This window comes from Vigna unguiculata, chromosome 7 (genome assembly GCF_004118075.2).
Source record: "Vigna unguiculata cultivar IT97K-499-35 chromosome 7, ASM411807v1, whole genome shotgun sequence".
Classification (NCBI taxonomy): domain Eukaryota; kingdom Viridiplantae; phylum Streptophyta; class Magnoliopsida; order Fabales; family Fabaceae; genus Vigna; species Vigna unguiculata.
The window spans coordinates 37,853,575-37,914,522 of NC_040285.1; the positions used below are offsets into that span (position 1 = coordinate 37,853,575).

The window sequence follows — 60,948 nt, forward strand, 5'->3', positions numbered from 1 at the left end:
TCCCAGGGCGATGTGCATATAGTGTCACTCCCTCACTCCACAAACCCTAACCCTCTTCTGTTCCTCTCTCTCCCTCTGCGAAGATGGCTTCACGCAGACTCGCTTCGTCTCTGCTTCGATCTTCCCTCCGCAGATCTCAATCCAAGCCCTCAATTGCTGCATCTGCATCCAGACTCTCTTCCACCAAGCGTGCTTCGCCGCACGGATTCTTGCTCAACCGTGTCGCGGAGTACGCCACCGCGGCTGCTGCTGCTGCCGCTCCTCCTTCTGCGCCTCCGCAGAAGAAGGAAGTTGGCGGTGGTGGGAAGATCACCGATGAGTTCACTGGGAAGGGCGCGATCGGGCAGGTTTGCCAGGTTATTGGTGCCGTCGTTGATGTCAGATTTGACGAGGGTTTGCCTCCGATCCTGACTGCGCTCGAGGTTCTGGATCACTCCTCCAGACTGGTGTTGGAAGTCGCTCAGCATTTGGGCGAGGGTGTTGTTCGAACCATTGCTATGGATGCCACTGAAGGGGTCGTTAGAGGGTGGCGCGTCCTCAACACTGGCTCCCCTATCACTGTAAACACTGAATCTTTCTTCGCTTGAATTCTTCAAATTTGTTTCTCATTTTTTTCTGCTAACTTTTTAATTTTGATTTAGTACCCGATTTGGGGATTCTGCGAAATCTTGAATTTTATTTATGCATATGGATTTGATTATATGTTTTTTCATTAAGGACGTAGGGTTACGTCCTGGATCTGAAAAGATGCATACATTTTAAATTAATGATTTTTTTGGGTAGCTTATTATTTCTTGGATTGATTTGATGTTTTACTTTGGGTTATTTAGCACGATAATGTATAGAAATCATGTTATCAGATATACTCCTTTTGTTATTATACATACATCAATCTATGGTCATTGCCCTTTTGATTCCTTGCACTTTTGATTTAATTCATTTGGAACGGTATCTCTTTGTAGATTTGAGTTGTTTTTGAGGTGAAACTCTGTGGACATACAATACGCACGCTGATTAAGCTCATTTTGATATTTTATTATATGTTGTTATGTTACTTTGTCTTCTAATATACATTATGGTTTGTGTTTAGGTTCCTGTGGGTAGGGCTACCCTTGGCCGTATCATTAATGTCATTGGTGAGCCTATTGACCAGAAGGGTGACCTAAGTAAGAACACATAAATCCTTTTCTTTTATATGAATTAGCTGATCAGTAGATAAGGGCTTTCCCTGTTATTCCCGTGAAATGTTTTTACTGATAGGAAACATTGTTAATTTCCTCAGCAACCGAACATTATTTGCCTATTCATAGAGAAGCTCCTTCTTTTGTTGAGCAAGAAACTGAGCAGCAGATTCTTGTTACTGGGATCAAGGTAATATCCTTTTTTCTCTTTCATATTATCTCTTCCCTTTCGTTGTTTGGGTTACCTGTCTCCTTGTGTGTATGCCTATGTACTGATTTTTGCATGAATTTTAATTACAGGTTGTTGATCTGCTTGCACCGTATCAAAGAGGAGGAAAGATTGGGCTGTTTGGTGGTGCTGGTGTAGGAAAAACTGTGCTTATTATGGAACTTATTAACAATGTTGCAAAAGCTCATGGTATGTGCTTTTAATTTAATCTTTTTAACGTTTTCTTTTATCTTTTTTATGCTGAATGCTGACTGATTGCATTGATTAGGTGGTTTCTCTGTGTTTGCTGGTGTTGGAGAACGAACCCGTGAGGGTAATGACTTGTATAGAGAAATGATCGAGAGTGGTGTCATCAAGCTTGGTGAGAAGCAGGTGAGTTGAATGCTGTTCATGACACTTTCAGCTGCCTCTGTAATACTTTTATTTGATTATCTTACTAACTTGTCAACTATGGTTGCATCATTATATCAGAGTGAAAGCAAATGTGCTCTTGTGTACGGTCAAATGAATGAGCCCCCTGGTGCTCGTGCTCGTGTTGGTCTTACCGGGCTTACTGTGGCTGAACACTTCCGTGATGCTGAAGGGCAAGATGTGCTTCTTTTTGTAGACAACATTTTCCGTTTTACCCAAGTATGTCTTTTGGCCTGCTTGTTGAGTGTATCTTTTATTTTCTTGGGGATATACCTTGTATTCTAACTGTTTCTTTTACATTATGATGTATCATGTAGGCTAACTCAGAGGTGTCTGCTTTGCTTGGTCGTATCCCATCTGCTGTCGGTTACCAACCAACCTTGTCTACAGATCTTGGAGGTCTTCAAGAGCGTATTACAACAACCAAAAAGGGTTCAATCACCTCTGTCCAAGCTATCTATGTGCCTGCTGATGACTTGACAGATCCTGCTCCTGCAACCACCTTTGCTCATCTGGATGCAACAACAGTGTTGTCACGACAGGTTTGATTTCATTGCATTTTTTGAAGTAGCTGTTGCATTGAGGTTTATGTTATCGTGTACTAAATAGTTTGATTTTCATGATACTGAATAGATCTCCGAGCTTGGTATCTATCCTGCTGTTGACCCCTTGGATTCTACATCTCGTATGCTGTCACCCCTTATTTTGGGTACGGATCACTATGAAACTGCTCGTGGTGTACAGAAGGTTCTTCAGAACTACAAGAATCTTCAAGATATCATTGCTATTTTGGGAATGGACGAGCTTAGTGAAGATGATAAATTGACTGTTGCCCGTGCCCGCAAGATTCAGCGATTCCTAAGCCAGCCTTTCCATGTTGCTGAAGTCTTCACTGGTGCTCCAGGAAAATATGTTGAGTTGAAGGAGAACATTACCAGCTTCCAGGTATTATTTTTTGCCATTTAATCTGAGGCTTTGGTCATATTCTCTCTGATATTACTTGTGTATATATGCGTGTATTTCATCATCTATTTTATTTGTTTCTTGAATATCGGCATGCTTGAAGGTCATTTGAATTCTAATATTCAGTTTCTTCTGAATGTTGAATTGCATTGGTCTTCTAAAATATTGTACGTGCTCGTTCATGCACTGAGCTCTATGATCTACACGCACCTCTTGACTTGAGCTGTTCGTATTCCACTTTTCGGTTATTTAGTTTAGTTTATTGTTTTTTAATAGCTGTGGGCTTTGTTGCGTACCTGTACTGTTCCGTTTGACTTTAGCTTGCACAGCATAATCGGTTATACCCTTGTCTTGTTTTTTTTTTTGTATTCTTGTTGCAGTGATTAAGGTTGCAGTTGTCACTTGTGTGGTTGGTTATTGATTCCTTTGTTATTCTGTATGACAGGGTGTGTTGGATGGCAAGTACGATGACCTCCCAGAGCAATCGTTTTACATGGTTGGTGGCATTGAAGAGGTCATTGCCAAGGCAGAGAAAATTGCTAAGGAGTCTGCAGCGTCTTAATCACATACACAACCCTGCTATCATTTTAGTCCTTTTTTTGTAATTGCTAAATTTAATAATTTAGGAACTATTGGCAATGCCAAACGACAAAATTTTCCATTTTTTGGGTATGAAAATGTGTCAGGTTATTTCCTTCATTTTAATGCTGCCACTGTGAGATGAACTAAGGTCAGGGTCTGTGGCCAACTGCCCCCCTTCTTTTGAAGTTGTGTTATTTAATAAGGGGAAAGGGCAAGAGGATGTATATTTTTACTTTCTGGTTCAGAACATGGATGCATCAATGTTAAAACTTTGCAACTGTTCCATTCTGGTACTTGCTTGCGCAGCTAAATGTGAGTTTTTTATATCAATCTTTTCAAAACCAATTTTATAATTGTTTCCCTTGATTTTTTACCTCGTTTAAGTCTCAATTGTTTTTAAATATATAATTACTACAATGTTATACTTTCAAAATTCATTTTAGGGTACTTGTTTCTGTCATTATTAATTCATAATCAAGTGAGGTGTCTGGGTTTGAGATGCTGTTAAGAATTAGTTATGCATTAACCTGATGTTTGAATATATTTGGATGATTATTTATAAAAATTTTTTAAACTATAGTTGCTTCTAATACTATTGTAATATTATAAAAGGACATAATTCTTTAAGGGGAGAAGGATAAAATAGTATATAATATTGAATTTTATCTTTTGTATTTGTTCTCACTTGTCTAATATACCAAAATAATTGTCTACTTTTACATTTTCATTTGTTCTTTGCTTTCCTTTAATTATTTTTTTAAAGTAAACTAATTTAGTTCCGAAACAATTTATTTAATTATAAGAAACGGAGTGTCATTTAGCAATTTGTATAATCTACTTATAATTATTGTTTCTTATACTTGTATATTTTTTTATATAATTTTCTATATATTTTAAATCATTTATTATGTTTTTTGCTTTCTTTTTCAGCTTTATTTTTATTAAAATTAGGGTAGAACATTTGTTACGGTTAACTAGTTTGAATTGAATCCATGCAACTAGTTTGAATTGAATCCATGCAAAAAAATTATTATGAAGTGATTTTTTAAAACCAATTCTTTTTATCAGTACATATAGATATTTTAATTTATTAATATTATTAAAATAGGACTAACTAGTTATTTATATTCATTTTTTTTATCTATTTTTGCTTTCAAATTTTGCTTTCAAATTTTACTTTCTATTAAATAACTATTTTCTGAAACTAAAATAATTCATGTACTAATTTTTGTAAGTAATATTTTTTGAATTTGATTTTTTTAAAATTTAACTATTTTTGAAACTAAAATAATTATTTATAACAAATAATTATCTACAAAATAAATAAAAAATATTTTTTTTAAAATATTTACATTTATTTTTATTAGTTATAATTACTATTTTTTATTATTTTATTAATTTTGGTTATTATATTAAAAAAAGTATAAGATAATAACATTTTTAAAAGCATTGAAATGAAAACTTGTATAAACATACATATTTTTAGAATTTTTTTAAAAGTATTAAAAAAGCACACACATATTCATAGGATAATTGTAATTTTTTAACTAAATCTAGAGTAATTTGTAATTGATTGAGAATAATTATAAACTAAATAATTATTCTACAAGTTTAATTATGCTTAAATTAGTAATTCTATAGCCTGATCTAATAATAAAATTATCATTATTTAAGATAATCAAATTTATAATATTTTAAAAATATTAAATTATTTATTTAATCATTATGTTTGCATATTTTATATGTTTTACTTCTTACATACAAACTATTATTTTAGTTTTAATACAAATAAAATCTTTTTTGTTTTAGTCTTATCATTTAATATAATTTATGGTGCAAAATGTTTTAATCCTCATCCTCACACCCTATTTATATTTGAGTTCCTATGCATTCACGAATTTATGTTTTAGTCAATTTACCAAGTTTGTTATTTTATTTTATTTTATTAGTATAATGTCAATACATTTTTACTCTCTTCTCCCTTATCCTCTCTATGTTTCCATCTCATTTATTTTTATCTATTAAAAACCTTCCTTCAGACACAAGAACTAATTCTTGAGATTGTAAAGTTCAACTACGTCTTTAGACAAAGCAATTCATCTAAGATGTAAATAGTAATTTCTATTAGCAAAGGTTATTGTGACATTATTCTACTTACATAAACGATATATACAATGTAATTGTATTTGAAAATACAATATATACGATCAATTATGTAAAAACATGTATGTTAGAAGTATAAATATAACACACACACATATATATATATATATATATATATATATATATATATATATATTTAAATTGTGAGAAGTAAATATTATGTAAAAGAATTATCATTTTAATGTTTTTAAAACACATGACAAAATGTGTAGGGTTTCAAGAGGTTGAAAATTAAATATAATAAGAAAAAACTTTAAAAGATATTAGTATAATTAATTATAAAATTAAAATCTAAGACAAGCTTTTTGCAACAATGGTAGTTAACTACGAATTAATATTCAGTTCATTAACACATAAAGAAAAGGTGAAGAAATTCCTCTATAACGGTCACGCAGAGTTCACCACTGGTCTTCAGTTTTGGAGGTACCGATATCTCACCAACCCCTTTGGTTGCTTTCTTGCATTCAATGCTGCACTCTGCTGGAAGTGGGAAGTTAGTAACATTCATTCACTGAGGTTCAATTCAGAAAATCTTGCTTAAAATCTTCAAATCTTGTTTAAACGAAGCGTCATTTTATAGCTTTCCGAGGTCTGATTCGAATGTTAGAAGCCGAAGGCGACGATCAAGATCAAGGTCATGGAGACGGCGCCGTTCCAGGTGTAGCTTTGCAGAAACGCACATCCTTTCTCATGAATCTGTTATCGTATATTAGACATGCACACATGAAAGATAAGAGTTATATGATCCAAACACGTTCTTTACAGTGATGATAGTTTTGTTCCTTCTATAGGAGTCACGAGACTGGTGACTGGAGGAATCCTGGAAATACTTTGTATGTTACAGGCCTTCCCGGTTGGGCAACTGAGAGGAATCTTCGGGAGCTTTTCAGAACACAGGGAGAGGTATGTCTCAATTTAGGAGTGAAGTTTCTTTATTTTTCCTTCTCATTTTTACATTTTTCATAAGTGGGTATGGAGTGGGCTTAAATTTAAGTATTTTCTTTTTGCATAGTGTGTAACTAAAGAAATATTGATTTCTAAAGTTTAATTGAGTTTAAACGATGCTTGTGGACCAAGGAATGCTGAAATGTAATTTTAACTCATTTTCAATTGGCAACAAATAAAAAAAGTGGCTATGCATATGTGTAAACTTACATTTCCTATTTTGATATTGACTTAAATTTTATGGTTTAATTTGTAATTAATGATAGATATGATAGTATTGTTATGCATAATAAAGCCTTGATTTTTTCCTTAGATGGGTAGAATATTAAGTAAATTGCGGAATAAAGAGCTATATATGATCCATGCTACCTTAATTACAATAGTCTGATTTCTAGAACTATATATGAAGTTGAACACTTTCTGTGACTGGTTATGTGATGATTTTGTTGCGTGTTGCATTGATATTTGTTTTAACATATCAGATTATGTGTGTCTATAGTGTTTTAAGATATATATATCCTTTGTTACTTGTGGCAAAGTCGATGCTTAATATTGATTAAATCATCGCTTTTGCTTTTCAGGTTATTGACTGTCACTTGATAAGAAATTATTCGACCAATGAATCTTGTGGATATGCTTTTGTCACTATGGCAACTAAAGCTGATGCTGAGCGCTGTATCCAGTATTTCCATCACTCTGTTCATTTTGGTCGAGTGATAGTTGTGGAAGTGGTAATATTTAGCTACTGGTTTCAGAATGAGTCTAACCAAAAATTTCTACTTTCCGATAAACATTCCCTGATAAGTTTTGGCAGCAGGTCTTCTCTGTTGGTTTTACCCTGTCATTAGTTTAATTAAACACACAAAGATCAAAGTAAACTCGTTTATGATTAAATTAATGGGGTTGAGATCTTCTGCTTTCTACCAGCAAATGACATCACGTAATGGCTTCTTATTGTTTATCCGTTAAGCCACACAAATAGTAAATTGCTCTTACTACTGTTTCTTCCTGTGGTTGGTTATGTTATGTCTTTATTTGTGTGAAGTTGATTTATTGAACTGCCAAATGCTTCAAACAGTAGTATATGAGTATGTTGTAATCTTGTATCAGTATGTTCCAAATGTGTCATTATCTTATTTGCATATCTTTGCAGGCAAGGAGAAAGCGTCCCAGGACTCCTCGTGGCAAGTACAGGGTTAGAAGATACGAGCAGGGTAACTTGGAGGGTTATCTTCCCTCGACTTTTGCAATTCTACCATCATCTGTTGTCGATTTTTTAACTTTTTTGGACAGATTTTCATTTCTACATTAAATTGTGCACTTATTTTTGAATCAGAACAATGTTGACATTTGTGGTGTTAGTGATTTTCTTGTTGTGATAAACATACGCAGAACAGCAGAGAAGGAGACAAACACTTAGTCACTCACCTACGCAACAGTGGGATGAAGATCGTTATTCATGGGACCGATCTCGTAGCCTGTCCCCTGTACGAAAGGAGGATAGATATCGTTATTCAAGTGACCGATCTCGTAGTCAGACACCTATACAAGAGGAGGATAGGTATCAATATTCAAGTGACCAGCGAGGAAGATCACGTTCTCCAGAAACACAAAGGAGGCAGAGTGAGTAGTTGTCAGTTGCTGATAGTTGCCGCCATTCAAGATTAAGAAAAAGTGTCCCGACCCATCATCGCCTCCGATATTTGAAATCGTATCCTTTTGTGTGTGCAAAAGAGTCATAAACATGTTGTTGTTAATCAGGTTACTTGTTGTACCAAGGTTGTCTTTTCTTATACTAGAGAGCATGCATGCATTCTGCAAAAATTTGGTTTATTTTCCATCTCATTAATCTGGTTGTTTCTTAATGGCCGAACGTATTGTTCATTGCTTGAAAGACTGAAAGATATATGGAAGTCACGCCCTACCTCTTGTTTTTCGGAAGTATGTATAAATTTGCGAGTGACAGATTCTGCAGGATTGTGAACACAAAATAGCTTCTTTTTTTTTTTTTTTTTTTTTTTTAAAATAGGATGAAGCCGTGATGATTCATGACTACATTTAGATCGAAGGCTGATTTCTCTTTTCATGGTCCCTGACGGTTAAAAAAAATGAAATTATTACGACTCATGATGATTTCATTTCAATATTTTTTTAATAATTTTTTAAGTATAATTAAATACTTTTTTATTTTTTTAATTTGAGTTGATTGGTACAATAAATAATAATAAACTAAAATATTGTTGGAATAAAGATAGACATTAATATATATTAATATTCATTAAAAATTAAATAATAACAATAAAGTTTGTGGAAATTAATAATACATTTATTTGTGGCCTCTACTGCCACATGAAGGTCCTATGGGTGGTTGTTGTTGGTGTGATTCATCATCATCTTCATCTTGATGAGTTTGATGAAATTGGGAATGATGAATTGTTGTTTGGAGTGTTTGAAAAGGCATTGCCGGATGATAGAATGACAATGATGATGAAGATCCTGGATAATGGATATACAATTGGTGTCAAAAATGAGGTGCCAAACATGTGTGATGGACTTGCACCATAACTTGATTAAGACAAAAAGAATGCATATGACAAAGGCACGTTTTGGAATGAGGTGTTTGATGGGTTGTCATGCAAGAGTTGGAATGTCCAAACATTTCACCGTGATCCATAGATGATTGTCCAAAAGATTGGTGCGGATGATGTATAAAATCTGGAGAAGATCCGATACAACCAATGTAGGGTTGTGAAGGTGGTTGGAGAAGTTCTTCTGACATACTGTAACATAAATAATAGGGTTATTGTCATGAATAAGTATGCATGATAAACATATGTACAATATTGAAGTAAAACTAACCTCATCGTCAGAATAATGTGTAGATGGAGATATATAGCGAATAATGTATGTCATTTCTCCCCCTCAAATTGTTCTTGTGAATCTGATACAGGTTAATTGAAGGACATCATAGGAACAATTGTCCTTAATGTCAGTAGTTTTTGCTTTATCTAATTTTCCAATATACTTTATTATGTAATTATTTATTATCTAACGTAATGATTTTAATATTTTTAGTTTGATGAAAATATCATTAAGTCTAACTAACTTTATCTATAATTTACTAAATTTTACCAAATAATTATGTTAATTTATTCTAACAATCAACTAAAATAAAAAATATATATATAATTTCTAGGCGTAAAAAAATAACAAATAAAAACACAGAACTGAAACGCTTACAAAAAAGTTATTTAAAAAATAAATACTGAAGTGAACTCGTGAATGAGTTATGATTAGGTCTTAATTGCGAAAAAAATTAACCACACTTATAAGGATCTAATGTCCTCTTGAGTCTTAACAGCTTCGTCTTAACTCTAAAATAAGAAACAAAAGAAGAAGACCCAGAATAGGTTCTGCGAAAACTCGCATAGAAATATCTTTTACATGTGACGCTGCATAAAATGCACGTGTTGGGTTGTTGTCCGACATATCTGATCTATTCCGTATTTTTATTTAAGTAGAATGCATTCGGATTTTACATCCGTTCTTTTTCCCAACTACAATCTAACCAAATCTTAATTACATTCACAAAATAGACTTGCATCAATATTACTCCATTTAATGAGTTATTATATTTGCAGGTCAGGCTAATTAATTCACTAAACCTACTAGTATAAGACAGGCAACTTTTGACTTTTTTTTTACAATTAATTATAACTATATATATATATATATATATATATATATATATATATATATATATATATTTATTTAGACTCTCACTTGTTTTCTTCTTTTCATTTTTACATTTGTATTGTATTTTTTATTTATTATTGGGTTAAATATGTTTTTGTCCTTTAAGTTTCTGTGAAATTTGGAATTAGTCTTTCTTCAAAACTTTTGACCAATTTAGTCTTTTATCTTTAAAATTGCGTGAATTTAGTCTTTTTAACCAAATTTGGTTAAGTTTATATGATGTTCAAGCGCATTTCATGATAGTATTTGAACTGTTTACACCGTTTGACACATTTTCGCTTTAATGTTAACTCAAATATTATCATAAGATACGTTTAAAATATTAAATAAACTTAACAAAATTTGGTAAGAAAAACTAAATCCACATATTTTTAAAGATAAAAGACTGAATTGGTATAAGATTTCGAGAAAGAACTAATTCTAAAATTCAGTAAAACTTGAAGGACTAAAAACATATTTAATCCTTTATTATTTAGGCAAGCTTATCACAACCTGACGTCAACTTTTATAAACTGGATTGTGTAATTTATAGTGTCATAAGAAGTCGAATAAAATGTAATGGTGATTTGTGTTGTGTGCACAGTACAAGAATATTTATTATTCGAAAAATAATGATATTTTAATCATTTTTTAAATTTATTATTTTAATATTTTTTAATTATTTTTTTAATTGTTTAATGATATAATGTGATGATCTGAGGAAGTGAATTAAAATACAGTATTCCTAAACAAAATCTTATTTTATCATCAAATCACATAGGTATTTATTGTGTTTGCCAATCTGGTAAATAAATATACGTTTAGGAATTGGTATATATATATTATGAATTGAATATTATTTTTTCTATTCATGAGTATATAAATATGAACATCTTCATTTTATAACCATTTCACCAAGAATTGTATTTTTTTTTTCCTATCTCTCTTTTTCATTTAGTAGTTTTTTTTTTTAGCATTAAGAAAGTTATTAAGTTGTGGAGCAAAGTGAGGACCCGGTCCACAGCAGTCAAATCTAAATGGAATTTTTAATTATTTATTGTTATTTTCTTATTTTTATCTTCGTTTTTTTTCTCTCTTTTATTACTAAACCAAAAGACAAAATGACAAGAGAAGTGTCTAACACAAACGACATGAAGGCAAAATGGGTGGTCCTCCTCGTTTTCACTTCTTCTCATGGAAGAAGCAAAATCCAACACATACACCTTTTATAATTATAATTAGAGACGTAATTGTAATCGTTTTGTTCCAATAATACATTTTCTTAATATTAGATTCATTGTATAACAAAGTCTTTGTAAACTCATCTTCAAAAATTGAAAATCAATCAAATGATGAAAGGCAGAAATTAAACATGTTCCACGCGTTTTCTATCATTTTAAAAGTCATGAAAAGAAGAAAAATGTAACTTAATAATTTTCTAAATCAGGTTAATAAGAATAAATACTATTTATTACCAAAACGACAAGATAATATTAACAAATCTTTGAATAATTTTATTCTTTTATATTCATTTTATTTTAACTAAATCTATATGTTACACTATTTCAATTTAATTTATATACAGCGATTAAATGATGCTGGTTCGAAATGCTGGGGGAAAGGATTTTATTTAAAATAATGTAAGGTTATAGTGAGAGAAAATAATGAAGTTATTTTTCTTTTTTCTAAGACAAAACCGTAACAAATTCAAACAAATAAAAGATACTTATATGTAGAAGTTATTTAAATACATTATGCACGGATTTAAAAAAAAATTGGATTAATTTTTATAGACAAATTTAACAAAATTTTTATAAATAGATAAAATTAAAATAGATTTTTTTTTATTTTTTAATCAAAATAAAATAATAAAATAGTACCTCTTTTATTTAAATAGATAATTTTTCAATTGTAAAAGGAAATAAAAATTTGTCAACCTATATTTTTCCTCTTTAAAACAAGTTGCTATAATGATAGAATGATGAGAGAGAAGGACAAGGAAAAAGAATTTGATAATATCTTAAGTAAAACAAATAAATACGATATAATTAAATAATAAGTAGGGACTGATGTGACAGTCAAATTTACATGATTAAAGTGAATTAAATACAGAAGGCCCAGTGTGTTCATAAAATTGAAATGTGGAAAAGTAAACAAAGGAAAAACCTGTGGTTTTTTCTTTTCCCACTTCTCTATATATCTCTCTATCTCTCTCTGTGACTCTCTGCAACCCTTTTGAGGATTGAAAAACATGGAGGAAAGTCTGCTACACAAGCACGAAGAAGAAAGTGAAGAAAAAAGAGTGACATGGAGAGGTTTCAGTGAAGAAATGAGAAGGATAAGTGTTATAGCAGGGCCTATGGTGGCTGTGGTTTCTTCCCAATACTTGTTGCTAACTGTGTCAACCATGGTAGTTGGTCATTTGGGTGAACTCTATCTCTCTAGCGCCGCCTTAGCCATTTCCTTATCAGGGGTCACTGGTTTCAGTCTTCTTGTAAGCTCCTACTATCACTTTCTTTCTGTTTCATCATTATTAGATCTAGATATCATTTAATTTATGTCATATTTTGTTGGTTCTCTCATAAACATTATTGATTGTACAGGACCCAGATAATCAATTTTTCTTTTATGAACAAAAACCTGGTTGTTGCCACGTTGTTTTTGATTTTGATGATGGAAACTAACGTGTGAAACTAACAGTAATTTTAATGATTCAATGTGACACTCGAGGTTTAGCTTTCAGAAAGGGCACTGTGCCTTTTTAGAAAGACATATGATATGGTTGTGCTGCCAGAAAGATACCACACACAGTTGAAATAATCACCTACTTCACACTTCCCCATTTATTGCTTCTTTTAATTTTATGATTTCATCGTGTCGTGTCATATCTGTTGCTTTATTATTAAAAAATGTATTAATATACTTGGTTTTTTTAATATAGAGCTATTATTGTTTGACAAACTTTTTTTAACAAAGTTTTCTTATTTAGGTAAAACCTTGGATTCTCATTATTTTTAATAAATAAAAATAATAAAAAATTATCATATTCTTTTGTCACTGTTTTTTGTCTCTCTCACACACACTTGCTATGTTCCCCCAACGTTGTTTTTGCACTAGGCGACCAGAAGTGCCGCCACATTTGAGACTGTAGCATCAGAGGAGATGTGGTTTTTCTCTGGTTTTCCTTGGCATTGTTATCTTATTTATATGATGAGTATTATTATTGAGGAGGGTGATGATAGATTATTCTGTTGCATGTGTAAAAGTTGTCAGACTTATCAATACCTGTATGCATTTTGACAAATGAGATAAGCACTTGCGCAAACATTTAGGAGATGACTCAGGGTATGCTTCTCAAAAGAATTGTTTATGAAAACATCTTGTAACTTGTAACAAAATAGTTCAATGCATGATAATTGTTTGAACGTAATTCAATATAATAAAACTGATTTATCACATAAGAACTGTTCCTCTTAATATTTTGACTGTAACACTATGTTTGTGTTTAGTAATCAGTTATCTCATCAACTATTTCAAGAAAGTAATTATGCATTTGTTTGAAAATCTACTTATGCTAACAGATGGGACTGGCTAGTGGACTAGAGACAACTTGCGGACAGGCTTATGGAGCTCAGCAATATCAAAGAATTGGAATGCAAACATACACTGCCATTTTCTCTCTCATATTGGTTTGCATTCCACTGTCAGTCCTTTGGTTCTACATAGAAAACATACTAGTTTTCATGGGCCAGGACCCTCTAATTTCACATGAATCAGGGAAATTCATACTTTGGCTTCTACCAGCACTTTATGCAATGGCAATTCTACAGCCATTAGTTAAATATTACCAAATCCAAAGCATGCTTCTTCCCATGCTTGCATGTTCTTTTTTCACACTTGCTATTCATATACCTCTTTGTTGGGCCCTCGTGTTCAAAACAAGACTGAATAATGTTGGTGGAGCATTGGCAGTTAGCATTTCAACGTGGTCAAATGTGATTCTTCTTGGATTATACATGAGATACTCCTCTGCCTGTGCAAAAACTCGTGCACCCCTTTCTTTGGATCTGTTTAAAGGAATGTGGGAGTTCTTTCGTTTTGCCATCCCTTCGGCAGTAATGGTTTGGTGATTAATCTTCCTGTTCAGTTAATATTTTACATATTCACTTTATCAGATCATACAAAGTTTGTGTAATATATTGTGCTGTTTTTCCAAAATTTGTATATAACATGCATTTTTTTGTATTCATGTTGATGATGGTAGCCTTGAATGGTGGTCATATGAGTTGCTTGTATTGCTGTCAGGGCTCTTACCAAATCCAGCACTTGAAACTTCAGTTCTATCAGTTTGGTAAGTATGTTACACTCCCTTTAAAACTGCAACCAATGATCTATTCTGCTTCCAATTTTCTCTTTATGAGATTTTATAAGTTAATGTGTATGACTAAACTAATTTATTTGTCATTTTTCTACAGTCTGAACACTATTTCAACCCTTTATACAATACCCTTTGGAATTGGTGCTGCAGCAAGGTAACACCATAGACATAATATTCATTGTACACACAGTATAGATCTAAACTAACCATCCTGTCCCCTGGATGATTATAGCACAAGGGTTGCAAATGAATTAGGAGCTGGAAAACCATATGCTGCCCGTGTTGCTGTGTTAGCTGCAATGTCTCTTGCAGTCATTGAGACAAGTGTAGTAAGCGGAACACTCTTTGCCTGCCGCCATGTTTTTGGTTATGTGTTCAGCAATGAGAAGGAAGTTATTGATTATGTCACTGTCATGGCTCCTCTCGTATGTATATCTGTCATACTAGACAGTATACAAGGTGTTCAAACAGGTAACCTTATATCATAGGATTAATAAGTTTCTGGCATCTTTAACATTTAATAAATATTTTAATTTGATCCTTGTATAAACACTAGAATTGAAAATATCGATCTTTCTTTCTCGAGAAATCAATTTTAATAATGGTTTGGTTCAGGAATTGCTAGAGGTTGTGGATGGCAAGATTTAGGAGTTTATGTAAATCTTGGGGCTTTCTACCTTTGTGGGATTCCAGTGGCTGCCATATTGGCATTTGTGGTGCGAGTGGGAGGAAAAGGACTTTGGATTGGTATACAATGTGGTGCTTTTGTTCAAACTGTTCTTCTTTCTCTCATAACCACCAACATAAATTGGGAAAACCAGGTATAAAAGCTCTATCCTTTCTCTCACAAGTATGCTATAACAAAATTTTAGATCAATGAAATGATTCCAAACACTTCTGGGAGCAACTTTGATTTGGTTAATAAAACTTAATGTCCCTTTTGCACATTGTGTTTCAATTGTTTGATTTTACCATGCAGGCCATCAAGGCAAGAAAGAGGTTATTCGATCATCAATTGTCAGCAGAAAATATATTGGTATGAGAAGCTCTTAATCAAAGGCCAATTTTCTAAAGATGGAGACTATTCTCATGTGTTGGAAGTAATGAGTTCTTGGTTTTGTGAAAACTTGGTGCATCTGATTAAGAATACTCGGCATTTTTTGTTAATTAACAGGATAATGATCATCTTTACCAATTTTTGTTTCTGCTGTGTTGTTTAACATCTTAAATTTAAGATGGCAAATCATCCTTATTTCAGTATTTTCTTTCTTTATACTATTTTTGTTTGAAATTACTACAACATCTTTCAATTTCTTAGATAATATAAAAAATTAATTTGATCTTTAATTTCATAATCAAATTTTAAGTTACATATTTGATATTTTTTAGATTTTTCTATGATTATTTTATTATTGGTGTTTGATACTTAAAAATATGTGATATTCATGTAATTATAATATTTGGTATTAGATAAAAAAAGAAATATCTTTTAACATCATATTTTACTTGTTGTGATTAAAAAAAAAAAAACTTTTCAATTAATGTTTAGAATGGTAAATGAGGGATGAAGATGTGAAAAAAAATTAATATCTTAACATCATATTTTACTTGTGATTTTTTTTTTTGTAAAAAAAAAAACTTTCAATTAATGTTTAGAATGGTAAATGAGTTGGTATAGACAGGGATGAAGATGTGAAAAAAAAAACGTATACTCAAATAGATGATAAATGTTGGTTTTTATTTATTTTTAGCATAACTAAGTTCAAAATATCATAAGTTCGAATACTTTTAATTTATTTTCTATATTTTTGTGGTAATTGATTACTCAAATAAAATCATATTTTGTAATTGAATATTTTTCTTAATTTAATGATGTGAAATTGAATTTTTTTTTTAACAATTTGATGATGTGACTATTAATTAAATGATGTGTTATTATCTAATCATCATCTTATTTATATTTTTTTATTATTTTATAAGTTTATAATATTACAATTTAACTATCTTTATGTTATAATTTTTATCATCAGTTTTAACAACTACATATTTGTATAAAAAATAAAAAAAGTATGGCGACACTATTTTTTTAAAATTAAAAAAACCATAAATTAAAACATTAAAAGTATAATATATATTTTGAAAATTAATTTTAAGTTTTCCATATTTGACACATAAATTATAATATAAATATTATAATAAATAATATATTTTTTATATTTTAAAAGGTATAATTATTATTTACAAAATCAAATTGACTGAAATTTATGAAACGACAGAGGCAAAACACATTTGACTCAAACTAAAAAGTCTTAAAAAAAATATCCAAATTAATTTAGGTTATCAATTTTTTTGTCATATTCAACCTATTTTACATGTTTTAAAATTATTTTTCTTTCCATCTCTTCTACTCCATTAAACAAAATAATCTATGGGGGAAGAAAAGGAATGAAAGGTGAAGTGAAATTGTATCCCTTAATTTAATAATAATATTTAATTATATTTAAACATATTTTAAATAATATTTCTATCACAACTTTTTAAACGAATATTATAACTAATGTAAAGAGTTATATTTTACAATTTTCAATTTAAAAAAGACATCATTCGATGATACAATACATTTTTTATTATTCATATTATTCTAAATATACCTTTTATAAATAAACATACTTTAAAAAAAAAAAAATCATTCTTGAAAGAATATAGTTTGTGTCATATGGCTACGTTTTACGAATAGATGGGTGCAATTGTAAAGAAAGTAATACATTTATTTATTTAAAAAAATTCTCACGTATATTTTTATTTATATATCAATAATTGGATAATTGGTTTATATATACGACTATTAAAAAAATATGTATCCATGAGTATTTATAGATAAAATTTGAAATGAGTAGAAAATAAATATCACAAATGGATGTCCACGTATAATAGAAATAAGTAATTTTCATATCTGTTTATTAACAGAAAAAGTATAGATATTATAATATTTATATCCATTAAATTCTAATTTGTCAAAATATTCATATATATATATATATATATATATATATATTAATAAGATTAATTTGAAGATTAAAAATGAACAATATGAAACTTTATATAATGTATCAAGACATGAACATTGATAGAGTTAGCAATTTATTTAATATTTTATTAAAAAAATAAACAATAATATCAAGTAATTTTGATTTGTTTATTTTTCAAGAATCACTCGCATAAAATAGGTTTGGTGATCTAAGCACTACTTACAAGATTATCTAATATGTTGTAATTTTATTTGGACTTATAGACTTTGATTTTATTTTTATTTCAAAATGTGTGATAGTGATATATTATATTTTATTTAAATTGATGGTTAAAATATTTTTAAAATTTTATTTTTAAATATTCATATGTATGCATAAATATTGAGAAATATTGAGAAATACACACATACCCACATAACATATATCCGAACAAATATACTGACAAATACGAAACAAATATTGAATTGAAGATGATAAGGAAGAACTATTACTTATACCCTACCTACCCAATTAACAAAATAAATCAAAATATCATTATCCATTCATTTATATCATTCATATTATCTCGTTTATTTTTTGTACGTTTTTCAAAAGGATCATAGAAAATATATTTGATTAGAAATAATATTTGTAACTATTTAAAACGAAGGTAAATGCATATAAATATTAAGCTTCGTAAATCTGATATTTTAAATATGAAAAGTAATACTGATTCAGAAGTTGTATCACACACAAAAATTAACTGGATTTGATGAAATTTTAAAGGTAAAACTATTAAATAAAAAAATAAAGAATGGATAAAATCTGAGACGTAAGTTTGTTTGACCTGGGAACTAAAATATTTCCCAATACTATTATTAATGTAATATAAAGACTAGTAATTAGCAAATTCAATAAATATTTCCTACCAATATTATTAATATAATAAAAGCAATAAAAAGACAATGATTATGCTCTAAAAAAATAGAAAGTATCCCAATTAAGATCTTAAAGAACACAAATTTCTTTAATTCTTTATAAATTAAATCGATTAAATTATTCAAGGTAAGTAGTTACTAAAATTTCATCTAATTTTTATTATAGAGGATTCCAAATACAATTACTGGGACAAAAAATCTGGTTCCTTGTTACCGTATATATAAATATTTGTTGCGTTGAGTCTCGGAGCAAGTATGTATAAAACGCCATGACTGTACTGCTATTTGTATCAGCCTTGACAAGGCGCAATTTTTCTATGACCCTTCGAGAGAACATGAAAAAGGGTCTCTTGGAGAAGAAGAGAGAGGTGGAAGAAGGTGGTTCAGGCGTAATAAGATGGAGTGTGTTTGGTGAAGAGGTGAAAAGGGTTGCTTATTTAGCAGCTCCTATGGTTGCTGTTACTCTGTCACAGTATTTTCTACAAATAATATCAATGATGATGGTTGGTCGCTTGGGTAAGCTTGAACTCTCGAGCACAGCCATTGCCATCTCTCTCTGTAATGTCTCTGGCCTCAGTGTCATTGTAAGTCTTCTTTTCTATTGAAGCATCATTTGAAAAAAAATAGCTGCTGGTTTTTAAGGTTGTCGTTATGCTATTAAGTTTTCAGACATTTAAGTGTTTGCTCTTTTGTGCATGTGAAATAGTTTGGAATGTCGTGTGCACTTGAAACTCGTTGTGGGCAAGCATATGGAGCACGACAATACAGAAAATTTGGTGTTCAGATTTACACTGCAATTGTGTCTCTTGCTTTAGTTTGTCTTCCTCTGACTTTTTTGTGGATGAACATGGGAAACCTCCTCGTTTTACTTGGCCAAGATCATCTGGTTTCACTAGAAGCTGGAAAATTTGCTTTGTGCATGATCCCTGCTCTCTTTGCTTATGCAGCACTTCAGTCTGTGGTTCGATTCTTTTTGATGCAAAGTTTGATGAGTCCTCTTGTGATGAGTTCATTCATCACTCTTTGCTTCCATGTGGCATTCAGTTGGTATATGGTGTTTAAATCGGGACTTGGTAACTTGGGAGCAGCATTTTCTATTGGCACTTCATACTGGCTGAATGTGACTTTACTTGGATTATATATGAAATTCTCTTCTCAATGTGAAAAGACTCGAGTCCCAATCTCAATGGAATTATTCCATGGGATTGGAGAATTCATTTGCTATGCCATTCCTTCAGCTGGAATGATTTGGTGAGTTTCTTCCTTTTATAATGTTTGATCTTTTATGTGGTGTTTTTATTTCCCTCTAGTTTTCAACTTGCTTTGTTCCTTATATATTTGATCACTGCAGCCTTGAATGGTGGTCACTTGAAATACTAATCTTGCTTTCTGGTCTTCTTCCAAATCCAAAGCTAGAAACATCAGTCTTATCCGTATGGTATGTGTAATTAATCTTAGTCCTTCAGATAAAGATGACTTTATGTGTCTTAAAATCTGTGTTGAAATTTTTACTCCTGACTCAACTATTCAGATGATGCTAATTTGTTGTTTTACTATTAACTGTTTTTCTGACCAGTTTAAACATCAGCGCAACAATCTACACCATCCCAGAATCAATTGGCTCAGCAGCAAGGTTTTGATTCACATAAGTCATAACCTCATTAATCTGTGCATATCCACATTCATGAACAATACTAATAGTACAGTAAGGATTTTTATTTTTTTTTCTGTCTTTTTGATTGGTTTCTCTTTTGTGTTGTTATTCAGCGCTAGAGTTTCGAATGAATTAGGTGCTGGAAGTCCACAATCAGCAAAAGTATCTGCTTATGCTTCCATGATACTGGCAGCTTCCCAGGCCATTGTGATGGGCTCGGTCATTTTTTCTTGCAGACAGATTTTGGGTTATGCATTCAGTAATGAGCAGGACGTGGTGGATTATGTTTCAGAAATGGTTCCTCTCTTAAGTCTCTCTGTTTTACTTGATTGCTTACACGGTACCCTTTCAGGTTTGTTCTTCTTTAAACTACTTTTCAATGCACGTCACTGTTCTTGTACAGTGGAATCTGAGTTATGACATAAAATATAACACTGTAACACTTGTTGTGCATTACAGGTATTGCCAGAGGATGTGGGTGGCAGCACTTAGGAGCATATGTAAACCTTGGAGCCTATTATGCTCTTGGAATTCCAATTTCTGCTATGTTGGGTTTCTGGTTCCAATTTAGAGGAAAAGGGCTTTGGATTGGAATACTGACTGGTGCATTTTGTCAAACAGCTATGCTACTTCTCATAACACTGTGTACAAACTGGAAAAAGCAGGTTTGCTTTTAATTCCAAACCTTGTGGCTCTGCACTTGGCATAGTCCAAAATCACCACATTCACCATGTAATATCTTCACAAATATCAAACTAAACATTTTGAAAAAGTTTAAACTGGACAAATTATCTCTTAATGGTCAAAGAATCTTATCAGTTTTGAACATTTACTGCTACCATGTATTAATTAAGTTGTATTTATTTCTGGGATGTTGTGATTGCAGGCAATTGAAGCAAGGGAAAACATTTTTCAGAGAAGTTTTTCTGTAGAAGATGGATTAGCTTAAGCAAGTGGAGAAGACTCCTAAGTGTATATATAACTTTAGAATGTAGAAAAGATCAATTTTCTGTGATTTCCGAATTAGAGGGGAGAAAAAACAAGTCACATTAAAAGTTAAAAAAATCTATGTAGTAGATAAAAAAAGTCAAATATATTTAGTAATAACCACATAAGCTAGGTTCAACTGATGTTGATATGTTTCCATGGGTGATTAATATTATTTATTTCTGCAAACAATGTTGCTAGTATGAATGATATAATACTTATAAAAGAAATTAAAAATTGTTTATTTAAAGTAAACATTCATTCCGAAACCCACAGAGTTACACTACACAACTATTAATGTAATCATTGTGGTCACCTGATAAAAAAATACATACAACTTTAACTGTACATCTTTTTTATTTTTTATTTTTTATTTTTTATGACTTCAGATTAGTATAAAATGAAACATGTAGATCACGTCCATAACTTAAAAAAAAAAAAACATATGAATAATTTTTATAAAAGAAACATCCACGTCCATCATATATATATATATATATATATATATATATATATTCGTATTTACGTTTTTATTTGTTATACATTTCTAAAATTATCTTACACATACTTATGTATAGAAAATATATTAGACTGAAAGTAATATTTTATTAACTATTTGAATAAAGATATATAAGTAAAATTATTAAGTGTATAAATTAATTTTAACAATATTTGTAGAAATACATTTAATTAAAAATATTTTATTTACTATTTAAACACAGGATTACGTATGAAATTATTAAGGTGAATACATTTATATTAATTATACAAAAACACACATACATATACTTCTCATCGACTATTTTTATCACGTATCTTATCCTTCATTTAATATTTTATTTGAAAAATAAAAGTAATATTCATTTTAAATTGAATTGTATTTGATGAAGCTTAAAATATATTAAATAATTAGATAAAGAATTAAAACAATTTAATCAAATCTCTTTTACTCCCGTAATTTGTTGACAATGTACATTTTCAACATAGTAGTTATAACTATAACATAAACCTAAGGTTTAGGTTTTATAAGATATTTATATTAAAACATGCTTCTCCTATATAAATTTAATACTCTAAATTATAAATAAGATTTGAGTCACATAAGAAATGTATTTGCTAAGTTCTACAAAATTAAAAATACAAAATTAAAAAATAATATGAGCTATTATAGGTTGACACAATTTTTTTAACAAAAGTTTTGACAAACTTTTTTATTTAGGTAAAAAAATATTATTTTCTTGCTTTATTTTAGTTAAAAAATAAAAATTTAATGTACTTTAATTCTATTTTTAGAAACTTTGTTAAGTTTGTTAAAAAAAATTTGTCACAACAAAATTTTCCTAATAATATTGCAGCACGAGCAAGATAAAAAATGACAGCACGAGCCACATAAAATAATAGAGAGACTGAGGCACATAAATAAAATAAAATAAGCTCCAATAAACCACGTTTGAAGGTTTATAAACCTGTTTACACATAACAAACTTCTGTTTTGTACCCTAAATCAATAGCTTATTTTACCAGAAATCAACCCTCGATTGCACCAGTCAGGTTTTCACATAAAAAGTCTCAACAAGGTGACAACTTTCGTGTAACCCACGGAAGGATATGGAAAAGGGTCTCTTAGAGAAGGAAAATGGTGGTTCAGGTGAAATAAGATGGAATGTGTTTGTTGAAGAGGTGAAAAGGGTCGGTTATTTGGCCGGTCCTATGGTTACCGTGACTCTGTCACAGTATTTTCTGCAAATAATATCATTGATGATGGTTGGTCATTTGGGTAAGCTTGCTCTCTCCAGCACAGCCATTGCCATCTCTATCTGTGCTGTATCTGGCTTCAGTGTTATCGTAAGTCTTATGTTTCTATTATCACACCATTATAATATGAGATAGTCTTCTATCAAAGGAGGGGAATTTATTTTTAAAAAAAGTTATCTATTTTTTTTTTTTATGTTCTGAATGCTGTTGTTTCTTTAACTCTCATGGGATATTGAAATGGATGCATGTGGTAGTTGTTGTGAATTGTGTGTGAGATATGAGAATTAAGTGCATTTTGATTTTTGTCAAACAGTTTGGAATGTCATGTGCACTGGAAACTCAATGTGGGCAAGCATATGGAGCGCAGCAATACAGAAAATTTGGTGTTCAAATTTACACTGCAATTGTCTCGCTTGCTTTATCCTGTGTTCCTCTGAGTCTTTTGTGGGTGTACTTGGGGAAGCTGCTCAATGTACTTGGCCAAGACCCTTTGATTTCACAAGAAGCTGGAAAATTTGCTATGTGCATGATCCCTGCTCTCTTTGGTTACGCAGCACTTCAGACCTTGGTGCGATTCTTTTTGATGCAAAGCCTGATCAGTCCCCTTGTCATAAGTTCCTCCATTACTCTTCTCTTCCATGTGCCTTTCAGTTGGTTAATGATTTTTAAATCTGGACTCGGTAACTTTGGAGCAGCATTTGCTATCAGCACTTCATACTGGCTGAATGTGATTTTACTTGGATTATATATGAAATTCTCTGCTCAATGTGAAAAGACTCGAGTCCCAATTTCAATGGAACTATTCAATGGGATTGGAGAATTCATTCGCTATGCCATTCCTTCTGCTGGAATGATTTGGTAAGGTTCTTCCTCTTGTATTTGATCTTTTATGTTGTGTGTGTTTTTATTAGCCCTTAAACTTTCACCCTTGGTTTGTTTCATACATATTTGATCATTGCAGCCTTGAATGGTGGTCATTTGAGCTACTAATCTTGCTTTCTGGTCTTCTACCGAATCCAGAACTAGAAACTTCAGTCTTATCCATATGGTATGCAACTAGTCTTAATCCTCTTGACATGGATGGTTTTGTGTGTCTCAAAATCTGCGTTGAAATTGTTACTCGCAGCCAGATATTGAATTGATTCATTGAAGTGATGCTGATTTGTTGTTAACTATTTTCTGACCAGCTTAAACATCACCACAACAATCTACACGATCCCAGAATCAATTGGCTCAGCTGCAAGGTTTTGATTAACGTTAATCTGTGTATATAGTAAGAATTTTTTTTCTCTCTTTCTGATTGATTTCTCTATTGGGTTGTTATTCAGCACTAGAATTTCAAATGCTTTAGGAGCTGGAAGTCCACAGTCAGCACGAGTATGTGTTTATGCTGCCATGACTCTTGCAACTTCCGAGGCTATTCTGGTGAGCTCAATCATTTTTGCTTGCAGGCATATTTTGGGTTATGTATTTACCAATGATCAGGACGTGGCGGATTATGTCATGAGTATGGCTCCTCTCTTGAGTCTTTCTGTTATAATGGATTCCTTACATGGTACCCTGTCAGGTTGGCTCTTGTTTCAACTACTTTTCAATACAAAACACTCTTGTTGTACAATGGAATCTGAGTTGTGCCATAAAATATAATTCTGTAATACTTGTCCATTGCAGGTATTGCTAGAGGATGTGGATGGCAGCACTTAGGAGCATATGTAAACCTTGGAGCCTATTATGTTTTTGGAATTCCACCTGCTGCTATATTGGGTTTCTGTTTTCCACTAGCAGGAAAAGGGTTGTGGATTGGAATACTGACTGGTGCAACCTGTCAAACAGTTATGCTATCTCTCATAACAATATTTACAAACTGGGAAGAACAGGTTTGCCTCCATTTCCCCAAATCTTGTCACTCTGCACTTGACACGGTCCAAAAACACCATGTTCACAATGTTATGTATTCTCAAATAGAAAACCAAACTTTCTGAATATGATGTTTAAAACAGAGAAATGATCTCTTATATTCAAAGAAAAAGTATTATCTTAACCCGTGCAATCTTATTAAGATTCAGATTTCACATGCATTTGTAAGTTTGGCTTTTAGAGCACACATGTGCCACTAAGTACTTCCTAAATTGTACTTATTTGTGGAATCTCTGTGATTGCAGGCAATTAAAGCAAGGGAAAGGATATTTCAGGGAAGTTCTTCTGTAGAAGATGCGTTGGTTTAAGCAAAAGGTTTCTTATCCATTTGGTAAAGCATATAGCTTTGGTTGCAGAAAAGATCAAATTTGAGTTACTTTTAGTTTGTAGGGAAAAATATTTTCACAACATGACGAGTGTAACAATATTTTGTTACCTTTTTCTAACCCAATTTTGTAAGAGGTTTTGTAACTAATTTCCAAAAAGTAAAAGTACTTGGCTGGATTCACAGCACTTTTATTTCCTTCTATGCTGAGTGTAAGTAAATACTAATTGAATTCGTTTTTATGGTACGCCAATTATTTTTGTTACTTTATATTAATTTAAAATCATTGATATTAGTTTTATGAGAAATGATTTTTTTGACAATTGAATTTTATAATTTGAGATGACATGTTTTAAATGGTTTTTATTTTTTATTTTTTCCTTTATTTTATATTTTAAAATTATTTAGAAAATGATATCTCAAATTGTACGACAAAGTTATTAAAATATCAGTGTCCTTAGTTTTATATCGTGTAAAAAAAAACATAATACCTTTTAATATTACATATTATTTAGATATATTTTAATTATTGGTTCGTATAAAAACAAACCATATTAAATATTAGGTGCGAATACCAGTTGAATTTGTATTGTGCTATTTGAAACCAAATGCGTATAAATATAGTAAAACTAAGGTTATACATTAATAACTATTACACTAGTTCATAAGCAAATTTCGAGCCAAGATCCATTAACATCGGTTTTTGTAACTCAAAAAAGAATAGTCAAATTGAAATTTTCAATTTGGGTTGGGTTTGTCACGTGACTATTCAAAATTAAACAAAACATTGTGGTACCTTGTTTATCCTTCACCGCAATATAATTAAAAAATATAGATAAATTTTAAGATTTCGTCACCTACCTCCAACTAAACACTTCGACTTCTAGCAGAAAACAAAATTAACATTGTTTACAATTTTACTTTAAAAAAAAATGTAATGAATGTTTTTTTATTTGTCACTTCTTAGCGTTTTTAAAAAGTTTTATTTAAAATTATTTTAATGAATTTTTGTTTAATTTATTTTTTGGAAATAACTCTTGAATTTTTTTTAAAGTAGTTGGCAAAATTAACTATTTATTTCGTTAAGTTTATGTTAAATCAAGGACTTATATTATAATTAAACAACATTTCAATAAACTGCTTTAATATAAATCGATAATGAAGTCATTTTGTAATTTGTTTAGCTTCAAAATATTAATAGCTAGAAATAGTTTTTTATGTTTCTTTAGTTATATACTTCGTGCTGCTGTATAAACCTTTCTAATATTAATTAAAGTTTTTTATAATAAAATTATATTTGTTTAAAGAAATCAAGTGTAGTTGAAAATTTATCGATTGGAGTTATAATCGATTTTATGAGATTACTTTAAAGAAGGTGTCCAAATATGTGATCAACGCTCGCCTACCGTTTGTGTAAGATTATTTTGAAGAAAGTGTTAGAGATGTGATCAACATTTGCCTACGACTCGTGTCAGATTATTTTGAAGAAGATCTTTATTCATGCAATCAGTAACCGCTCGAGCTGAACGGTTCCCTCAGTACCCGTAATTGGACTGTCCGCAAAATTTCATTCGAATTCTTTATATAAATTATGGGTCACACTGTCTGATAAATCATGTCGAACGACGTCAAAATGAATTGATTAATCTTATAATTAACATAAATAAGATGAGTAATCAATATTAAAAAACAATTGACCCATAATTAAGTTTAAGTAAGAAACTATAAATACAAATAAAAAGTATTATTACTGAAAAAATTTCTAACATTAATAAAAAAAAATCGTTCTACTAATTAAATATATATAATCTATATGAGAAAATCTTTATATATTAAAAATTGTTTATAAAGAAGTGCCACGCAGGCATAAACCTCTATTATCAGCTTCAGACTGTTCCCAACGCCATCACTATCTTTGTCATTTGGCAAAAAGCTGATCGAAACAAAAATTATACCAATATATTTATTAAATTTTATTTTTTATTCAAATTAATATAAAACTAAATTTATTTAAATTTATTTCACATTCAATTTTAATTCAAATTATTTTTAAATTTTAAATTTATTTGTTTTTGATCGTTAGATAAACTAGTTCAATTTTTCTTAAATTATATAATTGTTATTTTTATACCAACTAAAATATTTGTATAAAAATTATTGAATTTTACACATTTTAAAAATATACAATTGTTTAAAATCTAACTTCAAATAAAAAACAATATTAAGGTTTGATGTAATAAAATATCAATATAATTTATGAATTTTTTTGTTATTAGTATTATTTTCTATTAACAACTTTAAAACAATTTTAAATAAAGTTTAATGTAAAATATAAATTAAAATAAACTTAATATTGTTAAAAATATTTACTTGAAATATCAATTTTGATAGATATATTTATACACATTTATATAGAAATTAAATTTGGTTTCAATTTGGAAAGGGACAAAATTGTACAATTTTTACAAAAATTAGGACTAAATTAAGACAAAAATTAAAATACTGGACCAGATTGAGAATAGAAAAATGACACACAGCATAATAGTGACACGTGGCACTATCATTGTTACCTAGCATAATGTCAGTTTGACACGAGGCAAATTTTTACTCTTTTAAAAATTTTAAAAAAAATAAAAATCAAAATCAAAAAATTCAAGAACTGACACGTGGCATCCCATTATTGAGGGACCAAATTCAAATTTTGCTACAAAAATGTGGACCAAAAGTATAATTTAACCTAAATATAATCAATATGAGAAAATATTTATGTTAGATTTTTAAGGAAGAGTATCACTGTGATATATACAACACCAGACGAGACCTTAGCCTAACCATATCAAGTATTGACAACACTCTCAACCCAAAACTTTAAGGCAATGAGTTTCTTTTTATATAGTGCTCTACTTTCTCATTTATAACCAACTTAGACTCACACTTAAATTCCTAATAATTTATATATAAAAATTAAATTTGATTTCAATTTCGAGAGGGACAAAATTGTTAATTTTTACAAAAATTGGGACTAAATTGAGACAAATTAAAATAAAGGGACCAAATTGAGATTAAGGAAATGACACCTGACGTAATATTATTGCCACATCACTCTGTCATCGTCACGTGGCACGATGACAGCTTGACATGTGACAAATTTTTTTATTTTTTAAAAAAAAAAAAAATCAAAAGTAAAAAAATAAAAAAAAAGATAAAAAAATTCAAAAAATTGAGGAACTGAAACGTGACAATCTAACGGCATCAATCTTAAATTAAGGGAAAGGGTAAACGTGAGATGTTTTAACAAAAAAGGGAACCAACTTGATACTTTTAAAAATTTGGGTATCATTTTGAGATTTTGATTTCAAAATGGAGACCAGAGGCATGATTAAACCAAATTGTTTATAAAGAAGTGCCACGCAGGCATTAACCCCTGTTATCAGCTTCAAACTGTTCCCAACGCCGTCACCGCCCTTGTCATTTGGCAGAAAGCTTTGGTTGGAGATTGAAACGCAGCGGCGTGCAGTTGGGGAGAGAACGAGAGCTGAAGATGGCTGTAAGATCCAAGAAAGAGAAAGAACATCTCAATCTAGTACTTGGTTCCCACCTTGCAACTATCCACGAAACCCTCCAGGTAATAACGACACCATTCCTCTCTCTGTTTTTGTCTACTCTGCTATCTATCACCATCCCTCAACATCTCTTTCTTCACACCCCTTCTAGGTTTTGGATAGAACACCGCCGTCTTCTGCGACCAAAGTTACATGGGACGATGTCATGAAAATGGGTGACCAAGTTTCTAAACAAGCAACCACAGGTCAGCCATTCTTATTTCACTCTCTAAATTTTGTTTCTTTCTAATGCCCTGTTTCAATTTTGCTATCTAGCACTCCCAAAATTAGATCTTTCCCCGTCATTATTTAGTTTTCAGTGTTGCATCACTCACGAGGGTTTTCCGAACAGGGTAAGAGAGATTGCATGAATTGAATTGTGTTGAACATTGTATCAATTCTTAAATTAATGAAAGGGGAAAGATTTTCAATGTTTTTTTTTTGCCTTCTTTTTATTAAGAATTGCACTCTTCGGATATCATAAATTTTCTTTCTAGTTTTTCAATTGTGTTAGTAATTGTGTCTTGCTTTTCTGCAGTGGGAATGCTTTGGACCGGGGAGCAGCCAGAGTCCAAAGCAATTGAGGAAAATATGGCATCATACTTCAACACTCTACAAGGTTTCCTTTTGGTTTCCCATGGTAGTACAGTTGGTGCGGGGCCTACTCTATCTTCTGCTGTTCATGCATCCGTGAAGCAAGTTGTTGATTCCAGCTTCAGGTTGATGAAGGAAACAATCTCTTTATATGGTATGGTGATTATTCATTTATGCTATTCTATGATGATTAGTGACCCTGGTCAGTAGTTATAACACCTTTTTCTCTGTGATTCTGGACTGTCGAATGAATCTAATAGCTAGATGTCTTTTATACACTCTGCCAGACATGTAGAATGGATTCTGTGCTTGAGCTGAGGAGAAAACACGCAACCTGATGATGATTCCATTTCATGATTTAGGTGATAGAGAAAGAGATGGACCTAGCTAAGATATTTAGTTGGTGGTAGAGATGTTTTTTAAGTCCGTCCTATCACGCTATGTTTTCACCACAGAAGTTTTTTATGCCGTTTTTCTTTTTGTGATGTTGAGTGTCATGTCATTAGTTGATCTGGAAGCTATGAAGTCGATTTATGAATAGTGCTAGAAACACAAACTCCCTAATACTCTCTTTTATTGATTCAAATTTATTCGATACTATACTACAAAAGTCGGGGGAGAGATTCATTAAATAAGGTATGGGACCGACCAAATTGTTAATTTCCAGTAAATTTAACGAGTGAGAGTGTGTTAGATAGTGTATTCCTAACATTTTCTTTGATATATACGAGGTATGGTGTTCTGTTGTGATTTGGAGTTTTCTCCCTTTACAAGTATGGTGTTAGAGAATGTATTTCAGTTACTTAATTTATTCTCTGATCAATCTAGTTTAAAATTAAAATTTGATTTAATAAAATCCCAGGATACTTCTGCTTTAATACGCATTGATTAAGGATATTTTTGGTTTTGGAATGCACGCAGCATACTCTAATGAATAGTCTCTAATTATCATATTCTTTTGTAATAATCCCTTTGGATTGTTGACAACTTTTCTCTTTTAATGAAACACCAACAGGGACCCATTCTAAAGACCAGAAACTATCAGTACCACAATTGGTTGGTCCTGTATGGGAAGCATGTTCTGCCCTTAAAAAAACTCCTTCCACAAATGTTACAGCAATTGGGCGAGGAATGACGCAGGTTGCTGTTTCAGTGAAGGATGTTCTTCGTGAGATGAAAGAATTGAAGCCTGCATCATCCAATGATCAAGTTGACAAAACTTCCGGTGAGAGTTGTCCAGAAGCTGCGCCAGAGCCCCATGATGGTAATTCAAGTGAAGATGATATAGGGAATGACTTGTCGCCTGAAGAGATGAAAGTGGCTGAAAGAGCAATTGAGGTGGTCTCAGATACACTTTCATTTATAAAACTACTCATTCACTCCATCATTGGCTTGCTTAAGGTAGAAAAACCAAGCGACAATAGCAGTTTTGTAAATTCGATGGAGAAATTGTTGCAATTGTGTCAAGAACTTGGTCGACAGATTGATGAGATTGGGGCATGTCTTTACCCCCCGCAAGAGATTCCTGCCATCAAGGCAGGTTCGGAGAAAATACTCAGCATTATTGATACTGTGCAAGTGGAGGTAGAACAACTTTTAGGCTCATCAGATGTATTTATGGAGCCATGCAATGGCCTAAGGAGTTCGCTGAGACAGCTTGCATCTGAACTAAGTAATCCTAGTATTGCTGATGAAGCAGCCAGACTGGAAAATATAACATTAACCGATAAGTAGACTCTGACATTAGCCAGGTTCTAGAATGTGTTCAATGAATTTGTCGTTGTAGAACTTCTGAAAATGATCTTTTGAATTTACAATTATATATATATATATATACGAGTGTGCTGGTCGACCTCAGATATCAATAAAATTGCTGAATGCATCTCCCGCATTTGAATATAATTATAATTTCGGTATTAAGATTTCAATTACAATTCCATCAAAATCTAACTGGTTCAGTTCAGTTTCTGTTATAATTCACTTCTTATAGGCACGTTCTTCGGACAATTAAGCTTTATTGCTCTAAACATACGGGCGAGGAGATTCAACTTGAAAAGCCATATTTAGTTGTATTGTACTTTTCTTTTGTGTGTAATTTGAAAATAAAAAGCAAGTTTTTCATTTAAAAATGACCCGACAGACTTGTACGTTTTTGATTCAATTGGAATACAGGAAAAGTAATGCTCTGGTACGAGTAAAAATATACACTACATTACGGTGTGAATGTACATTAACATCTTACTCAGACCGAAAATTCTGGCACGTAATTAAGAGGGGACTAAGGTCATCGTCCAGTAAGCTTGACCATCCATGCGCCACCAAGGTAAAGACCCAATAAAGGTGCTGCTAGAAGAACTTGAGTAAGAGGATCGGTAGATGGCGTAACTATAGCAGCTGCCACTACTGCACCAACCACAACATACCTCCAAATGGATAGCATCTGGTCCCCGGACACCAGTCCAAGTTGTCCCAGTAGAAATTGTATGACAGGTACCTGCAATATGAATTCCTTTAGATTCCATAACTAATAGAGTTTGGAGGTACCTATGTTGTTCAAGATTACTTCTTGTTCTTGTTTCATCAAGCACAGGTAAAACGCACAACTATTTATGCAAAACTAAAATCCAAAGGAATGATTGATTATATATGGAGTGCAAGCAAAAACTATCTTATGAACATTCTTCATCTTAGTAACCATAGCATGCCTTTCTTTCGAATACATAACAGAATCATGTTGCTGGAATGTCCACATTGTTCATAACTCCAAATAGACCCCAAGCAGACATTTTTAAAAATGTAATCATATCAATAACCACTGTCAAGAGTTGGTGTCAGCTAGTGTGTCAAAAAAGGAAGAGAAACCAGGAAGAAAAAATTTACCTGGAAAGATAAGCCTGTACTGAACATAAGCACAAGAACAAATTCAAAGTACTGATCAATGGACCATAATGATTCAACAGCACCTTCAGCGTAGTTAACAAAGAAATTTAAAGCCGCAGGTGTCAGAACTAAGTAGGAGAAAGTTATTCCAGCATAGAAAAGAACTGATGAGCCTAAAACAATTGGCCCTAGAAATCTTCTTTCGGATTTTGTAAGTCCTGGAAGTATAAAGGCTATGATTTCATAGAGGATGATGGGGCTTCCCAAAAGAAGGCCACAGTACCCAGATACCTGCAGTTCAGAGTGACAAAAAATTAATACTATCGAGGTAGCTCCTGCCTTCTTTTATTTTATCTCTTTATTCAGGGTTTGATCCCAACTTATATGGGTATGCAAAAACAGGTTAAATGCACAACATAACACAACACTGCATAAAGATAATAAGATTTTGACTGGTTCTAATGAGATAATAGACTACTAAACCTAGTACAGATAATAGACTAGTTCTAATAAGTTCCTACAGTCCTCACATTATAAGTGTTGCGGGGTTGAAGTAGATCCTAATTCAAATTCTAAGTGGTAATACACAAAGTAGATTTTGTCCATTCAGTCACGAATACGACGTGCCAATGAGATCTTACAAGCAAATTCGAATATTCTATACCAACTATTGAATTTGCTTCAACACTTACTTCAGCCCATGGTAATCCTTGGTCCAATAGGTTTTCATTATCACTCACTTGGGCTTCTCGAGGGGTCGGATTATCAACCCATCATTACCCTGATCTTGAGGGTGCAACCTTCTTGTGATAAAGAAAGATGGTTCACAGCGTTTTCATGCAGCCTATTGCACTTTGAACGTAGTCACGTGAAAGAGATGCCCATCCCTGCAATGAACAAATTGTTGGACAAACTAGTTTCTGCCAAGGTATTATGAGTTGTTTTTCTTGTCTATATTATCTATTAATATAGTTTTTCATATATGCATAACTCTTACAAGTCAAGTTATGATCTTTTATCTCCTTTTTTATCCTTTTACAATTTCAGAGCTTGATAACAATGATTGAAACATAATGAAATGAAGTGATGAAATGGAGCCAGAATGAAGAAGGTAGGATAGTTGGTGGAAGATGGTGGATGGTGGCGGAGTCTGGAGATGGTGGTTGGCCCAACAAAGTGATGAGTGTGTGATTATGGGTAAAAGTGATGTTTGGGGTGAAAATGTTGGTTGAGGTGTTAAAATGGGTTTAATCTTATGACCCAATCCAACTCACCTTGGGTTTGAACACGATTAGGCTGGATTTTTTTCTTTCCTAAATATGAGTCAAACTGAACCTAACTTACTCAACCTATGAGTTAACAGGTTTAAGCTGGGTTGGAGGTAGGTTAACTTGTAACTCACCAATAACAACCCTTTATCATTTTTTCAATCATCATTGTTTACTATGTTTAGTTATGTAGGTTGAGACTTTGGTCTTTTTTAAGACTACAATTTTGTTCAATAGTGTTTGAATGGTTTGGATGCTTAATTCATTTTTGTGCCCAACTATATTGGTTCACACTTTGATTTTAATTGTGGTTAATGTTCATTGAAATAGGTAAATACCTTGATTGTACTGTTTTAAATAGTTGGGTTGAGCAAATCTACATTGATTGTACTACAATATAAGCATGTTGAGGGAACAATACATGCTTAGGTGAGCAAACCTATCAACCCATGGTGGGTCTATCTATATTAGATAATTTTTGGCTCACTAAAAAGTAGATTGAGTTGTGTTGGCTCTTTTAGCTCAACCCATGAAGAGTCAACCTCTACGAGTCGGTTTGACTCACTTTTACATCCCTAGATATATTGCCAAGGGTGGATAACCATTTAAAACCCAAAACAATGTTAACACCCCAAATAGTTAATATGTAATAAGGAATGGTGAAGGAGTGAGTTTAGTGATCAAGTTAGATGTGGGAACAAAAGCATGTACAGGTGATGTGGTCATCGTGGTACCATATCTGATAATGGTTTAGTAGGGTTGGTCGTGAGATGGAGGTGGAAGGCAATGAGAGGTTGCAAAAATGTTGTGGGACCTCCTAGTGTCAATGAGGACGTTACACAAAAATGCTAACTTTAAATGTGAGATTTGGGGGAGGTTGGCCCTTGAGACAAAAATTGCAACTAGATAGGGTATGGGGAAGAGTGATATTAGTATCGGTAAGTGATGGTGGTGTTTTTGGAGTAAGGAGAGAGTGAAAATATCCTTGGTCAAGTATGTATGAGGTAATGGGATCCTCATCGTCTATCATGAGGAGATGGAAATTTTTTGAAGCACATTTGTTATCTAGTAAAAAATTTCATTACAATAGTAGCAGAGGCCTTGGGCCCTTCTTTCTTGCATCCGAACAGTGTTTAACTTTTTGACAGGAAGAGAGTTTTGTGAAGTTGAGGGGACAGTTTTGGGTGTAAGGTGGTTGTGAGGTAGAGTATTGGGATTTCAAGGGTTTAGGTTTGACATCCTTAAGTTACTCTTCCACTAATTTGGCAAAACCAGTAACACGGGAGATTGAATAGGGGTTACCCTACAAGACAAAAGATAAAGGAAATATAAAAGAGAATGAATATTTCATTTCATGTCATCTATTAGAGGGACTGCATCATAAAAAGGGCATCCACTTATCAAGTGGACTTCCCAGCTAGCCCTTTTAGGGAAGTAACCGATTCCATAACACCTATTATATTTGCTTTAGCACTCACTTCAGCCCATAGTAATCCTTAGCCCAGTAGGTTTAATTATCACCTGCTTGGGCTTCTTGAGGGGTTGAGCTATCGGTCCATCACATTCATTCATGAATACTATGCACCATGTGGCTATGAGATCTTACCAATTGATGTGATGGAGTATAAATGAACAAACTGTTTCCATTCTTCTCGATCTTCTAAATCACAGCTTATTTGGATTGAATTTTAAGTTAAGATCTTAGTTAACACAATTAGCACGAGAATAAAGATATTTCAGTTATACTATGCCATTAATCTTATTTGGCAACTAGTTATGAGGCAGACATAAGAACTAAGGCTGCTTTGTACATTCCTGATAAAGCAGGACCAACAACATAAAACACTTGTTTAATTTAATGAAATGTCTACCAGGAAATAAAATATCGCAGCTCATTTGATAAGGAAGGAAGCAACAACCATCTCGGAGATTTATGTAACCTAAGATATCTTACCTTTAAAGATGTAAAGAAAAATTCACCAGGAGCCAGCTGAAGAAATCTTACACCCTGTGATTTAACAGGAGCTTCAAGAATCATTATCAATTCTTTTGAAAATGCAAAGCATCCCATAATGCTAGCTCCAACAGCTAAAACTGATACAAAGATTCTCTGTCGCAGCTCTTCAAGATGATCAAATACACTCATTTCTTTATCATCAGGAAGAAGCTCTTTACTAGGATAAAGAAAATCATAGATAGCACTTCGTTCACCATCTTGCTCAAAATTTCCCTGCACTTCTTCTGATGTACTCTCAAAAAGATCTGTGTTTTCTGACATAAGAATGATCTTAGAATCTTGACCATATCTACTACACTTGAGGAATCATATCACCATAATCATTAATTAACCGGGGAAAAAATTAGCACAATTTCAAATATACCCGCATTAACAATGTTCTCAAGAAACCACCCTAGGATAAGTTGAGCTAAATAGTATAATATGAACAAAAAACAACATTCACCAATCATATTTGGAATTTATCTTCGTAGCATCCTTACACAATATTAGACATAATAAGTCATGTTTGTATAAAATTCTCCATAACTAGGATAAATGACACAAGTTACTTCCACAGGAGAAAACTAAATCTGTAACTCTGTATTTGTTCAAATTAATTTTATTTCATATAAGATTGATTTTTTCTTACACTGTTCTACTATAAGTTTGTGGGTGAGTTTATTCAAAGCGACCTTAATACAACTAAGTCATCCCACATTTTTGTATGTCGTCCAGATCAATCACCATGAATTTATATAACAATATGCAGGTTGATGAACAAGGTTAATATATGCTACAAATAAGAACGCAAATAACAGCACAACTTGAATTCAGCAAAGTTAATTTTTTTCTAAAAACATTTAAGGAATGATATAATCATAACATTAAATTGAAATGACTGAATTCGATGAAACGGGATTCAGTGGTACTTACCGGGCCTTTCTTCAAGGGCAGAGCCCAACCCAATACCGGTTGTACTCAAGTCCTGCTGCTCCTGTCTGAGGTCGTCATCCACAGCCAAGCAAACATAGCTCCTATTCCTCTTCTGTGACAGTGAGAGAGGGAAGTTCAACCCGGATGGGTTTCCGACCCGAATAGATGCTCGGACCGACCCGAACTGAGGAACGACGTTCGCGGGAACCGTGGTGGTTACCAATCCCATGGTGAGCCGTAACATCTTTTGATTTTGTTGGATACGATTTGCTTTGATTCTGGCTTGCTCGCTCACGTTGTGTGTGGCCTCGCCGCCTGATATTTTAACTCTTATAATTCTGCACACAAAGACAAAACTCTTATAATTAGTTTTCGAAAATTAAATTATCGTTTAGATATTTTCTTTAAATCATTGTTTCAGTTTTTTATAAACACAAATTAAATAATGAAACATAGTTGCAGAACATAATTTCTAGATTCATGTCTGTCGGAAAATATTGGTAACAGGAATTTCTATTTTGAGACATTGTAATTTTTCGTGGATTTTTGCTTGCTCCTAAAGGATATTATGCGAGAAAATAAAACTTTAGCACAACTGTTTCGGGATAGACATCTTTAATGAATGGGAAAATATAATTTTTTATAATTATAATTGAATAAAAATAACTTTAGTATTGTTAAAAAATAATTTTAAATATAAATTTATTTTTTGTATAATTATTCTCGAATAAATAAATGAGTTCTTGATCAAGTTGTATTCTTTTAAAATTTAATTTAAAGATTTGGTCAATTACATTTTGTTTTAGATTCATAACAAAAATTATTTTTTACTACTATTACAAAGACAGGTCTTTATTTTGTGTTATCATGAAGGACTTTCGGCCCATTACCGAAGAACTAAGCCCATCATAGTGGAATTGGGCCGCATTTGACAGAGAACACAAGGTCTTCGCTAGTTATAAACAAACAGGCGCGTTTGTTGTTCCCGCCAACTGTGTTGTATCTTCGGGGCAATGGAGCCAGAGAATCACAAAACGAAGGCAGTGAACGTGCTTCGAAGCAGAATCTGCGACCCTAAATTCATCTTCAAGAACGATTATCCAGACAGCAACTACAGGTCTGAACTTTTTTCCCGCAGTTAACTTTTCTCATTGTTATTCAATCAAATCCGAATCGGTGGTTGTCTCACTTTACCGATTTCACATATCAGCAAACTGAAATTCATGATATCGAATTCGGTGACGGAAGCGTGCAACAATTCTATTCTGCTACTCGGTCCGCGCGGCTCTGGAAAGAACGCGGTGTGTTCATCACTCACCTCAACCTCAACATCGGTTTAAGGGTTTCTTCCAGTTTCTTTTCAATATGTTTTCTCTTGTCAGGTTTTGGAAGTTGTCATTCAAGATTTGCTGCAAGAGTATCCAGATTCGATTTCAGTGGTAATTAATCATTGTACGCAAATAATGATATGGTTTAATTAGTCTTAGTCATTTGGTTCTTGCGCCTGCACAATCATTACTGCTTCATTACTATATTTATAAGTTACTTTCCTAAGGCTTACACATTAACTTTTTAACACGTTTTAGTCACTAAAATACATTTATAATCCATTTTAGTCCCCGGCAGAGACTAAAACAGATTAAAACGTGCATGTGGACAGACTAAAATTAAAAAGGAAATGTTCAAATATTACTGAAGGAGCGATTAAACATAATGATAGTAATAATTTAAGGGAATGGAAGTATGTCTGTCATCTTAGTATAAATTTTTCGTTGCAGATACGGTTGAATGGCCTTTTACATAGCGATGACGTCTCCGCATTCAAGGTTAGCATTCATAAAACTTGCTTATAATGTTACTAATTTAAACGACTATGGCGTTGTTACTGCCCTTTGTTTTTCTGTTTGTGTTAATATTTTCTTGAATTGCTTTTCCTGATTGTTTATGTGGACTTACTACTGATAACGACTTTACTGACGTTTATTAGTTGTGATTTGTTTACGTAATCCATGACTTATATGGCTAGTTTGCCGCCCTATTGAGTTTCTTACACTTAATAATATAGGCGCATAGGTTGGTGATTAACTGGTTAGTCTTACTGCAGAAGGGGACAACTAATTGGAAGATAATCTTCCACTTTGATTTAGCTAGGAAGCTTGTAGATTATAATTCTGGAACTGTAGGCATGTTATAGAATTTACCATTCTTGTCATACGGTCAGTTCGATCACACAGAGGTAAATGAGAAAATAGTGAAATAGCGAGGGAGAGAGTTAATTATTGGATTTGTGCACCATTTGGCTGTTAAAACCTACGGATAAATGGAGCGAAATTCAAGCACTTTCATTTCACCTTAGGTGTAGGATAGTACAGAAATGAATGTGGAAGAACACCAGATGGAAGGATGGCTCTTAAGTTTTGCTTCTTTTTGTTAATCTCAATGTTTTATTATAATTAATTACTAGCAGAAGTACAAGAGTTCTTGTGTCTATGTGTCTGTAATTTCTATCACACTATATTATTTTAATGAGCTAAATTTAACATTTATATAATTTTAATTTTATATATTTTTTAAATTAAATGATTTGCCTATCAAATTTGAAAAATCAGAAGAACACACTACATAATGTTTTTAATTCCTTTTTAAATTTAATAATCTCAAAAAATTAATCTTCATTCTATTTTTTCAGTGAGACTACCTCTATTTCTATTTTATTTCTCAGAAGTTTCTCTTCCTTCCTTGTCCACTTCATATTCCTTTTCTTTCTTTCTTCACTATAAAAAATCTCAATACAAGTAAAGATTATTTGAACAGATAGATTTAGGTTGCACTGTATCTGTTATTGTTTGGTGTCTCATTTCTTGTTGCAAACCACGATGAAACAGGAAATAGCTAGGCAGTTGTGCATGGAGCATCAATTGCTATTCTCAAAAGCGGTAACATAATCTACCTATACAAAATCCCCACTATTCATTTACAATTACCGGACGTTGATTTTTTATTTATTTTTACCTTGATATGAACATTCTGCAGGCATCATTTGATGACAACTCCCAGTTTATGGTTGCCATTCTAAAGTGAGTGAAAGTTTCATTCGTTGAAAAAGGAAAATAATTTAAAGTTCTGGAGCATTTAATATCTTTGTTTTCTAGGGAATGTGGATTAGCACATAAAACAGTGATATTTGTTCTGGAAGAGTTTGACTTATTTGCTCAGGTAAGGCTTCTCTTGCTTTTGCCCTTTGATCATTTGTCGAAAGCTTGTAGTTCAAATTATGGGTTATAATTGTAGTTATTTTCAACCTCTTACTCTTTATTAAGTAATCCTATTTGTGATCACTGAAATATTTTGGTTTGACTTTTTAAACATATATTTGCTATGTTTTGCATCCTGATTATTTGCAGGGTAAACAGCGGTTACTTTATAGTTTGTTAGATGCAATGCAATCAATAGCATCACAGGCTGTTGTACTTGGCATTAGTTGCCGTTTGGTATGTGCTTTGCAGTTATTTCGTTTTTCTTCTATAAACTTTTGAGTAATTGTGAATAGTAATATTTTAATTTCTTATTGCGATTGGTGAGAAAAAAAAAAAAAATTGATGTTATTTCTGTAACTTACAAATTATTGTTATTGGATTAAGTGTTTTCCACTTTGTTTTGCTTGTATATGTATTTTTGAGAAAAAAATCTATCATATCATGTGGTTGTTGTAGAACATAAGATAACTTTTACAAATCAGGATAGTTCACCTTGCAGGATGCGGATCAACTGTTGGAGAAAAGAGTACGATCTCGGTTTTCACATAGAAAACTGTTGTTCTTACCACCTTCCATGGAAGATTCACAGAAGTAGGTGGATTGTAATTTCCTTAGACTGAGATATGCTGAAAACGATGTTAAATGCAATGATTGACTTGTCATGTAGGTTACTAATGCATATGCTGACATTACCAATCGATTCAAGCTTTCCACATGATTATGCTACTGAGTTTAACACGAGGGTCCAAGTATCCTTTTTTTATTGCGAATGCTTTCCTATGTTGCTTCTAGTTGATTAGTTCATAATCCACACATGTTGACATGTTTGTCCATATGTTACTATTCTCATACTTAAGTTAATGAGCTTTGCAGAACGAAATATTGTTGCAAACCCTGCAATTGTATTTCTCCGAGTAAACTTATTTCATTGAGAAACAGCTACATCGCATCTACTGAAACTGTTATGTATGGAAAATTTATTTATGTATTTTCTTGATCAATGAAAATTCACACTTGTTTAGCTCATTAAGAAATCCTTGACAGATTACAGAATATTATAGAAGATAGAAAGTTCAAAGAAACCCTACAAAAATATTTAAATGTTGATTCCTGTGTCAAACATTTGCTGAGGTTCCTGTAAGTAATTTTTTAGCACTTCTGTTGGCTGTTGAATGTCATATAGATATTTTCCACACTTTTGTGAGTTTAATTATCTTCCAGATTCTGTGCAGTCTCTCATATGGATTTGCAGACTGGGTTCCTGTCTCAGGAGAGCTTTGAAATTGCATTTTCAAGCATCCAGAGACAGCCGAAACTAGAATGTTTAAGAAGTATGTCAATTTCAAATAATTATAAATTTTAACAGATGCTATTCTTTCTGTATAGAGAGGCCATCGCATTGACGTTATATTCAGCTATAAACTGTTCCCATTTAATGGGTCTTGAACTAATAATGGCGTCTTGGTTATTATTTCAACTTGCAAGCAGATTGCTCCAATTTAGAACTTCATATTTTGGTTTGCATGAAGAGATTGGAAGTTAAAGAGAAAAGTTTATGCAATTTCAATTCTGTAATGAAAGGTAATATTTGTTGTTTTTCTTTCAATTTTTTGTGTTATTCCTTAACGTGACTGCTATACTTTGCAGAGTATAAAAGTATGCATGATTCCTTCCGAACTTCTGAGTATTATTCGAGAAATGTCTGCTTACGGGTGTGTTCATCTTCCTTTATGAATTTTTTAAGCCAAACTTGTTATCCTAGCAAATAATGGTTATGGTAAGTTTCCTACCCTTTGTCTGCAATCCCAAACTTACTTGGGGTATTTTTTCCTTTTTTACGCAGGCATTTGAACACCTTATTCATCGTGAGATGATATGTTTCACAGACAATAGAGGACAGAATTTGTCTGTTGAATTCCGTCCTGTAAAGCTTTTAATTTCATCTGCTGAACTACATCAGGGACTGAGAGCGTATAATTCATGCCCTGTAAGTTAACTGACTCAATTAGCTCAGCTGTATATTAATTATGTGCCAGATTGAAAAATAAGAATTGCGAGGATTTGATTGGAAGTGAAGGGGCTTGCATCTCTCAATAATATGACCTTAGGTTCAATTTTGAGATTCATGTGTATGATGGGGCACAATAACTGTTGGCAGGAGTCTCCACTTTAGGGGTCATTTACTAGAGAGAATAGTCTCTTCCATACAGGATAAAAGGATATTTTGAGAAACCAAAATACTCATCAAATTGCATATTTTTTGCAGGCTTACCTTATAAAGTTAATGGATCGTGAAGGCTAAAACCCTTGAGGGACATGTCTGTTGGTGCTTCATGTTGCATTGTGTGGTACGATTCCAAATTCTGCTCAATTCAGCCTGTCTACTAAATCTCCTCTCTTGTTTAGTCAACACTTTGTTCTGATCATATATAGTCAACACTTTGTTGTGCTGGAAAGCCCAATAGTGTTAAAAGGGTAATTTATTTTTTCAGAGAATTTGATATGTTTTATGATAAAATGTTGTTTCGATAAGGAATTTTGAAAAATATTAAAATTTTATTAGAGTAATTAAATTATTTAGAAGCAAATGATTTTAAATCCTATCAACAACGTAAGAATTTGAAACTATACATATTTCAAATTCATACTTTTGATCTTGTAGTATGGGTCAATCTAGGTCTAGGTAAATTCAACCTAACTTAACTTAGTTTGACGTGATTCTGATTTAATGTCACATCCAACACAGACCCAACTGAACTTGGCTAAATCTGACATAATTTGTCTCGATCTAACTTGGGTTCAACCTAACATGACTTAAACCTAATTAAACTTGATTTGACGTGGTTCTTGTCCAATTAAATGTGATCTTGTCCCAACACAGTTAAATGTGATCATGTTCCAACTTGACTTGACTTGGATCCAAGTCGACATAACTTGACCAACCCATATCGATTGGGCTTGATTGAACCAAATAGGCTCAGATCAATTAACTCAGATAGACTTACTTGACATGAGAGGCTAGGGCTAACTTTGCTTGACTTAAGCTTAGCTTTACTTGGTCTTGATTGGGCTAGGCTTGACCTATTTTGTATCGAACCAGGACTTGTTGAGGTCTAACCCAACTTGGTTAAACATGAGTCGTCTTCAATGTAGATGAATCCACCTTGATTAGGCTTAGACTAACTTGGTTTGACTTGGGCCTAGACTCATTCAAGTTGACTCAATCTGACTTGATCAGGTTTGAGCATACTCGATAAGGCCTGAGTAGACTCATCTCAACCTGGCTTGACTTGGTCGCAATTTGGCTAGGTTTGACCTAGTCTTCATCACTCAAGATTGACTTGGGCATAAACTAATTCGGTTGAATGTGGGTTAATCCTGACTTAGATGAACATGAACTCATCCTAACTCGACTGAATGTGGACTTGTCCTAACACGACTCAATTTGGGCTTGGATAGACTTGGCTCAATTTGGGTCCAGATTAACCTGGTTTAGATAGACTTAGATCGATCTAAGTCTAGATTGACTTGACTTTATCTTGATTGAAACTAACTCAGTTCAACTTAGGTCTGAATCGATCTAGTGCAACCTATGCATGGACCAACTCAGTCGATTTGTGTCTAACCAACGTAGCTTGATTAAGGTCGAGCTGACTTGGTTCAACTTGACTCCAACTTGGGCTTGATCTTATTAAATTGAAATACTTTATTTAAACAAGAAAAATAAAATTCACTAAATATGAATTATTTTATCCATATAAAATAGGTTAAATTATACTTTTAGTCCCTATTTTCGTAGCAAAATTTGAATTTGGTTCCTCAATTAATTTTTATCTCAATCTGGTCCCTATTTTGGGAAATTTGACCCAATCAAGTTCTTTCCGTTAGTGGTGGAGTAACGGTGTTAAATGGGGTGCCACGTGTCAGGTTCTGGATTTTTTGAATTTTTTTATTTTTTTTTTGAATTTTTTTTGAATTTTTATTTTATTTTTATTAATTTTTTTAAATCTTTTTAAAAAATTAAAATTTTGCCACGTGTCAAGCTGACATCGTGCCACGTGGCAGTGACAGTGCCACGTGTTACTATTTGGGAGGTGTCATTTTCTCATTCTCAATTTGGTCCCTGTATTTTATCTTTTGTCTCAATTTAGTCCCAATTTTTGTAAAAATTATGCAATTTCGTCCCCCTCCAAATTGAAACAAAAATTATAAAATGTTATACAAATATTTTTATTAAATTTAATTTTTTTATTCAAATTAATTTTTTTATTATATATTTTCAATAAAACCAAGTTTCTTTAAATTTGTTTCACATTAAATTTTACTTAAAATTGTTTCCAAATTTTAAATTTATTTGTTTTTTATTGTTACATAAACTAGTTAATTTTTCTTAAATTATATAATTGTTATTTTTATACTAACTAAAATATTTGTATAAAAATTATTGAATTTTACACATTTTAAAAATATGCAATTATTTAAAATATAAATTCGAATAAAAAACAATATTAAAGTATAATGTAATAAAATATCAATATAATTTATGAATTTTTTTATTAACATTATTTTCTATCAACAACTTTAAAACAATTTTAAATAAAGTTTAACGTAAATTATAAATTAAAATAAACTTAATCTTATTAAAAATATTTACTTGAAATATCAATTTTGATAGAAATATTTGTGCATATTTATATAGAAATTAAATTTGGTTTCAATTTGGAGAGAGATAAAATTGCACAATTTTTACAAAAATTGGGACTAAATTGAGACAAAAAATAAAATACAGGGACCAAATTGAGAATGAAAAATGACAACTCCCAAATAGTGACACGTGGCACTGTCACTGCCACGTGGCACAATGTCCGCTTGACACGTGGCAAAATTTTTTTTTTAAAAAACTTTAAAAAAATTAATAAAAAGTAAAAAAAATTCAAAAAAAAATTCAAAAAATTCAGAAGCAGACATGTGGCACTCCATTTAACACCGTTACTCCACCACTAACGGAAAGGACTTGATTGGGTCAAATTTCTCAAAATAGGGACCAGTTTGAGATAAAAATTAATTGAGGGACGAAATTCAAATTTTGCTACGAAAATGAGGACTAAAAATATAATTTAACCTATAAAATATTTAAAAAATGAATATCCATTTAAAATTAAAAACTAAATGAAATTGAATGTGTTAGAAATTGTGATTTTTTTTATATTTAAAGAATTAATGATGTATTTGGGAAAGCTGCAAAATTTGTGGTAGTCAGAATTTAGCTTATTTTATTTGGATGAATGTGGAATGCTCTCCGCAATCGTGATTCAACCCGATGCGCAATCGCAAAGAAATAAATTTTATTTGTAGTGACATTAATTTTGGATTAACAAATATAGAAATAAATTTAGGAAATATAGAATATTTTTAAGACTGTATAATCTAGAAAAAAAAATAATTTGAATTATGAACCTGGAATATTATACAATTCCAAAGTGAACAAAATTAATTTTAAATTATGTAATTTGAAATATATTTTTCGAGAGTATGATTCAAAAGTGAAAATGTTAATTTTAATAGGTTTTTTTAATTATATAATTTGAAATACAACATCTAATTTGAAAGGATATTTTTGAGATTTATCTTATAATAAACAAGCGGATTTGCAAGAAAAAGTTAAGTCTTCAGACTTTTTCATATATAATTTTAACTAACGATGTTAAAATAGGTTTTAATTTTTGGATTTTTTTCATACATAATTTTAACTATAAAGGTCAAAATGCGTTTCAGTCAATTCGGTTTAATATAGGTTTGAGTTAGATCAGGTTGAGAAAAATTTAATTTTTTCAAAAGTGAATTGAATTAAATATGGTTTTCTTAACTAACAAATTAAGCGAATTCAAACTGGATTGAAGGATAGATTAACTCACTAACATATTTTTACAATTTTTTAAATATTTTTTGTTATTCTTATTAATATTTCTAATTATATAGATTGATAATTTTATATTTTTAAATGTTATAATGCTGTTTAATAATATTTGAATAGTTTGAATGTTTAGTTAATTTGAGGATTAGATAAACACTTTGATTTACTATTATATAAAATAAATTAAGTCTCTTCATTGTCATTTATGTAATAAATATGTAAAATAAATTGCAAAAAAAAATATTTATAAGTAAGTCAATCCATTAATCTATCAATCCTTAATGGGTTAAATCAGGTTACAAAATTTTTAATCTGATCTTTTTTTAGTTCAATCCTTGACGAGTGAATCTGTGTAAATCAAGTTACCTCACTTTTATATCCTAATTTTAACTCTTACCTTGATAATATTTTTTTTATAAACTTACTCTACAACATTACAAATTAATGTTTTATTAAAATAACATTTTATTAGAAAAAATGTTTGGTAGTTGTTATTTAGAAATAGTATTGTCAATTTATTTATTTTCCTACATTTTTATCAGGAAAAGAATATAGTCTTGTTTGGAAGTGTAAGTGTGATAGCTAGTGCGATGAAGACATATAAATAGATAAATTATTATATAAATTATTTGAATTTATACACGCATAAAATAATTGATTAAATAATGATTCAAAAAAATTGTACTCTATTTTATTTTACATAGTTTTCATCTCAGTAAGTCAATAATCCATATTTTGCTTTGATAGTCAAACATAAAACTAAAAAGAATACTGGACGATGTTTAGTTTAAGAAATATATTTTTTTTTTAATTTTTATACCAAGTTTTCTAATTTTTATGGTTAAACTTGGTCCTCGTTTTTGTAGCAAAATCTCAATTTGGTCTTCGTATTTTTATTAGTCTCAATTAGGTCTCATTTTTGTAAATTAGTATCAATTAGGTCTTATCCGTTAGTAGAGAACTAACACCGTTAAGGAGGTCTCACGTGTCAGCTTCTCGTTTTTTTGAATTTTTGAATTTTTTTTGAATTTTTTTTGAATTTTTAAAAAAAAATATTTATGTCACGTGTCACTTCTATAATGTGCTACGTGTCAATCTAATATGGTGACACGTGTCAAATTAATGTAAGAATATCAATTTGGTCCTCATATTTGTTAATTTGATTTGATTTCACTCCTAAATCTTTTTAAAATAATTTTAATTTCATGTGCTCCAAATTTAGAACAAATTTAATTTTTTTATAAATGTAATGATGATACTTTTATTACAAGTGATATTTCTATTACATATTTTTAACAACATTTAATTTATTTAAATTTATATTTTACATTAAACTTTATTTAAATTTTATTTTAAAATTTTAAATATATAGATTAAGAAATTTATATTCGAAATATTTGTATAATATTCAATATCAACAATATTTTAGAGTTGGCTTAAAAGTAACAATTTTATAAATTCAAATTTTAAATTTTAAAATAATTTTATAAAAAATTAAAATAAATATATTTAAAATTTTAATATTAAATATAATTAATATTATTAAAATATTTAATATAAATATCAATTTTAATAAAAATAATCATAACATTATATAAAAGTAAAATTTGGTCTAAATTTGGAGTACCTGAAATTGAAATTTTTTTTAAAAAATTGGGACTCAAATCAAATCAATTTAATAAATATGAGGATCAAATTGAGATTCATACATTAATGTCACCATATTAGAATGACATGTGGCACACTACAGAAGTGACACGTGGCATAAATATTTTAAAAAAAATTTAAAATAAAGAAAATTCAAAAGAATGAGGAACTGACACGTGGCACCTACTTAATGATACTAATAAAAAATATGAGGACCAAATTGAGATTCTGCAACAAAAAAGAAGACTAACAGAGTATTTTAACCAATTTTTATTTTGTGAAGAGCTCGGAAAATTTTAATTGTTGTTTTCACTTCTACGCATATTTTGAAAGCTAAATAATAGTTGGGATCAAAAGTTTCAAATCAAATAACTCTTTAAATTATTCTTCCTCATTATTTCCACTGAATTTTTAGATCAAGTAATTGTAATTTTTTCTACACTATTAAGTAAAAAGTTTACAAAATAATGATACGTGAGTCATTTTATAGTACATTTTATGAAATAGAATTGAACAGTACACAAATAAATACTGAGAGCAAAAAAGTAATGCACTTATGAAAAGACATCACTGAAATTAAATATTATATTAAAGATAGTTTGGTAGGATATCTGACAACCAAAAATAACAAATTAAATAGGAACTGGCTAAATTTTTACACATCAAATTAAATTATAATTACTCAACAAGAGCGTTTGTCAAATCTATAACTTTTATCAGCAAAATATTATAAAATGCAATAAACTAAATTTCTATAACCATCTTAGTTTTCGTGTATCGTTTTCTGTTTTCAAATATAATTATAACAATACAAGGATGAAGAGATTAATATTTTGAGTCCATATAATCATATTTAATGGATATAAAATTAGATAAATTCTATTAGGGCTTATTATAATTGGATATAAAGTAAATAATTAATAAAATGATTTTTTATATATTAAGTATGTTTTACTAAAAATAAATATTTTATCTATTTTAGGCACTTTTTAGATTTATAAATTTAAGTTTCATATTGATGTGAATTTATTGCATCAAATTCTACACAAATGTCATATTATAGTTTGTGCTAGAATTCTTTATCGATTTCTCATCACATCATATGTAAATAAGGTGATTTCATTGAGCACAAAAAAAATCACTGAACTGAATCTAATTTTTTTCTAAATTTTATTGAGTTAAAATTTATTCAGGAGATTTAGCCGGAGAGTGAGATTGATTGCTGGAATGAATTTCTTTCAGCGAAATATATATGGTTAAATGGATTATACAAAACTTATATTATTTGAAAAATTATCTAAAAATAGTTTCACTTCCATCCAAATTTTCTCATTCAATTTATTAAATAACATTAAAAAAAAACATTTGCACATAACCACCAATATTTCTTAATTCCAACTTATCAAACTTGTTTGTAATTCAATCCCAGTACTACAAATATGTTAAATCAAACTAAAATCTTATTTCTAAATTTTCAAACATGTTTCCAAACTTAACATGCGTATATCATAAATCAATCTACTTCTTGATCATAGCTTACCTATATAAAGGGAGTTATAAAATTTACCTAGTGGTAAAAGTTGAAAAGAAAATATAAAAAGATTGTGCTTTCAACTCTTTGCACTAACATTTGAAATATATAAAGTTGGTTTGAAGACTATTTTACAATTTAGTGTATAGAGATCACATTCAAGAAGTGTTGAGATATTAGCTAACTTATAGATTTAATAAAGATATAAAATATTGTTTAATTTAATCTTAATTTATAAATATAAAATGCTATAAGAATAAAACTTCTATATACAAATGTATATGAATGAAATTTATAAAATAAATATTTTTCAATTTCTTATTATTCAAATAAACTGTTACAACCACAAAACTATCTCACGTTTAGTTTTTATCTCATTTTCTATATAAATTAATTGTAAATTTTATTTTACTTATCTTTAACAATGATTTCTCTCAACGTTCAAGTTCAAAATTAGAGAGAGAATGAAGTGTACAACGAAACAATCTTCCAAAAAGATTAAAATAAATTGCTGCCACGGCTTTATCTGTGCACATATCCTTTCTTTTGTCAAAATTAAAGTCTAATCTGTAATCCATTGTAATTACACATTATTTAAAATTTCCATTATTCTTAATTTGTGAAGTAACCTTGCAAACAGTTAAAGCGAAAGAAACATTGTTAGAATTAAAACTTCAAGTAGGTTACTGTTGAGGAGAATAATTTTTTTGGCCTATCTCTGTGTACTGTGCTGCAATATTATTACTGTTGTCCAATATTTAGCCTCCATTTATGACATATGATATAATGTCATTTTTATTGGTTCATACCGAAAAAGTTTGAAGCATGCAAAATTAATTAAACTGATTTGGAATTATTTCCTTGAGCCTCCAATGCATTTATTGCTGAAAGTGTGAAGCATGATAACAGAGCAAACAACAATAAATGACTTGAATACACAGACCTACTAACTTGGCATCACTGGAAAGCCTCACCAAATTCTTAGTTGGTTTCATTTTGTCCTAGTTTTTGTCATAATCTTCACTATTCCTAACGACCAACAGAAGACATAGTAATTCCAATAGATAGTTTGGTTTCTTCCACGCAACATTATAAGGAATTCACAATTTTTCAATTCGAAACTTCCCTTATCTTTTCTCCTCGGAAGAAACATTTATTTCTCTTATACTCTTTACTAACACATACAATATCAGTAAACTTTTAAATCTTATTCAATCTTACAAAATTTTTCCAGTTATATACTTTAAATTCGTCTTTTATATCTGTAACATAAACTTACATGGAAAACCTTGACAATAGTGGACTTTTCAACAAAGTTCTCTTATTGGCTGATGTAAATTTCTAGAGGGACGTTCTTTGTTCCTCTTTTATACTTCTACCTATCTGATACAATAATACTAAGCACTATATCTATAAGTTACCAATTCTTAAAGTCCTACTAGACTCAGTAATAAACAAGAACAAAACGTTTATGAATGATGTCAGGCTAGTAACTCCTAAATCGTCACAGATATAATTTAAAATCCTCCAATGATACTTTCTGTTAATCTTCTTTTCCTTGTTAGCATTCTATTATTCTTCTTACGTACTGTCTGATAAATACTTAAATATTTTCTATGTTCAGTTTTTCATAGTTCTATATAACATGTCCAGATTCACATTATGAAATAGTAGCTAACGTTATTTTAGTTGAGTATTAACTGCATTGCTTTTTTCATAAACTCACAAAATTGTCTGACACAAACTAAACAAACTTTTGTCTACTACCTGATCGATCAGAACTAGGGCGTTTCCCTTCTCAGATGGGGACAACTAAAAGTTACTTCCGCAGCAAACACCAAAATCTCTTTGATATGTCAGCTGATTCACAAGGTTCACTTATTTGTCTCTCAGAGTTCCAAGCCCTGCTTTGTTAACCCCGTCTAAAGTTAAACTATAAAAAGTTTTGGTACCCATTTTTCTCTTCCCACCTTTCTCCTTCTAAGGTACTGTTCCAGTTTGTTAGGAACAAAATGAGAACAATGGTTGCCACTTTCACATCTCCAGCTTCTACCTACTTTGTTAGGTCTTGTTCCATGAGAGAAAACCATGACCAACTTAAGCAGCCAGGGAACACCGGCATCAGAACTAATGGGAGTTTTAGGTCGCCAATTAAAGTTGAGACACTAAGCCAAATAGCTGCAACAACTTCCACCACTCTCGGTCAAGCTGTTACAATTGATAAAAATTGTCTGCGCCAAAACATCCCAACAAAGAAGCAATTGGTTGATCCTCATCGTCAAGGGCTCATCACTGAAGGTGGAGTTGGTTATAGACAGACCGTTGTCATTAGGTCCTATGAAGTTGGAGCTGATAAAACTGCCACGCTTGAGAGCATCCTCAATCTTCTTCAGGTGATTAAATAAATACACATGTTGTTATCACATAACCAGAGTTTTCACTGCTCAAAAAGCTCTAGGGCTCCCTTGTTTTGTTGCTAAATGCAATTTTATATACAGGAAACAGCATTAAACCATGTTTGGATGTCTGGGCTGCTGGGTGATGGGTTTGGGGCGACACATGGAATGGTGAGGAACGATCTCATTTGGGTTGTCTCAAGAATGCAAGTTCTGATTGATTACTATCCCATCTGGTAAAGTCCCTTTTCACCATGGTTATTACAAGGACACGAATGAATGTGTACATTTTTTTTCTGTTGTTGGAATATACTAATCAAATTTGAGAACTTTCAACTCGCTTGAGACAAGTCTTGTCACAGTTGTTGTACTACTTTGTTGAAGGTTTTTCTTGAAATCTTCTCCGTATTCAAGAACTCTTGCCTTGTCTTCAAGTCACTTACTTTGTGGCTGGCCATATGCTCAGCATATTTGCTTAAGATTTGCACCGATTTTGATGAAATGAAAATTTAGTGTTAGCAGCACATAGTTGATTAGCAAAACCATAATAACAAGAGATTAATTTGACACGTGTCAGGGGAGAGGTAGTTGAAATTGACACATGGGTTGGAGCATCAGGCAAAAATGGAATGCGGCGGGACTGGCTGATAAGAAGCCAAGCCACAGGCCACATTTTTGCACGTGCGACAAGGTATGTACTCTGCACTGTATACATGTCTTGCACAGTGTTTCTAACAATTTTCAAATTTTCCACGTTTTATACCTGTGTGCTGATTGAGATAAGCCATAAACAGCACGTGGGTGATGATGAACCGCAAAACAAGACGTCTCTCCAAAATGCCAGAAGAGGTGAGAGCTGAAGTTGCACCTTGGTTTATAGAGAAGCAAGCAATAAAAGAAGATGCTCAAGAAAAAATAGTCAAATTGGATAAAGAGGCAAAATACATGAATTCTGATTTGAAGGTATATATATATATATATGCATATGGCATTTGAGTTCAGTACTTACTGTCAATTTATATATGTCAATCAATCAGAAATCATTAAATAATTTTTAAAGTAGTCATTAAAGAAATGAACAAATTTACCATAATTAACAATTTGTAATTGGATAATAGCATAAAAAATCTTTGCACTGTATGTACATACACTATTTGCTCTTTACTCTGTGCATTACAGTTAAATTACTGCTGGCTCTGCCAGAGCACATAGAATGTACACAATTATTGACTTTGTGCACCTCCCCACTTTTCAGCCCAAGAGAAGTGATTTGGACATGAACCAACATGTTAATAATGTGAAGTATGTAAGATGGATGCTAGAGGTAAATTGCAAAGGTTTATGAGCTCAATGCTGAATACTCATTTATAGAACATTATGAATCTCATAGCTAAGTCCCAAAATTCTATTCTTGATTGCTTCTACAGACCATCCCAGACCAAATTCTGGAGGGGCACCAATTATCTAGTATCACACTGGAGTACAGAAGGGAGTGTGGAAGCTCAGATATAGTTCAATCATTATGTGAACCAGAAGATGATGAAATACTTCATGGTGTGGTAGAGCCAGATTACTGCACAAATCTTCTCAATGGGTTATCATCAGAAATTATAAATGGTAGTGGAGTGCTGAGTTATCTTGAGCAGAGGCCATCAAGGTATACACACCTTTTACAAATCAAAGGAGAGAAACAAAACGACGAAATTGTCAGAGGAAGGACAACATGGAAGAGGAAGATTGTTACAAAGCCATTTTCCACTTAGACTTAGTAAGATATGTGGACTGGGAAGGGACAAATGTTGGCATATACTCTTGTGTACTCACCAAGAAATTCTTGGTCTAAACGAAAATGGGATATGATGGGAAAAGGACAACCAGGAAGTGCTTGGAGAAAAAAAAAAATACATGTAACAATTCTAATTAAGTGTTAGTTGTGATCTAATTTGATTTATGAAATCAATATAAAATGTGATTAGTTAGTTGTAGTAAATTGTTGGCACTATATGATAGGAGTCCATAAGCCATATTTTATATTTTGAACTAAAAAAACAAAAAATGGTTTCAGACAAATGGAAGTAAAAGTGGATCTTCTAAATTAACGAAAGGCATTTCCATATTGAAAAAGTAACATTAGGAGCGACTTCATCAGTAAACATGAAACAATGAAGGATAACCCCACATAAACATGTCAAAAGCACACTTAAAACATTTTTTTCCTCTTATTTGTGTACGCATTATTACGTAAACACCATGGTTCGGTGCATGCAATATTACGTAACCATTCAAGCACTATTCTTTACACCTGTGATTCATTTTAATCTCTGCACGATTAAAGTAAAACGATTTTATGGCCTCTTTTCAGATAAAATAGTTTTAAATCACATGCATGTATACAAAAAGAATGAGGATTAAGTGAAAATATTAGTAAGCAAATGTTCGGTTTTGTAGTGTATAGTCATTTTTATATCATACAATAAAATATTAAATCTGAAAACATTACAGATGCTGCAAATGTTAGCCTAATAACATATTCCTAAACGTAATGGTGTTGTAAATCTCCAACATTATGCTAACATTCAGACACAATTGATGAAGCAAAAACATTCTTCACTCAAAATTTCATTAAAATGACTGGATACACACGCTTCAGAATGACTAATTCCGATGGAAGGGAAGAAATTGGCCAATTTACCAATGGTGGAAACCTATTCAAAAAGCAAGCCTCATAAATAACAAGTACACCTCTCTACCAGCTGCTGGAACTAATATTTGCCGCCCAAAGAAACTGTGATCCACTACACTAAGCTAGGAGAATTAATATTCATTTACAATTTAATTATGAGGTTGATGATAGTATTTACACCATGTGTGTATGGCTATGGATTGGAATCCATAAAAATGAGGAAGGAATCAATCAAAGAATAATGCATTGCGACTGCTGCAACTGCAGTAGTAGTAAAATTATCGCCTCTTCTTGTTCCCTAGACTGCGATGGATTTGCCAAGACCACAAAAGCAAAAATGTAACAATAGCCACTCCAACACTCGACCAGAATATTACCAGCCATATAGGCATTGGTTTAGGATACAAGCCTGTCAACAAAAACAACCACCATGTACGTAATCAGTGACTTCAACAATAATCAATACTAACCTCCAAATACGTCACACATCACAAGGATTTATATGCAAGAGACCAACGTACCGTGTCCAAACTTAATGCAAATCAGAAGTTCCACAATGCAAATGGCAAGAGAGAGCCAACAATATGCTCCAACCTTCTTCACTGGCTTTCTGTAAAAATCACAGTATATGGACATAAAATGTCAAGAACTCGTTCCGATGTCGCCAACATTGGTATTCATCAACACTCAATTGACAATATATAAATAGAAAACATGGGAATGCACCTGTCTTGAAGGTATGAATTGTACTCGCGAATTGTTGGAATTGCAAGTAACCACCACAAAATCAACCTATATATAACCACTGAATTTCGAGGAGGTATCCAGAGACAAAATTTCAAAAAGAATGTGTTGAGCTCTACTGTCAAAAATACAATGCAAAGACTAAGCACTTGAATGAAACGCCAAGGACCAAGCAGTGGATGCCACTCGTCTTTGTCCCACTGAGCCGGTGTGAATTGACCCAATGTTCGTTTCACCTAATGCCAATATCAAGTAGCAGATGGTGAGATGAATAGACTGTACCAGATTATTATTACAAGATTAAAGAAAGAACATTTTAGTAAAAAAATCTTTCAGAGCACAGACAATTGGCTATTGCTCCAGTAGGCAAAGAAAAAGACATTTCAAATTGGTGATTTCAATTTCAATAGGAATCAAAGAGTCAAGCATAATTGGAATAACTGATGACAGACAAACATACTTTTCCTATTATATTAGGCTGCTGGCTTAGACCGACCCATTTGTAGGTTTTCCCGTCAAAGTATCTAACAGTATGCATTCCTGCCCAAATTCCTGCAGATTAATTGATCCAACAGATGTTACAATCGGCTGAAACAATTTCAAATCCAAAAAACAACTGATTCTATGCTACTTAAAGAACTAACCAAAATTAAAATGATGTACTGAAAGTTTTTTGGTATGAACAAATTGTTTAGAAATAAAACAAATAAATTTGAAATAAAATTGTAGTAAGTATATAGGCTTGAATAGCTTCCGGGACAGAGTTCAAAAAATGTCAATACAATTAATTCCTTGAAGCTTCATTGTAGAATGAAGATCTAAAATATTTATTTTTATTTTGTTGATTGCAGATTAAATGAAAGTCTATAGATGCAATCTGTAATTATGGTGGTACAATAAATAAGATCATTCTTCGACTAGTAAAACACATGCAATCTTTGAAACTTGCCTAAAACAAAACAAAAATGGGTCCAAAACTCTTACCGAACCAATTGCAGATCAAGATGTCAAGAATAATACTGTCCCACCAGCACTCGTTGAAATTTGGCAACATGTGACGAAAAGTAAACTGAAAAGGCCAGCACCAAATACTTTAAGCAATCCGAAAGTATAGTTATTATACCAAAGCAACAAAAAAGTCAAAGCTTTATGAAGGCACAAACCCACAACCAGACCTGTCTCAAAATATCAAAAAGAGTGTATTAATGGTACAAGTATCAGGGTTTACCTCCACCAACTCAAAACCAATCGATAACACCCAAAGAAGGGGCTGATTACGAATCAATATTGCCTTCCCCCACCACCCAATAACATGAGCTAGAACAAACTCATCAAAAAGTGTCTCCTGGGAAATCAAACATAATATAAGCCCCGTGTTAGATCCAAATAGGATACAGAAAGGTATAAAGTAACTTTAGAAGGTATACAAAATCAAAGGTCGTGTAAGAAATCATACATAAACATTCTTAAACCTGCTTGCAGGGTTTTCAGGCAGATATACACGGCAGTCGGCACCATAAGATCTTTCTGGAAGTTCTGCCAAGATCACATATACTAATTAAAAACTTTTAAACTGAAGGAAACAGACTGATCCATGACTAACCCAAAAATGTTTTAAAATCCCAAATACAGCACATACATAACGAATTAATTCCAACCAGTTCAAATCTTAAAAAAAAGAATCGGATTGCCTTACCAACACCAAGATCAGGATGAAGAAACTTCATAAACTGTCGAGCATCATCACGCTTCTGTAGGGACAAAAAATTGAGGATAAAAGTTAGTCCACTTTCATTCACTTGGTGGAAACAGGGTAACAAATGACAAATATTATTGTCACACAAAGCACAAATGAAGTTTGAGGAAGCTAACAGATGCAAATAGAAAAAAGTAAGCAAGAATCTAGTGTAAAGTTTGTTTTTTTTTAAAGCCGTAAATCCAAGCTTGACAAAATTGCTTAGACTTTAAACAAGAATTGTCAAATTGGAGCATGGAAACCAACCTGAAAAAGTAAAAATGTGAGGGCAACAAGATAAACAACGGCCATCCCATGAACCAAGCGCCAAATTGCAGGATGTGGCCGAATAAGAACCCTGAAAGAAAGTGGGAAAATATTTATTAAGGTAATAGTCGCGAGAAAATTAACAACTTCAGATGAACAAAACTTCCACCGTCATACACTATCAGTAGGCAGTAACAAACTCATGTTTATATTATCGTCCGTGTTATATTGATAACATAGCAAAACCATTTTAAGCGGAATTATATTAAAACTTTGTAAAGAAAGAACGTCCACCAAACAAAAATAAACACTTTGGATTCCCAGTTATCTTCATACAGTTTCCATATCCCATCCACACACTCTCTCTAACCCAACCTTGAAAAGAACAAACTTTTCTACCCAGCAAGTAAAGCAACGACAACCATCCAATCTTGAATGATATCTTGATTATCTCAAATAACTTAGTCCATTAATAATGTTCTAAAACAGTGATCTGTGAGTATGAAGCTGTTGCCTTATTCTCTTGACTTTAAATGTGAAATAAATTAACCGATGGAGCCTGGAATTAAATTCTTCCAACACCATCTCTCAAACCCGAGACTAAAAGTTTAGATACTCAGTCCCCTTCCAGATACAGGCAAGAAAATAATCCAATCATGTGGAAGTCACCGAAAATAAGGAATGTCTTCTGACACGTTTGGGATCTAAATCTAATAAAAGGAAAAAGGCAAGTAGACTAATATACACGTCGAAAAACAACACGTAAATGGAAAATACCAAACTAAAGAAAATAAATTCATTCTGATTACTCACGTAGAAGGAGCTTGCAGCAGGCAATAAGCAAGAAAAACAGCAATCATGGCCCATACACCCCTGCAGAGAAACAGTTGTGCGGGCTTTTAGCATATGTTGTTCTCAGCAAAAATTATATAAGCACAATGAAATGAGAAGTAATTAAACTAAAATTACCAAACCTTTTAACAGAAGTAACAAGATCACCAGATGCATCTCTTTCTGGATCAAGTGCTCCACTTGCCCAACTGGTATATACAACAGTAATATAAAAAAATAAGTAGATGGAAGAAATCTGATTTTATTGATGAACAAAATTTCCTAGGAGAAAAAAATACACCACTCGTTAACATTAATTCATCCAGCTAGATACTCACATGAGAAAGCAAGCACCAATAAGTAACAATGTGATGGTTCGAGGCTTGTATGCCCATGCTGTCCATGGATCATGCTCATCATCTACATTTGACAAATGAGAATTACCGTTTTCTTTAATAATATCATTTCTCTTTACTCTTGCATGACCATTGGACTCCATATTCAGTGTTCCACAGAAGCTATACTCTCTACCTACAATAAGAATCAAAGAAATAAGATCATTAACAGATGCCATGACAAATAGTCCCCCGTTTTCTATAAAAGCACACCAAATATTTCATTATTCACAATTGGAAAACACACGGAGCATGAACTTGATTAGTATTAAATATCCGTGAGTAATTGCATTTCAGTGTTATGATACATACATACATATACATATATATTAAGAAAACAAACAAGAGATAAAAAGAGTCCCCGTATGTCATTGTATCTCAGTAAAAACTGCACACATGCATAAGAACCACAAACTGATAGAGGATTAAATAAGACAGCTAAATGAAAACATGCAACCAGAAGTCTCTTCAAAAAACTAGAATTTCTGTATTGCAATGAACCGCGGGTTAATATCAGTTATCCTTCGAGTACTAAATACATAACCAACAAGTAAAAGAAAAGTAACTTACGTATAACAAAACCATCTTAGGGTTCAAAATTAGAGGCTAAACTAAACACACTCACGCAAATCCACTGAATTTACAACAAGCCCCAAATTTGAAACCCAAAGTAGTATCTGGTACAGAATTCAATGTGCTTTTTTTTTGTGTCGGAGAAAAATCATTGATTGACAGCCCAACAGTCCATCACAAATTCTACAGTATATAACAGAACTCGCCAATATCTTGACCACAGTACTGCCCATCAGCATCTTAACACATATATGAAACCACATGCATACGCATCACAAAGAATCAAACTCAGTAATTAACGGATCCCCATCAAGAGCGAACTACACAAACCCGTTGCAGCCCAAAGCATATTATTTTTATTATTAAAAAAAAAAATAGAACACACTCATTAATTTCAGACGCATTGCGTCATAAACCTTAGAAAAGCATTCAATTTCTCAATACAGGCAAATTACCAAAGGCGGTTACATCCCCACGATGGATCTAAATCTGGCAGAAGAAGCAAAACCCATAACGACAACGCGTAATTCAACCCGGTATCGATGCATGTAACAGCGAAAGCAATCGAACCCGGAATCCAGTTGAAGAAGTGGGGTGGGCCGAAAAAAAAGCAACTTTTGAAAAAAAAAATCGAAAAATTAAAGGGAGTGAAAACGGAAAGGGAGGAATAAAAAGAAAAAAAAAAAAAGGAAAAACGGTACAGTGAATGTCAGGAGAGGTAGTAGATTCGAAGCACAATCGAGAAAGAATGCATAGCGGAGTGCGCGTGTGAGTGTGTGCGTGCGAGTGATGATAGATATTATGCGGATATGATATGATTCGTAACGAAAAAGAGGTTATACATACAGAGAGCGAAAAAGCAGGTTATAATAAAGGCTTTGTTGTGTTGTTGCATACATACACAGAGAGAGAGAGACTTACGTAGAGAGAGAAAGCTGAGAAGGTTTGAGTTGGGCAGACAAAGGACCCCTGGCCGTACGATTGGAGAAACGAGAAGATCGCAGCCGTGGGATCAGAGTAATGAATGATGAATGGAATCAGAGGAAGAAGAAGATAAGTGTGAGAGTTGTTGTTGTCTCTCTTTCCGCTGCTATGCTATGCTAATGAATGGAGAAATTATAATATTTATAGAGATGTGTGTGTGAGAGAAGGGGAAGAGGGGCAAAATGGAGATATCGTATTGTTTTCTGTCTTTCGGGTGTGGTGGGTGAAGTGAAACTGTGACTGTGTTCGTGTTCGTGTTTTTGTGTGGTGGCTGTGTTGTGTATGTGTTTTCAGCAGAGTCTGCAACAGCGGCGAAAAGGCGAAGGGTGATGATGAGAGAAAAAAATTAAAAACACAGAGAGAGAGAGAGAGTACGACGGTCAAAGATAGATTTGAAGATGTTTTAGATACGCACGATGACGATGATCATGAATCATGGACCAAAAGTTCTTTTCTTTTTTTCTCTCACAACTTTACCCCTCTCCTTTCTCCTTATTTCCCTTTTTCTTATCCTTTTTTAATTTTTCTTTTTATTCCATGCTTTATAAACACATAATAATAAAATAAATTCAACCTTCAGTCATCTCTATAATTAATAACAAATCCTAACATCAAACACCTTTCTGTAACAAAGTACAAGAACCATTCTATGCGGATTTCTTTATCTTTATTAAAGAGCCTCTATCCAACCTCTCTCATTAATGAAATTCAAAATGGGTATATGTATTACTCTTTTTTTTCTCTCTAAATTATATACCAATTAATTTACGTTGTGTACGTCAATTCGAGGTCAAGGTGGATAAGTACATAATTAATATCTAATTGTCAAATCAATAATTTCCATTTTTTAATTTTAATTTATAACAGTGATGTGACAATGAATAACTATTTCAAACATGTCTCTTAAGGGTGGTGAAATTGGAGTGAGGAGAAATTGTTGGTGTTTGTTGTAGTAGCAGAAGAGGCAACAAAGGGTAAAGAATTTGTGCATTTATTTTGCTATTTTATTTATGTTGTGGTGACGTTTTGGTGAGCAACATTATTTCATTTTCAAGTGTTGATGGCATGAATTAAGAGAGTAGCTATAAAACACAAAAATACAAGAAACAGAAGCAGAAATAATAAAAAAATTGTGGGGTGCAAACAGAGTGTGACATGGTGTTTAATTGTATGGATGTTTTTACGAAAATGTAGGCAGCAAATTATGTTTCGAGTGAGGTATAGATCGGAAAATAAATTGTTTTTTAGTGGAAAAAGCATGCAACAATTTAGTGACTGGACTCATCTTTAATAAGATACAAAATAATGACATCTATCACAATCGGGCAACTAATCGTACACACCTTAAACATTTTCTGTCATCTTGCGTAAACATTTCTAATTTCTACACTTTCTTAATTTCAATTTTTTCTTTTTCCTCTTTCCCTTTCGTTCAACTGCTTGTGAGGTTCGTGTCAATCGCTTTTTGGTTTTTCAACTTATCACTGTGATTTATTATGTTCATCACTACGTTACTATTAACTCCAAATTCATGGCCAAGACAA

General features: G+C 31.9%; 10 protein-coding genes across 13 annotated transcripts; 8 read left to right on the forward strand and 2 right to left on the reverse strand.

Annotated features, from left to right (window-relative positions):
• Positions 1–23: 23 nt before the first annotated feature.
• Positions 24–3,696, forward strand: LOC114191126 (ATP synthase subunit beta, mitochondrial). Its single transcript, XM_028080311.1, has 9 exons — positions 24–560; positions 1,091–1,166; positions 1,283–1,371; positions 1,482–1,599; positions 1,679–1,782; positions 1,882–2,040; positions 2,139–2,363; positions 2,455–2,766; positions 3,230–3,696. The coding sequence occupies exons 1-9, from the start codon at positions 84–86 to the stop codon at positions 3,344–3,346; spliced, it is 1,677 nt and encodes a 558-aa protein (XP_027936112.1). The 5' UTR covers positions 24–83; the 3' UTR covers positions 3,347–3,696.
• A 2,433-nt stretch (positions 3,697–6,129) lies between these two features.
• LOC114191431 (serine/arginine-rich splicing factor SR45a-like) lies at positions 6,130–7,322 on the forward strand. Its single transcript, XM_028080603.1, has 3 exons — positions 6,130–6,233; positions 6,321–6,432; positions 7,056–7,322. The coding sequence occupies exons 1-3, from the start codon at positions 6,130–6,132 to the stop codon at positions 7,320–7,322; spliced, it is 483 nt and encodes a 160-aa protein (XP_027936404.1).
• A 5,020-nt stretch (positions 7,323–12,342) lies between these two features.
• Positions 12,343–15,860, forward strand: LOC114191900 (protein DETOXIFICATION 12-like). The gene is made up of 7 exons (XM_028081347.1): positions 12,343–12,703; positions 13,791–14,335; positions 14,474–14,560; positions 14,685–14,741; positions 14,820–15,058; positions 15,203–15,408; positions 15,567–15,860. Exons 1-7 carry the CDS (start codon positions 12,461–12,463, stop codon positions 15,627–15,629), a joined length of 1,440 nt encoding a protein of 479 aa, XP_027937148.1. The 5' UTR covers positions 12,343–12,460; the 3' UTR covers positions 15,630–15,860.
• Positions 15,861–18,802: 2,942 nt separating this feature from the next.
• LOC114191432 (protein DETOXIFICATION 14-like) lies at positions 18,803–21,298 on the forward strand. Its single transcript, XM_028080604.1, has 7 exons — positions 18,803–19,117; positions 19,240–19,784; positions 19,885–19,971; positions 20,110–20,166; positions 20,301–20,539; positions 20,647–20,852; positions 21,074–21,298. The coding sequence occupies exons 1-7, from the start codon at positions 18,803–18,805 to the stop codon at positions 21,134–21,136; spliced, it is 1,512 nt and encodes a 503-aa protein (XP_027936405.1). The 3' UTR covers positions 21,137–21,298.
• Positions 21,299–22,681: 1,383 nt separating this feature from the next.
• On the forward strand, positions 22,682–25,376 carry LOC114191901 (protein DETOXIFICATION 14-like). Its single transcript, XM_028081349.1, has 7 exons — positions 22,682–23,019; positions 23,243–23,787; positions 23,891–23,977; positions 24,117–24,173; positions 24,258–24,496; positions 24,601–24,806; positions 25,092–25,376. Exons 1-7 carry the CDS (start codon positions 22,783–22,785, stop codon positions 25,152–25,154), a joined length of 1,434 nt encoding a protein of 477 aa, XP_027937150.1. The 5' UTR covers positions 22,682–22,782; the 3' UTR covers positions 25,155–25,376.
• A 3,210-nt stretch (positions 25,377–28,586) lies between these two features.
• On the forward strand, positions 28,587–31,266 carry LOC114190855. Its single transcript, XM_028079908.1, has 4 exons — positions 28,587–28,796; positions 28,886–28,979; positions 29,312–29,521; positions 30,383–31,266. Exons 1-4 carry the CDS (start codon positions 28,713–28,715, stop codon positions 31,099–31,101), a joined length of 1,107 nt encoding a protein of 368 aa, XP_027935709.1. The 5' UTR covers positions 28,587–28,712; the 3' UTR covers positions 31,102–31,266.
• Positions 31,267–31,462: 196 nt separating this feature from the next.
• On the reverse strand, positions 31,463–36,780 carry LOC114190856 (sec-independent protein translocase protein TATC, chloroplastic). 2 transcript variants are annotated; one of them, XM_028079910.1, is made up of 4 exons: positions 36,448–36,780; positions 35,470–35,777; positions 32,248–32,538; positions 31,463–31,861 (listed from the first exon to the last, which is right to left on the reverse strand). In XM_028079910.1, the coding sequence occupies exons 1-4, from the start codon at positions 36,689–36,691 to the stop codon at positions 31,652–31,654; spliced, it is 1,053 nt and encodes a 350-aa protein (XP_027935711.1). In that variant the 5' UTR covers positions 36,692–36,780; the 3' UTR covers positions 31,463–31,651. The 2 variants fall into 2 exon arrangements, with proteins under 2 accessions (XP_027935711.1, XP_027935710.1); XM_028079909.1 differs by having other exon boundaries at positions 35,470–35,786; positions 36,448–36,778.
• Positions 36,781–37,421: 641 nt separating this feature from the next.
• LOC114192225 (origin of replication complex subunit 4) lies at positions 37,422–42,258 on the forward strand. Of its 2 annotated transcripts, none has more exons than XM_028081868.1 (16): positions 37,422–37,564; positions 37,658–37,748; positions 37,830–37,886; positions 38,226–38,273; positions 39,333–39,383; positions 39,481–39,524; positions 39,600–39,663; positions 39,852–39,938; positions 40,204–40,295; positions 40,372–40,453; positions 40,756–40,841; positions 40,926–41,035; positions 41,190–41,285; positions 41,352–41,416; positions 41,548–41,691; positions 41,971–42,258. In XM_028081868.1, exons 1-16 carry the CDS (start codon positions 37,461–37,463, stop codon positions 42,004–42,006), a joined length of 1,257 nt encoding a protein of 418 aa, XP_027937669.1. In that variant the 5' UTR covers positions 37,422–37,460; the 3' UTR covers positions 42,007–42,258. The 2 variants fall into 2 exon arrangements, with proteins under 2 accessions (XP_027937669.1, XP_027937670.1); XM_028081869.1 differs by having other exon boundaries at positions 41,193–41,285.
• Positions 42,259–50,543: 8,285 nt separating this feature from the next.
• Positions 50,544–53,928, forward strand: LOC114191631 (palmitoyl-acyl carrier protein thioesterase, chloroplastic-like). Its single transcript, XM_028080930.1, has 6 exons — positions 50,544–51,189; positions 51,295–51,428; positions 51,770–51,883; positions 51,987–52,155; positions 52,448–52,516; positions 52,620–53,928. Exons 1-6 carry the CDS (start codon positions 50,809–50,811, stop codon positions 52,953–52,955), a joined length of 1,203 nt encoding a protein of 400 aa, XP_027936731.1. The 5' UTR covers positions 50,544–50,808; the 3' UTR covers positions 52,956–53,928.
• Positions 53,783–59,999, reverse strand: LOC114191630 (CDP-diacylglycerol--serine O-phosphatidyltransferase 1). Of its 2 annotated transcripts, XM_028080929.1 has the most exons (14): positions 59,342–59,999; positions 58,876–59,034; positions 57,791–57,983; positions 57,596–57,661; positions 57,435–57,494; positions 56,622–56,712; positions 56,316–56,370; positions 56,076–56,155; positions 55,848–55,964; positions 55,604–55,688; positions 55,080–55,171; positions 54,602–54,855; positions 54,397–54,485; positions 53,783–54,284 (listed from the first exon to the last, which is right to left on the reverse strand). In XM_028080929.1, the coding sequence occupies exons 3-14, from the start codon at positions 57,949–57,951 to the stop codon at positions 54,154–54,156; spliced, it is 1,281 nt and encodes a 426-aa protein (XP_027936730.1). In that variant the 5' UTR covers positions 57,952–57,983; positions 58,876–59,034; positions 59,342–59,999; the 3' UTR covers positions 53,783–54,153. The 2 variants fall into 2 exon arrangements, with proteins under 2 accessions (XP_027936730.1, XP_027936728.1); XM_028080927.1 differs by lacking the exon at positions 58,876–59,034.
• Positions 60,000–60,948: the final 949 nt, after the last annotated feature.

Bases quoted from the DNA above. Each gene is read 5' to 3' on its own strand.
- LOC114191126 (XM_028080311.1), top strand. From the start codon at position 84: ATGGCTTCACGCAGACTCGCTTCGTCTCTGCTTCGATCTTCCCTCCGC. The intron at 2,041-2,138 runs GTATGTCTTTTG...TGTATCATGTAG, and splicing joins ACATTTTCCGTTTTACCCAA to GCTAACTCAGAGGTGTCTGC. The intron at 2,364-2,454 runs GTTTGATTTCAT...GATACTGAATAG, and splicing joins CAACAGTGTTGTCACGACAG to ATCTCCGAGCTTGGTATCTA.
- LOC114191431 (XM_028080603.1), top strand. From the start codon at position 6,130: ATGTTAGAAGCCGAAGGCGACGATCAAGATCAAGGTCATGGAGACGGC. The intron at 6,234-6,320 runs GTATATTAGACA...TTCCTTCTATAG, and splicing joins TTTCTCATGAATCTGTTATC to GAGTCACGAGACTGGTGACT. The intron at 6,433-7,055 runs GTATGTCTCAAT...TTTGCTTTTCAG, and splicing joins TTTTCAGAACACAGGGAGAG to GTTATTGACTGTCACTTGAT.
- LOC114191900 (XM_028081347.1), top strand. From the start codon at position 12,461: ATGGAGGAAAGTCTGCTACACAAGCACGAAGAAGAAAGTGAAGAAAAA. The intron at 14,336-14,473 runs GTGATTAATCTT...TGATGATGGTAG, and splicing joins CCTTCGGCAGTAATGGTTTG to CCTTGAATGGTGGTCATATG. The intron at 14,742-14,819 runs GTAACACCATAG...GGATGATTATAG, and splicing joins GGAATTGGTGCTGCAGCAAG to CACAAGGGTTGCAAATGAAT.
- LOC114191432 (XM_028080604.1), top strand. From the start codon at position 18,803: ATGACTGTACTGCTATTTGTATCAGCCTTGACAAGGCGCAATTTTTCT. The intron at 19,118-19,239 runs GTAAGTCTTCTT...CATGTGAAATAG, and splicing joins TCTCTGGCCTCAGTGTCATT to TTTGGAATGTCGTGTGCACT. The intron at 19,785-19,884 runs GTGAGTTTCTTC...TGATCACTGCAG, and splicing joins CCTTCAGCTGGAATGATTTG to CCTTGAATGGTGGTCACTTG.
- LOC114191901 (XM_028081349.1), top strand. From the start codon at position 22,783: ATGGAAAAGGGTCTCTTAGAGAAGGAAAATGGTGGTTCAGGTGAAATA. The intron at 23,020-23,242 runs GTAAGTCTTATG...TTTGTCAAACAG, and splicing joins TATCTGGCTTCAGTGTTATC to TTTGGAATGTCATGTGCACT. The intron at 23,978-24,116 runs GTATGCAACTAG...TTTTCTGACCAG, and splicing joins ACTTCAGTCTTATCCATATG to CTTAAACATCACCACAACAA.
- LOC114190855 (XM_028079908.1), top strand. From the start codon at position 28,713: ATGGCTGTAAGATCCAAGAAAGAGAAAGAACATCTCAATCTAGTACTT. The intron at 28,980-29,311 runs GTCAGCCATTCT...GCTTTTCTGCAG, and splicing joins TTCTAAACAAGCAACCACAG to TGGGAATGCTTTGGACCGGG. The intron at 29,522-30,382 runs GTATGGTGATTA...AAACACCAACAG, and splicing joins GGAAACAATCTCTTTATATG to GGACCCATTCTAAAGACCAG.
- LOC114190856 (XM_028079909.1), bottom strand. From the start codon at position 36,691: ATGTTACGGCTCACCATGGGATTGGTAACCACCACGGTTCCCGCGAAC. The intron at 35,787-36,447 runs GTAAGTACCACT...TTCTTATGTCAG, and splicing joins TGCCCTTGAAGAAAGGCCCG to AAAACACAGATCTTTTTGAG. The intron at 31,862-32,247 runs GTAAATTTTTTC...TTCATATTGCAG, and splicing joins GTACAGGCTTATCTTTCCAG to GTACCTGTCATACAATTTCT.
- LOC114192225 (XM_028081868.1), top strand. From the start codon at position 37,461: ATGGAGCCAGAGAATCACAAAACGAAGGCAGTGAACGTGCTTCGAAGC. The intron at 39,939-40,203 runs GTATGTGCTTTG...TTCACCTTGCAG, and splicing joins TTGGCATTAGTTGCCGTTTG to GATGCGGATCAACTGTTGGA. The intron at 40,296-40,371 runs GTAGGTGGATTG...CTTGTCATGTAG, and splicing joins TCCATGGAAGATTCACAGAA to GTTACTAATGCATATGCTGA.
- LOC114191631 (XM_028080930.1), top strand. From the start codon at position 50,809: ATGAGAACAATGGTTGCCACTTTCACATCTCCAGCTTCTACCTACTTT. The intron at 52,156-52,447 runs GTATATATATAT...CCCACTTTTCAG, and splicing joins ACATGAATTCTGATTTGAAG to CCCAAGAGAAGTGATTTGGA. The intron at 52,517-52,619 runs GTAAATTGCAAA...TTGCTTCTACAG, and splicing joins ATGTAAGATGGATGCTAGAG to ACCATCCCAGACCAAATTCT.
- LOC114191630 (XM_028080927.1), bottom strand. From the start codon at position 57,951: ATGGAGTCCAATGGTCATGCAAGAGTAAAGAGAAATGATATTATTAAA. The intron at 56,156-56,315 runs GTAAGGCAATCC...TGATCTTGGCAG, and splicing joins TCATCCTGATCTTGGTGTTG to AACTTCCAGAAAGATCTTAT. The intron at 55,965-56,075 runs GTATGATTTCTT...TTGATTTCCCAG, and splicing joins GCAGGTTTAAGAATGTTTAT to GAGACACTTTTTGATGAGTT.